This window comes from Ranitomeya imitator, chromosome 4 (assembly GCF_032444005.1).
Source record: "Ranitomeya imitator isolate aRanImi1 chromosome 4, aRanImi1.pri, whole genome shotgun sequence".
NCBI classification, from domain to species: domain Eukaryota; kingdom Metazoa; phylum Chordata; class Amphibia; order Anura; family Dendrobatidae; genus Ranitomeya; species Ranitomeya imitator.
The window spans coordinates 604679612-604751700 of record NC_091285.1 but is presented as its reverse complement, the minus strand read 5'-3'; the positions used below and the strand labels follow the sequence as shown (position 1 = coordinate 604751700).

Below are 72089 nucleotides of genomic sequence, written 5' to 3'. Positions count from 1 at the left end.
TGATCATCACTTAATACATCTGGTGCTGTTCCGCTTTTCGGTGTCTGGAAAGTACCGAAGGAACCATCTGGCCTAGCTCATGTGGTCAAATCAAGCAATTGATTATAAACTAGCTGAGTATATATTAGCTGTGGATATATGAGTATATATGATTATAGAGGAGTATACATGCAAGTGAGATCTACATGATATATATATTTCTATCACAAGTCTATAGAGAAAATCTGCACATAAAATTCAGCGTACCCACAAGAGAAATTGACATGCTTCGGATATGAAGCACACACCGCATGTCAGTTTGCGCCAAGTCAAAAAAAGAAGCACAGTGGCATTGAGATTTGAATAAATCCTATCTACTCTACTGGATCTGTAAGACACTGCGCTTTGATACCGCAAAAATATGCAGCGTCAAAAACTTCATGTGTCCACACAAACCTTAGGGTATGTGCACACGATGCGGATTTGCTGCGGATCCGCAGCGGATTTTTCCGCGCAGAAACGCTGCAGATCCGCACTGTGATGTACAGTATAATGTTATTCTATTGAAAAAAAAATAGCTGTGCAGACGGTGCAGAAAAATCAGTGCGGATTTCAAAGAAGTGCATGTCACTTCTTTTGTGCAGATCGGCAGCGTTTCTGCACCCCTCCATGTTAAAATTCCGCAGTGGCAAAAAACGCAGAAAATCCGCACAGAATTCGCATACAAACCACACAAAATCCGCATAAAAACTGGGCCAAATCCGCGGCTGCGGATTCTGCCAGGAGCTGCGGATTTTGTGCAGATAATTCTGCACCTCTTTTCTTACATGTGCACATAGCCTTAATGTTGCTGTAATTGGCTGACAGAGGTAGTTAAAGGGAATCTGTCACCACATTTGACCTATCTTAACTATTAATATGGGCATACAGGTTATAGACTGCTGAGGAAAGTGATCCTTGTGTGCCTCATACCAGATGCCATGTTGATGAGAAATCATCTTTTATCATTTATGTAAATGATATCTTCCCAGCTCTGGGAAGAACGCTGCGTGGAAGACATCCCTGTGTCCGTACTTCATTGTCATGTGAATCCCTCCCACAGTGTCACTGTGTGCCTGTGACGTTGGGTTTTCATCCTGTAATCTCGCGCCTGCGCAGTCCCAGTGCCGTCTTTGCTCTTTAGTGTTACACCTTTTTCTGGACATTGGCTTTATGTTCCTATTGCACAGGTACCAGCTAGTCATTGGTACTTCCGCTCTCAGCCTTCTCCAGCGAGTAGAAACACTGGGAGCGGAAGTACAAGTGACTCACTCGCACCTGCGCCATGCCCAGAGAAGGACAGAACACTGAAGAGCAACAATGGCACAACACAGGCGCAACATTACAGGATGAAAAGCCGACATCACAGGCACACTGTCGCGGCGCCCCGCCTGCCGCTCTGCCCCCCGCTCGCCGCCATACTTACCCTCTCCGGCGCGCTCCTCTTGCAGGCGCACGTTCTTCCTTCTCCTCCTGATGCACCGCTGCTTCCTAGTGTCCGCTGGCCGCGCGTGCACACTCCATCTTCCTCTGCGCACGCGCACTTCCTCTGTGACATACTGGCACGCTGCTTCTCTCCTCTATGGCCTGGAGGACCCTGACCCGGAAGTCCTCCTGCACACCATGTATTTAAGGTATGCCCTTCCTCTGCTCCATGCCTGATTGTCATTTGTCCTCATTTGACCCAGGTCCCTCTGTACCTTGCTCTGTCCTGTGCGTTCGCCATACCTTGCTCTGCCCTGTGCGTTCGCCATACCTTGCTCTGTCCTGTGCGTTCGCCATACCTTGCTCTGTCCTGTGCGTTCCCATACCTTGCTCTGTCCTGTGCGTTCACCATACCTTGCTCTGTCCTGTGCGTTAGCCATACCTTGCTCTGTCCTGTGCGTTCGTCATACCCTGCCTGTCCTGAGTTTCTGTCATAACCTGCCTGTCTTGTGTTTCCGCCATAACCAGCCTGTCTTTTGTTTCCACCATACCCTGCCTGTCCAGTGTTCCCGCCATATCCAGTTTGTTCTGGGCGTCTGCCATATCCTGCCTTTTCTTAGTCTCAGTCATTGCCAGTCAGTCCTGTGTCTCCATCACAGCCAGTTCTGTTTCTTTTCCGCTCCTACTTCCTGTCCCTGGGTATCAGCTTCTGCGGCAATAGTCTCCCTCGGGCCTGCCCCTAACACTTCCTGTATTGGGGGTGGTCCACCAGGCCAGCTCACCCTTGGGAGGTTCGTTGTTGTGGTTCTGTGGGTTCACTTTAGGAGTTCCAAAAGAGCTGACACACACATTGACACTGTGGGAGGTGATTCACATGATAATGAAGTGGGGACACAGAGTTATCTTCTGGGCAGTGTCCTCCCCATAGCTTGGAAGAGGTCATTTACATAAAAGGATAAAAGATGATATACCCACAACACGGCATCTGATATGAGGCACACAGGGATCACTCTCCTCAGCAGTCAATAACCTGTATGGTCATAATAATAGGTTACGTGGCTCAAAAGTGGTAACAGATTCCCTTTAAGTGGTGCACCCTCAGTGGGGTGTCTATTCTAGGCCCCCCTGTAAGGTGATCGCGGGGTGCCGATAGCTTGCCATTTCAGGTGGTTACCATCTCAGGTGATTGCCTGCTGAAGGCCTTCATCTCTGCCATCTTGGTGCTTCTCATAGGACAGAAGTATTGCAGTATATAATATAAACTATAAGACAAGCCCATGTTCAGATCTCCATAAGGGACAATTAAAAAACTAAAATAGTCTACAATTAATGTGTTTGTAACTGTGATCTAACAAAAGCATAGTTTGGGGTTTTGTCATCGTTCTTTCTGGAAGACATAGTTCATTGTAAGGCTGCCGTCACACTATCAGTGACTATCAGTGACTATCAGTATTTTACCTCAGTATTTGTAAGCCAAAACCAGGAGTGGGTGATAAATGCAGAAGGGTCATTCCATATCAAGTGATCCAAATATGAATATTTTTTTTACCTTACGTCTTTAGATTTTTTTATTTTTTGTTTTTATGAAGTACAACTTTAGTTAATTACAAATTAAAAGTTTAGAATTTTTTTCTTCATCAGTTAATTTTTTACAGATTTTTAAAGTTTTGAAAAAGCACGGATTTTGGCCTGGTATGGCTTTACATTTTTTATCATATCTCGGGCTAGAATTAAGATATACAGGTGAGAGAGGCATCATTTTTCTCAGAACGGTACCAGCTTTCATTTGATATGTCACAAGACTATGTTTCTTTATATTTTGTTTTGGAGAAATCAAATTAAAAATTTTGATGTGCAATTCTGAAAAAAACGTATGTTTTAAAATTGTGAAAACATGCATGTGTGTTACTCATGTCCTTGTTTATATTTCGACCAGGACTCAACTTGGGATCTATCAAATTTGTATTTTTTTTTAAGCCTTGAATCATCTGATTTTATGTTTGTGTAAGTTTCTTCCTTTTTTCTTTTCAAATTACAACTTATTGCATTCAACATTTATATGTAACAATAAAGAAACACAAAAAACAAATCCCGAAGAGCCAGAATAAATACATCTTAATCATCATAACAACTTGCTCAGCATTTTCAACCTGAATTCTTTGAACAAGCCAAAAGATAAAAGGTGATCACATCCTCCAGTGTGATTTTCGAAATACAGTCTGATCCTAATTATATGTTAAAAACAAGATTAACCCCTCTGTGACCTTAGACGTACTATCCCGTCGAGGTGCCCTGGGCTTATCTGACCCTGGACGGGATAGTACGTCATAGCCGATCGGCCGCGCTCACGGGGGGAGCGCGGCCGATCGCGGCCGGGTGTCAGCTGCTTATCGCAGCTGACATCCGGCACTATGTGCCAGGAGCGGTCACAGACCGCCCCCGGCACATTAACCCCTGGCACACCGCGATCAAAGATGATCGCGATGTGCCGGCGGTGCAGGGAAGCACCGCGCAGGGAGGGGGCTCCCTGCGGGCTTCCCTGAGCCCCCCGCAGCAACGCGATGTGATCGCGTTGCTGCGAGGGTCTCCTCACCTCCCTCCCTGCTCGAGCCCCGGATCCAAGATGGCCGCGGATCCGGGTCCTGCAGGGAGGGAGGTGGCTTCACAGAGCCTGCTCAGAGCAGGCACTGTGAAGCAGCCTGCACTCCTATCAGATCAGTGATCTGACAGAGTGCTGTGCAAACTGTCAGATCACTGATCTGTGATGTCCCCCCCTGGGACAAAGTAAAAAAGTAAAAAAAAAATTTTCCAAATGTGTAAAAAAAATAAAAAAAAATATTCCAAAATAATGAAAAAAAAAAAAAAATATTATTCCCATAAATACATTTCTTCATCTAAATAAAAAAAAAAAACCAATAAAAGTACACATATTTAGTATCGCCGCGTCCGTAACGACCCGACCTATAAAACTGTCCCACTAGTTAACCCCTTCAGTAAACACCGTAAGAAAAAAAAAAAAAAAACGAGGCAAAAAACAACGCTTTATTATCATACCGCCGAACAAAAAGTGGAATAACACGCGATCAAAAGGACAGATATAAATAACCATGGTACCGCTGAAAGCGTCATATTGTCCCGCAAAAAAAGAGCTGCCATACAGCATCATCAGCAAAAAAATAAAAAAGTTATAGTCCTGAGAATAAAGCGATGCAAAAATAATTATTTTTCTGTAAAATAGTTTTTATCGTATAAAAGCACCAAACCATAAAAAAATGATATAAATGAGGTATCGCTGTAATCGTACTGACCCGAAGAATAAAACTGATTTATCAATTTTACCAAACGCGGAACGGTATAAACGCCTCCCCCAATAGAAATTCATGAATAGCTGGCTTTTGGTCATTCTTCCTCACAAAAATCGGAATAAAAAGCGATAAAAAAATGTCACGTGCCCAAAAATGTTTTCAATAAAAACGTCAACTCGTCCCGCAAAAAACAAGACCTCACATGACTCTGTGGACCAAAATATGGAAAAATTATAGCTCTCAAAATGTGGTATTGCAAAAAATATTTTTTGCAATAAAAAGGGTCTTTCAGTGTGTGACGGCTGCCAATCATAAAAATCCGCTAAAAAACTCGCTATAAAAGTAAATCAAACCCCCCTTCATCACCCCCTTAGTTAGGGAAAAATAAAAAAAAATGTATTTATTTCCATTTTCCCATTAGGGCTAGGGTTAGGGCTAGGGTTAGGGCTAGGGCTAGGGTTAGTGCTAGGGTTAGGGTTAGGGCTAGGGTTAGGGCTAGGGTTAGGGCTAGGGCTAGGGTTAGGGTTAGGGCTAGGGTTAGGGCTAGGGTTAGGGCTAGGGTTAGGGCTAGGGTTAGGGCTAGGGTTAGGGCTAGGGCTAGGGTTAGGGTTAGGGCTAGGGTTAGGGCTAGGGTTAGGGCTAGGGTTAGGGTTAGGGCTAGGGTTAGGGCTAGGGTTAGGGCTAGGGTTAGGGTTAGGGTTGGGGCTACAGTTAGGGTTGGGGCTAAAGTTAGGGTTAGGGTTTAGATTACATTTACAGTTGGGAATAGGGTTGGGATTAGGGTTAGGGGTGTGTCAAGGTTAGAGGTGTGGTTAGGGTTACCGTTGGAATTAGGGTTAGGGGTGTGTTTAGATTAGGGTTTCAGTTATAATTGGGGGGTTTCCACTGTTTCGGCACATCAGGGGCTCTCCAAACACGACATGGCGTCCGATCTCAATTCCAGCCAATTCTGCGTTGAAAAAGTAAAACAGTGCTCCTTCCCTTCCGAGCTCTCCTGTGTGCCCAAACAGGGGTTTACCCCAACATATGGGGTATCAGCGTACTCAGGACAAATTGGACAACAACTTTTGTGGACCAATTTCTCCTGTTACCCTTGGGAAAATACAAAACTGGGGGCTAAAAAATAATTTTTGTGGGAAAACAAAAAGATTTTTTATTTTCACGGCTCTGCGTTATAAACTGTAGTGAAACACTTGGGGGTTCAAAGTTCTCACAACACATCTAGATAAGTTCATTGAGGGGTCTAGTTTCCAATATGGGGTCACTTGTGGGGGGTTTCTACTGTTTAGGTACATTAGGGGCTCTGCAAACGCAATGTGACGCCTGCAGACCAATCCATCTAAGTCTGCATTCCAAATGATGCTCCTTCCCTTCCGAGCCCTCCCATGCGCCCAAACGGTGGTTCCCCCCCACATATCGGGTATCAGCGTACTCAGGACAAATTGGACAACAACATTTAGGGTCCAATTTCTCCTGCTAACCTTGGAAAAATACAAAACTGGGGGCTAAAATATAATTTTTGTGGAAAAAAAATATTTTTTATTTGCATGGGTCTGCGTTATAAACTGTAGTGAAATACTTGGGGGTTCAAAGCTCTCACAACACATCAAGATGAGTTCCTTAGGGGGTCTACTTTCCAAAATGGTGTCACTTGTGGGGGGTTTCTACTGTTTAGGTACATTAGGGGCTCTGCAAACGCAATGTGACGCCTGCAGACCATTCCATCTAAGTCTGCATTCCAAATGGCGCTCCTTCCCTTCCGAACCCTCCCATGCGCCCAAACGGTGGTTCCCCCCCACATATGGGGTATCAGCGTACTCAGGACAAATTGGACAACAACTTTTGGGGTCCAATTTCTCCTGTTACCCTAGGGAAAATACAAAACTGGGGGCTAAAAAATAATTTTTGTGGGAAAAAATTTTTGTTTTATTTTTATGGCTCTGCATTATAAACTTCTGTGAAGCCCTTGGTGGGTCAAAGTGCTCACCACACATCCAGATAAGTTCCTTAGGGGGTCTACTTTCCAAAATGGTGTCACTTGTGGGGGGTTTCAATGTTTAGGCACATCAGTGGCTCTCCAAACGCAACATGGCGTCCCATCTCAATTCCTGTCAATTTTGCATTGAAAAGTCAAACGGCGCTCCTTCCCTTCCGAGCTCTCCCATGCGCCCAAACAGTGGTTTACTGCCACATATGGGGTATCAGCGTACTCGGGACAAATTGGACAACAACTTTTGAGGTCCAATTTCTTTTCTTACCCTTGGAAAAATAAAAAATTGGGGGCAAAAATATAATTTTTGTGAAAAAATATGATTTTTTATTTTTACGGTTCTGCATTATAAACTTCTGTGAAGCACTTGGTGGGTCAAAGTGCTCACCACACCTCTAGATAAGTTCCTTAGGGGGTCTACTTTCCAAAATGGTGTCACTTGTGGGGGGTTTCAATGTTTAGGCACATCAGTGGCTCTCCAAACGCAACATGGCGTCCCATCTCAATTTCTGTCAATTTTGCATTGAAAAGTCAAACTGCGCTCCTTCCCTTCCGAGCTCTCCCATGCGCCCAAACAGTGGTTTACTGCCACATATGGGGTATCAGCGTACTCAGGACAAATTGGACAACAACTTTTGAGGTCCAATTTCTTCTCTTACCCTTGGAAAAATAAAAAATTGGGGGCAAAAATATAATTTTTGTGAAAAAATATGATTTTTTATTTTTACGGTTCTGCATTATAAACTTCTGTGAAGCACTTGGTGGGTCAAAGTGCTCACCACACATCCAGATAAGTTCCTTAGGGGGTCTACTTTCCAAAATGGTGTCACTTGTGGGGGGTTTCAATGTTTAGGCACATCAGTGGCTCTCCAAACGCAACATGGCGTCCCATCTCAATTCCTGTCAATTTTGCATTGAAAAGTCAAATAGCGCTCCTTCCCTTCCGAGCTCTCCCATGCGCCCAAACAGTGGTTTACTGCCACATATGGGGTATCAGCGTACTCAGGACAAATTGGACAACAACTTTTTGGGTCCAATTTCTCCTGTTACCCTTGGTAAAATAAAACAAATTGGAGCTGAAGTAAATTTTTTGTGTAAAAAAGTTAAATGTTCATTTTTATTTAAACATTCCAAAAATTCCTATTAAACACCTGAAGGGTTAATAAACTTCTTGAATGTGGTTTTGAGCACCTTGAGGGGTGCAGTTTTTAGAATGGTGTCACACTTGGGCATTTTCTATCATATAGACCCCTCAAAATGACTTCAAATGAGACGTGGTCCCTAAAAAAAATGGTGTTGTAAAAATGAGAAATTGCTGGTCAACTTTTAACCCTTATAACTCCCTAACAAAAAAAAAAATTGGTTCCAAAATTATGCTGATGTAAAGGAGACATGTGGGAAATGTTACTTATTAAGTATTTTGTGTGACATATCTCTGTGATTTAATTGCATAAAAATTCAAAGTTTGAAAATTGCGAAATTTTCAAAATTTTCGCCAAATTTCCGTTTTTTTCACAAATAAACGCAGGTACTATCAAAGAAATTTTACCACTATCATGAAGTACAATATGTCACGAGAAAACAATGTCAGAATCACCAGGATCCGTTGAAGCGTTTCGGAGTTATAACCTCATAAAGGGACAGTGGTCAGAATTGTAAAAATTGGCCTGGTCATTAACGTGCAAACCACCCTTGGGGGTAAAGGGGTTAAAAGAACCAATATTTCTACCACCTATTTATACATGGAACATTTTTTTTTTCTATTCTATCACTAAACATGTCATTTGTGAAGTGTTTAAGAAGAATAGTACAGTAGTTAAATCCTCTTTCTATAAAATATGAACTAATCAAACAATTATTAGTAGGTTTTTACACTGGCCTGTTATCATCAATGTGTCCCTTCTAGTGGGTGAAATGTCATCTTGTCCATAAGGGCTCACTAGCAATGGCCGTTTCCTTCTGTGTCAGAGTATGTGCGGCCGGTCATGGTGCTCGGCTCCACCTGAGTTATATCTGATTTTTGTTCACTTTTACAATGTCTGATGTTCTTGGATACACAAAGGACGGCGCTGGACCAGAAAGTGCAGAAAAGTCACGTCTACGTCTTCATTTTCACAATCTTTGGAGAGTCCAGTAGCCGCCAGCGCCGATCATATTCACAGGTCACATAGCCAGTTGTGTCATCCATTGCCGATCTTGTGCCGCCTTCTACCACTTCATGGTCGTCACTGTCTTTATTTCCACTACATGGGATGACAGTCCGGTATTGCTGAGTCCCTGTGATGGGTTCTGCTTCCTGTAACTGATGTTATAACAAACTCTCCTCCTCCTCCTCGTAGTCCTGGTTTGTACAATACATGAACTGGATGTTAAGAATATTTTTCTCCCTCCATTTGAGGAGTTTCCTGGGTGATAAGATTTGGTGTGAATACGGTCTGTGGAGGCCCGAGCTTCCGGCCGGTCATCTGCTCTGCATTCACCGTCTACCCCTGGTCATTCTCAGCCCTAACAAAGCTTCTCCTCTGTCCTCTCCTGCTTCTAAGTGGTAACATAATAAAATAATACAGTAATATCTAGCAATCATGGATTATTTGGTAAATCTAGACCCCCCACTGTTAGACCACAGGCTGAACAGATCTGAAATGAAGATTTTTTGAACTGACACTGTAATAGTTTTATTTTTTAAAATATGATCCCATCATAATCCCAGCTTGTATTTTGGTACAGATATGGCTAGGAGCATAGCAGGCACATGTGCAGTTTTTGAAATTTTTAAATTAAACCTTTTTTTCGGAAATGCATTTTAAAGTTTTGCACTTGCGTTCGCATAGGTAAAATATTATCAAAGATACTCTTGTGACGTATCTGGTGAAAGCCTGTACAGTTCTGAGTAGAATGGTGTTTATTTAGTTTCTCTATCTCTTTTCTAGCCCGAGTTATGGGGAGAAATGCAAAGGCAGGCAACACCGAAATTTGCACTTTTTCCGAACTTTGAAAATCAATAAAAAAAAAAAAAAAATATCTAGAATTTTTTCTTCTTCACATTTTGCAATCTCTGACACACTGTTACCAAATAACAAAATCTCAAAAGAATTAAAAATATAGTGGTAAAAATCATTGGTTCACTTGACATGGAATGACCCAGAAGTGGTGCATATGTTTCTATTATACTTTTCCTCTATTTGTTCCTCACCTGGTTTTGGCTACAAATACTGAGGTAAAATACTGACCAAATACTGATAGGCCGGCGTCACACACAGCGTATGAAAATACGGTCCGTATATTACGGCCGTAATACGCTGAAAAGTCCCGAAAATAGTGGTCCGTAGCTCCTCCGTAGGCAGGGTGTTTCAGCGTTTTTTGCGCATGGCATCCTCCGTATGTAATCCGCATGGCATCCGTACTGCGTGTTTTTATCGCAGGCTTGCAAAACCGACATACGGCTATACAAGGGATCCATGTGTTAAAAAAAAAAAAAAAAATACTGTATTTTTCGGACTATAAGACGCACTGGACCATAAGACGCACCCCAAATTTGGGGTGAAAATTGCAGAAAAAAAGATTTTTTATAACATGGGGGTCCGTCTTATTGTCCGAATTTACAGTATCTTATGGCGGTGGCAGAGCAGGGTCACAGGAGGCAAGGTGGGGTGATGCTGGGATGAGGAGGTGCTGGGATGAGAAGGTGCTGGGATGAGAAGGTGCTGGGATGAGAAGGTGCTGGGATCAGGAGGTGCTGGGATCAGGAGGTGCTGGGATCAGGAGGTGCTGGGATGAGAAGGTGCTGGGATCAGGAGGTGCTGGGATCAGGAGGTGCTGGGATCAGGAGGTGCTGGGATGAGAAGGTGCTGGGATCAGGAGGTGCTGGGATCAGGAGGTGCTGGGATCAGGAGGTGCAGTGAGAGGTATGGCGTGAGAGGGGTCCCTGGCGTACCATGCAGGCTTACCTAGGTGGCAGAGGTGCGGTGGCAGAGGTGCGGTGGCGGGGGTGTGGCAGCAGAGGAGGCGCAGGAAGCGGGGTCCCTTTCCCCGGTATGGTGATGCAGCAGGCCCGGTATGCAGCAGAGCCGGGTGAATCCTCTTGTTATCGGTGGGCGCGGCCATCTTCCTGAGGCCGCGCGTGTGCAGATGAAGCGCTCTGCTCCCGGGGCTTCAGGAAAATGGCCGCGGGAGGCCGCGCGTGCGCAGATGGAGATTGCGGCGGCCATTTTCCTGAAGCCCCGGGAAGCAGAGCGCTCCATCTGCGCACGCGCGGCCTCCGGAAAATGGCCGCCACCACCGATAACAAGAGGATTCACCCGGCTCTGCTGCATACCGGGCCTGCTGCATCACCATACCGGGGAAAGGGACCCCGCTTACTGCGCCTCCTCTGCCGCCACACCCCCGCAACCGCACCTCTGCCACCGGACCTCTGCCACCGCACCTCTGCCACCTAGGTAAGCCTGCATTGCGACTATTAGACGCACCCCCCATTTTCCCCCCTTTTTTTGGGGGGAAAAAGTGCGTCTTTTAGTCCGAAAAATACGGTATATACTGTCTATATATATATATATATATATATGTCAGTAGACACATATATGTATATATATTAATATTTCATCCAGCGCGATATAGCAGAAAGCCGGTAATTCAATTACCGGCTTTTGCTATCTCCTTCCTAAACCCGACATGATATGAGACCTGGTTTACATACAGTAAACCATCTCATATCACCATTTTTTTTGCATATTCCACACTACTAATGTTAGTAGTGTAAGAAACCTAACAAATACCCCTAGATCTAAAGGACGCTATATATATATAGTACCGCGTCCACATAAATATGTAGTTTGCACATGTTCTACGCTATATATACAGAAAAAGCATATACGGAAACTGCGTATTAAGAACAAATCTTTATTGAAACAGAAAAATATTACTAAAAAACAATAGAAATATACACACTTTTAAAATCTGGTAGCCAACAAAATGCTCAAGATGTGAGCCAAACAAATATATGTGGCACCCCTCCTGAACAGACAGCGTTACAAAGAAATGGTAATCCACACATCAGTACATTCATGGGACTGACAAAGTTCAAATTGTGAGTCAAAGAGCAATACCTCGGGTAATCTATAAGGGACATCAAGCCATAGTGGCATACCCGGCTCCCACTACCCAGTAATACTCATGACAATAAGAGTAGTGTATATCGATATACTCACACAGAAATATCAGTCCTTGCTGGTGTCCAGGAGATGGTGCCACAGCCCCTACGCGCGTTTCGGCAGCGTGCCTTCGTCAGGGTAAGTGGCATCATACTCCCAGAATGCTCCTTTTAAACTAGATTTGGCCAATCACAATGTTAATCGTGCGCATCACGTGATCTTACACAGAGATTTTATAAATGAACTGTTCATTCCATATAGGCCACAGCCGGACTACCCTTACTTGGCTACATATTACTTTATCCTTGTTCTTACTTGACGTGTCACAACAGTTCCTAAAGGGTATGTTTATAAAATCTCTTACCAGATCCTCCCGCTTGTAGAGATCTTATCCTCTTTAAACCCTACCTCCTTTCTTCTTATCCTCCGGGTTTACTATTGGTTGCAGGATCACTAGAACCGTTTTCCTCCTTCTACAGGTTATGACATGGGTTCCAGTACCTATATCTTCTGTGTAAATAGTTTTGTATATATATTTTTATTACTATGTATATGTTATGTTCATACAGTGTTGTTTATCTCTTTGTTACAGCACCATTTGTGAACAAGGCCACTGAGTGGCCGAAACGTCAAACTTGTTGCCTCACTGTTTTCTGCCTTCACGTCTGCAATAAACTTTTTTCACTCTAGTAAAATTGAACTGGATGAGTGCAGTGTTTTACTTTTTCTCCAATGTCTTTGCATTATCTCATGCATTCTTCGCCATTGGGAATGGTACAGTGTCACCATCCTCACAGAATCCATCTTTGGTTTTGGGGGTTTAGGATACATCAAATCATGGCGGTTAGCATTTCTCGCTCTATTGTATGCATATTTAATGGATCGTCGACTGTATCCCCGTTCCAAAAATCTCCTCTTCATTTCAGTCGCCTGTACTTCAAAATCATTGATTGTAGAACAAATACGTCGGATCCTTAAGAACTGACTTACGGGGATGGATTTAACCGTATGCATAGGGTGAGATGATGCTGCGTGTAGTATGGCATTCACAGCAGTATCTTTACGATGAATGTCCGTCTGTAACAAACCAGAGAGATCCTTCTTAACCACAACATCTAGAAATTCAATTTGAGTGGTGTGGTACTTGTATGTCAGTCTAATATTGCGATTATTCGAATTCAGATCACAAAAGATCTTTCCTAGAAAGCTCCCAGGCTCGAGCCCTCTGCTGGTTGTCCTCATATGAACTTGAGCCAGGGAGCTTTCTAGGAAAGTTCCCACGATCTAGGAACAGCCAGCAGAGGGCGCCTCACCGCAAATGCAGGTAAATATAGGTCCTATATGACCTACTTTACCTACCTTCTCCGGGGTTTTGCAGACAGGAGTAGCGCTGCATTAGCAGAACTCCTGGCTGCAAAATATTTTAACCCCTTCAGATGGATTTACATCGTTGGACGTGCCAGATCCTCGGAAGGTATGTATATTGTTGGTTTATTATTTTTTTTTTATTTACAGATCGAGGGTCTTCAGTGAGTGGATTGAGAGTAGAATAAATTAATACAACAACCTTTGTGATTTTTTCATTAAATTAATTTTTAATAATGTGTGTGTGTATTTTTTTAACCCTTTACTAGTATTGGATTAATAATGGATAGGTGTCATAATTGACGCCTCTCCATTATTAATTAGGCTTAATGTCACCTTACAATAGCAAGGTGGCATTAACCCTTCATTACCCCATATCCCACCGCTACACGGGAATGGGAAGAGAGTGGCCAAGTGCCAGAATAGGCGCATCTTCCAGATGTGCCTTTTCTGGGGTGGCTGGGGGCAGGTGTTTTTAGCCAGGGGGGGGGGGCAATAACCGTGGACCCTCTCCAGGCTATTAATATCTGCCCTCAGTCACTGGCTTTACTACTCTGGCGGAGAAAATTGTGCGGGAGCCCACGCCAATTTTTTCCGCCATTTAACCCTTTAATTTACTAGCTAGAACGGCCAAATTTTGCATAGACACTACTAACATTAGTAGTGTGGAATATGCAAAAAAAAATGGGGATATGAGATGGTTTACTGTATGTAAACCAGGTCTCATATCATGTCGGGTTTAGGAAGGAGAAAGCAAAAGCCGGCAATTGAATTACCGCCTTTCTGCTATATCGAGCTGTATGAAATAATAATATATATACATATATGTGTCTCACTGACATATATATATATATATATTTCTATGTGTACACATTTATTCTACCTATTCTACTGTAAGCTGTCAGTGTGATTTTTCTGTACACCGCACTGAATTACCGGCTTTTCTCTCTAACACCGCTGCATATTCCTTGCAAGTCACACTGCTGGTCCGTGTGTAATCCGTATTTTTGGGGCTTCCATAGACTCTCATTGACGTTTTATTTGCGCAATACGGTGATAAACGCAGCATGCTGCGATTTTCTACGGCCGTAGAAAGCCGTATAATACTGATCAGTTTAATACGGCAGATAGGAGCAGGGGCATAGAGAATAATTGTGCCGTATGTTTTGCGAGTTTTATGGACAAAGTTTCTGCGCTCTTACGTCCGTAAAACTCGCAAGTGGGAACTTACCTAGAAAGCTCCCAGGCTTTCTAGGAAAGTTCCCACGATCTATGAACAGCCAACAGAGGGCGCCTCACCGCAAATGAAGCTAAATATAGATCATTGATCTATATGTAGCCTCATTCCCCGGGGTTTTGCAGCAAGGAGCAGCCTGCATTAGCGGAACTCCTTGCTGCAAAATGTTTTAACCCCTTCAGAAGGATTTACATCGTTGGACGTTACAGATCTGCGGAGGGTAAGGATATTGTTGGTTTATTATGTTTTTTTACTTACAGAACGAGGGTCTTCAGTGATTGGATTGGGCGTAGAATAAAATACTCCAACAACCATTGTTTTTATTTCATTAAAATAATTTTAAATAATGTGTTTGTGTTTTATTTAACCCTTCACTACAATTGGATTAATAATGGATAGGTGTCATAATTGACGCCTCTCCATTATTAATTAGGCTTAATGTCACCTTACAATAGCAAGGTGGCATTAACCCTTCATTACCCCATATCCCACCGCTACACGGGAATGGGAAGAGAGTGGCCAAGTGCCAGAATAGGCGCATCTTCCAGATGTGCCTTTTCTGGGGTGGCTGGGGGCAGATGTTTTTAGCCAGGGGGGGGGGCAATAACCGTGGACCCTCTCCAGGCTATTAATATCTGACCTCAGTCACTGGCTTTACTACTCTGGCGGAGAAAATTGTGCGGGAGCCCACGCCAATTTTTTCCGCCATTTAACCCTTTAATTTAGTAGATAGAACGGCCAAATTTTGCACATACACACTACTAACATTAGTAGTGTGGATTATGCAAAAAAAATGGTGATATGAGATGGTTTACTGTATGTAAACCATGTCTCATATCATGTCGGGTTTAGGAAGGAGAAAGAAAAAGCCGGTAATTGAATTACCGGCTTTCAAGCTGTATAGCGCTGGAATAAATATTAATATATATACATATATGTGTCTAATGACATATATATATATATATATATATATACAGGTCCTTCTCAAAAAATTAGCATATAGTGTTAAATTTCATTATTTACCATAATGTAATGATTACAATTAAACTTTCATATATTATAGATTCATTATCCACCAACTGAAATTTGTCAGGTCTTTTATTGTTTTAATACTGATGATTTTGGCATACAACTCCTGATAACCCAAAAAACCTGTCTCAATAAATTAGCATATTTCACCCATCCAATCAAATAAAAGTGTTTTTTAATAACAAACAAAAAAACCAACAAATAATAATGTTCAGTTATGCACTCAATACTTGGTCGGGAATCCTTTGGCAGAAATGACTGCTTCAATGCGGCGTGGCATGGAGGCAATCAGCCTGTGACACTGCTGAGATGTTATGGAGGCCCAGCGTATTACGGCCGTAATATAACGGACCGTATTGTTTTACGCTGTGTGTGACGCCGGCCTAACAATCCGGTGACAGCGTGGGATCTGCGTGATCGCCCTGGTGTAATTCCTGGCAAACAGCCCGTGCTGCCACATATGTAAAAGATCGAAGAAAATAAACAGACGAATAACATTATAAAAGGGGGAATTTTTTTCTATTTTCAAGTACATTATGTGCTAAAATGAATGGAGTCCTCGTACGTCTATGTGGGTGACAACTAAAACACAATACTGCGGCCTGGCGGCTGGGACCAGTAGTTACTGACAACCCTCCTCCCCCAGGAGCTACAGCCGCACAGCCGAGCTTTCTGCTGAACTACATTTCCCGTCGTCCCCGGGTGACGTCACTTTCCACGTGACCGGAGCCGTGCAATCGCTTTCTCTGTTACAGCACTCGCTGCGTTGCTTTTGTAAGACGCTCAGGAGCAGGGTCCGAGGAAAGGCGAGGGCCCTGCAGAGCACAGAGGGGCCCCTGGCCGTGGGTAAGAGCTGGGGTACGGGTAGCAGGGCGGAGGCGGCCGGCAACAGTGGGTGAGATATAACGGAACTGTGCGGGACTGGCGGAGCGGTTTCAGGGACAGGAAGTGACGTCAGGAGGCGCCTGTGCTTCTGCCCTAGGGCTGATGTATGGAGAAGGAAGAGGGCTCCTCTGTGTCCTGCGGCCCCTGGGGCCCTCCCCTCCGTCTCCTGGCCCCCTCCCCTCCGTCCCCTGGGGCCCTCCCCTCCGTCTCCAGGCCCCCGGGGCCCTCCCCTCCGTCTCCTGGCCCCCTCCCCTCCGTCTCCAGGCCCCTGGGGCCCTCCCCTCCGTCTCCAGGCCCCCGGGGCCCTCCCCTCCGTCTCCTGGCCCCCTCCCCTCCGTCTCCTGGCCCCCTCCCCTCCGTCTCCTGGCCCCTGGGGCCCTCCCCTCCGTTTCCAGGCCCCCGGGGCCCTCCCCTCCGTCTCCAGGCCCCTGGGGCCGTCCCCTGGGGCCCTCCCCTCCGTGTCCTGGCCCCCTCTCCTCTGGCCCCTGGGGCCCTCTGTCTCCTGGGGCCCTCCCCTCCGTGTCCTGGCCCCCTCTCCTCTGGCCCCTGGGGCCCTCTGTCTCCTGGGGCCCTCCCCTCCATGTCCTGGCCCCCTCTCCTCTGGCCCCTGGGGCCCTCTGTCTCCTGGGGCCCTCTCCTGGCCCCTGGGGCCCTCCCCTCCGTCTCCTGGCCCCTGGGTCCCTCTCCTCCATCTCCTGGCCCCCTCTCATCTGGCCCCAGGGGCCCTCCTGTAGTTTCCCCCAGTTATGTACATATTATGTCTCAGTGACTGACCCAGACGATGGGTGATAGGAGCAGGCAGTATACACCCCGGCCGGGGCCATAGTTGCTGTATTGCAGGAGCGGCGTTGTGATGGTTGCTATCGATAACACAATTTGGCTGTTGGTGGCACAGCCAGAACCAGTGGTCATGGTGTAAAGGGCAGTGCTGAGTGTGTGGCGCCTTGCTGTATGAGTGCCGGATGCAGGAGCTGTACAAGCAGATTCACATGTACAAACTGCACAGCCCAAACCAGCCAGCGGTGTCCTGTCCGGAGCGCCGCAGCCTCCCGGGCACACTGATGCCATGTGTTGGGGTTACAAGATCCATGACCTCCTCTGACGTCACAGTTCATACTTGGACCGTGACTACCAGTTGTGTGAAAACGGCCTTTAAAGGAATTTTCTGGCCTTAGGCTGCAAGTCTGCTGTCACACTATGTCTGCACGCTGTGAGGATTTCCTGGGATCAGTGGTCATGTGACCGTGAGTACTCGATTTGCATATTTCTGACCACATTCCGACTAGCTTATCCAGACTCACTCAATACTCTTGCATTGAGAAAGGCTGTGTCCCTCTAGTCGGCATGTATGCAAATCACATATTTGTGGTCACGCTCCCTCCCCACATAGACTAACTGCAAATTTGTAGCTGAAGACCAGACAACCCCTTTAACCCCATTGCAACCTATGACGTATAGGTACATCATAGATCGCTTCCCTTTTTTTCATTCTGTACCCACATCTTTTCTGCCACATGATGGCTAATTTGATCTGCTGTCATGTGCCCCTAACAGCCACAGGTGGAATCATGATCCACCCGCGGCTGTTGACTAGAGTTGAGCTAATTTCCCGTTTATTCGGGAAGCTATAGCGCTTACAGAATAAGCTGAAGAGGGAACCCAGATACGTGGTGCATCGGCTGATCAGAGCTGCATGTGTCGTGGTTGTGTCACTGTCACAGCACATGTATGGAGAGCCCAACAAGCCGCCTCTCCATGCATGTGCTGTGACAGTCACAGAGCCGCGACACATGCAGCTGCGGAGCCGATCAGCCGCTTCTCCACGTATCTGGGTTCCCTCTGCAGCTTATTCTGTAAGCGCTATAGCTTCCCGAATAAGCGGGGACCCGAAGAAATTCGCTCAACTCTACTGTTGACATGTTACATGCCACTGTCAATCTCTGATACTGGCATATAACATGGACAACGCCGCTCATCAGCGGCCATCACATGATCTTGAGGTACTGATGGGTTGGCATCACAACCAGAGGTCTACAGGAGAATGCCGATTTGCAGTGAGCGTCACAACATGGCCGGCGCTCCTAGCAGATGATCGATTCTGCTACACATAGAAGGTCTGAAGCCCTGCTATGCATAGCACAAGCAATCAGACCATCGCAGCTTCTAGTCTCCTAAAAAGACTATTGAAGAAAGTGAAAAGTGTAAAATATATAATATATATATATATTATATGTGTGTTCAAATTGCCCTCCTTTTGCCCCTATCAAAAGTATAAAAAGAATTAATCCAATCAAAATCAAATCATAGATCGTATCTATACCAAAATGGTATCAATAAAATCATCAGCTCGGCAGACAAAAAATAAGCCCTCACCTGACCCCGGATTACAAAAAATGGAGACGCTACAGGTCTTGGAAAATGCCACTTTTTTTTGTTGTTGCAAACTTTATTTTTTATTTTTTCACTACTTAAATAAAAATTGACCTAGACATGTTTGGTATCTGCAAACTCATAAAGACAGGTCAGATTTAGCATTTAGTGAACATGGGGAAAAAAGAAAAAAAAAAATTTGGAATTGCACATTTTTTTTTTAATTTCACCACACCTGGATTTTTTTCTTGTTTTCCACTACACTATGTACACTATATAGTAAAACCAATGATGTCGTTCAAAAGTAAAACCCGTTCCTCAAAAACCAGCCCTCACATGGCCATATTGACTGAAAAATAAAAAAAAGTTATGGCTCCGGAAAGAAGGGGAGTGAAAAACAAAAATGAAAAATCCCAAGGTTGAGAAGGGGTTAAGCGGTATCCCCATCTCAAGGATATGCCGTCGGTGGGGGACCAACTGCCCAAACCCCCACTAACTCTAATGATGAGGGGCTTTAGGTCTGTGCGGTCTGCAATGCTATTCAAGTCTATGGAGCCGAGTTGTGTGGGCAGGACATAGGGTATTATTGACGATGAAGCCCCTTTATTATTAGGGTTGTGGGGGTCCTATAGTATATCTGAAGGATATGTCATCACAGTGGGAAATAGATTAATATCTGTGGACCGAGTGGATTCCCCCTGCCTTCAATAAATATCCATATTTTATAAATAAAAGGGTTTTTTCAGAAACGTGCCCTGGTGGGTCATCTTTCAGGATAAGCTGTCCCCCTATGATAACCAGTACAAGGGGCCATAGGATGGTATATATCCCGGCATATTGAAGGATTTTTGCAGTTCTCCCCACTGTGCCCCGCATTGTGATTTTTCTTGTTTTCTTTAGTTTTCAGTGCCAGGTATATAGATGATTGGACTGAACTGTACAGGAAAGTTTCTTGTAAATATAAGACAGCCCTTAACCCCTTCCCGACCCATGACGCCACGTAGGCGTCATGAAAGTCGGTGCCAATCCGACCCATGACGCCTATGCGGCGTCATGGAAAGATCGCGTCCCTGCAGATCGGGTGAAAGGGTTAACTCCCATTTCACCCGATCTGCAGGGACAGGGAGAGTGGTAGTTTAGCCCAGGGGGGGTGGCTTCACCCCCTCGTGGCTACGATCGCTCTGATTGGCTGTTGAAAGTGAAACTGCCAATCAGAGCGATTTGTAATATTTCACCTATTATAACGGGTGAAATATTACAATCCAGCCATGGCCGATGCTGAAATATCATCGGCCATGGCTGGAAATACTAGTGTGCCCCCACCCCACCCCACCGATCGCCCCCCCAGCCCTCCGATCTGGCCGGTACACTGCTCTGGCTCCCCTCCGTCCAGTGCTCCGCTCCCCCCCGTGCTCCAATCACCCCCCCGTGCTCCAATCACCCCCCCTGCACTCCGATCCACCCCCCCCCGGTGCTCCGTTCCACCCCCCCCCCCCGTGCTCCATTCCAGCCCCCCCGTGCTCCATTCCAGCCCCCCCGTGCTCCGTTCCACCCCTCCCGCACTCCGATTTCCCCCCCCCGTGCTCCGATCCCCCCCCCCCGTGGTCCCCCCCCCACCCCATCATACTTACCGATCCAGCCGGGGTCCCGTCCGTCTTCTCCCTGGGCGCCGCCATCTTCCAAAATGGCGGGCGCATGCGCAGTGCGCCCGCCGAATCTGCCGGCCGGCAGATTCGTTCCAAAGTGCATTTTGATCACTGAGATAGATTATATCTCAGTGATCAAAATAAAAAAAATAATAAATGACCCCCCCCCCCCTTTGTCACCCCCATAGGTAGGGACAATAAAAAAATAAAGAAATTTTTTTTTCCACTAATGTTAGAATAGGGTTAGAGTTAGGGGTAGGGGTAGGGTTAGGGCTAGGGTTAGGGTTTCGGTATGTGCACACGTATTCTGGTCCTCTGCGGATTTTTCCGCTGCGGATTTGATAAATCCGCAGTGCTAAACCGCTGCAGATTTATGGCGGATTTACCGCGGTTTTTCTGCGCATTTCACTGCGGTTTTACAACTGCGATTTTCTATTTGAGCAGTTGTAAAACCGCTGCGGAATCCGCACAAAGAAGTGACATGCTGCGGAATGTAAACCGCTGCGTTTCCTTGCAGTTTTTCTGCAGCATGTGTACAGCGATTTTTGTTTCCCGTAGGTTTACATTGAACTGTAAACTCATGGGAAACTGCTGCGGATCCGCAGCGTTTTCCGCAGCGTGTGCACATACCTTTAGAATTAGGCTATGTGCACACGGTGCGGATTTGGCTGCGGATTCGCAGCAGTGTTCCATCAGGTTTACAGTACCATGTAAACATATGAAAAACCAAATCCGCTGTGCCCATGGTGCGGAAAATACCGCGCGGAAACGCTGCGTTGTATTTTCCGCAGCATGTCAATTCTTTGTGCGGATTCCGCAGCGTTTTACACCTGTTCCTCAATAGGAATCCACAGGTGAAATCCGCACAAAAAACACTGGAAATCCGCGGAAAATCCGCAGGTAAAACGCAGTGCCTTTTACCCGCGGATTTTTCAAAAATGGTGCGAAAATATCTCACACGAATCCGCAACGTGGGCACATAGCCTTAGGGCTAGGGTTGGGTTGGAATTAGGGTTGTGGTTAGGGTTAGGGGTGTGTTGGGGTTAGGGTTGTGGTTAGGGGTGTGTTGCGGTTAGGGTTGTGTTTAGGGTTATGGCTACAGTTGGGATTAGGGTTAGGGGTGTGTTGGGGTTAGTGTTGGAGGTAGAATTGAGGGGTTACCACTGTTTAGGCACATCAGGGGTCTCCAAACGCAACATGGCGCCACCATTGATTCCAGCCAATCTCGTATTCAAAAAGTCAAATGGTGCTCCCTCACTTCCGAGCCCTGACGTGTGCCCAAACAGTGGTTTACCCCCACATATGGGGTACCAGCATACTCAGGACAAACTGCGCAACAATTACTGGGGTCCAATTTCTCCTGTTACCCTTGTGAATCAAAAAAAATGCTTGCTAAAACATCATTTTTGAGGAAAGAAAAATGATTTTTTATTTTCACGGCTCTGCGTTGTAAACGTCTGTGAAGCACTTGGGGGTTCAAAGTGCTCACCACATATCTAGATAAGTTCCTTGGGGGGTCTAATTTCTAAAATGGGGTCACTTGTGGGGGTTTCTACTGTTTAGGCACACCAGGGGCTCTGCAAACGCAATGTGACGCCCGCAGACCATTCCATCAAAGTCTGCATTTCAAAAGTCACTACTTCCCTTCTGAGCCCCGACGTGTGCCCAAACAGTGGTTTACCCCCACTCATGGGGTATCAGCGTACTCAGGAGAAACTGGACAACAACTTTTGGGGTCCAATTTCTCCTGTAACCCTTGGGAAAATAAAAAATTCTGGGCTAAATAATTATTTTTGAGGAAAGAAAACGTATTTATTATTTTCACGGCTCTGGATTATAAACTTCTATGAAGCACTTGGGTGTTCAAAGTGCTCACCACACATCTAGATAAGTTCCTTTGGGGGTCTAGTTTCCAAAATGCGGTCACTTGTGGGGGGTTTCTACTGTTAAGCCACATCAGGGGCTCTGCAAACGCAACGTGACGCCCACAGAGCATTCCATCAAAGTCTGCATTTCAAAACGTCACTACTTCACTTCCGAGCCCCGGCATGTGCCCAAACAGTGATTTACCCCCACATATGGGGTATCATCGTACTCAGGAGAAACTGGACAAAAACTTTTGGGGTCAAATTTCTCCTGTTACCCTTGGGAAAATAAAAAATTGCAGGCTAAAAGATCATTTTTGAGAAAATAATTTTTTTTTTTTTTTTCATGGCTCTGCGTTATAAACTTCTGTGAAGCACTTGGGGGTTCAAAGTCCTCACCACACATCTAGATTAGTTCCTTTGGGGGTCTAGTTTCCAAAATGGTGTCATTTCTGGGGGATCTCCAATGTTTAGGCACACAGGGGCTCTCCAAACGTGACAAGGTGTCCGCTAATGATTGGAGCTAATTTTCCATTTAAAAAGCCAAATGGCGTGCCATCCCTTCCGAGCCCTGCCGTGCGCCCAAACAGTGGTTTACCCCCACATATTGGGTATCTGCGTACTCAGGACAAACAGGACAACAATATTTGGGGTCCAATTTCTCCTATTATCCTTGGCAAAATAGGAAATTCCAGGCTAAAAAATCATTTTTGAGGAAAGAAAAATTATTTTTTATTTTCATGGCTCTGCGTTATAAACTTCTGTGAAGCACCTGGGGGTTTAAAGTGCTCAATATGCATCTAGATAAGTTCCTTGGGGGGTCTAGTTTCCAAAATGGGGTCACTTGTGGGGGAGCTCCAATGTTTAGGCACACAGGGGCTCTCCAAACGCGACATGGTGTCCGCTAACAATTGGAGCTAATTTTCCATTCAAAAAGTCAAATGGCGCGCCTTCCCTTCCGAGCCCTGCCGAGTGCCCAAACAGTGGTTTACCCCCATATATGAGGTATCGACGTACTCGGGAGAAATTGCCCAACAAATTTTATGATCCATTTTACCCTACTGCCCATGTGAAAATGAAAAAATTGAGGCGAAAAGAATTTTTTTGTGAAAAAAAAGTACTTTTTCATTTTTACAGATCAATTTGTGAAGCACCTGAGGGTTTAAAGTGCTCACTAGGCATCTAAATAAGTTCCTTGGGGGGTCTAGTTTCCAAAATGGGGTCACTTGTGGGGGAGCGCCAATGTTTAGGCACACAGGAGCTCTCCAAACGCGACATGGTGTCCGCTAACGATGGAAATAATTTTTCATTCAAAAAGTCAAATGGCGCTCCTTCCCTTCCGAGCCTTACCATGTGCCCAAACAGTGGTTTACCCCCACATGTGAGGTATTGGTGTACTCAGGAGAAATTGCCCAACACATTTTAGGATCCATTTTATCCTGTTGCCCATGTGAAAATGAAAAAATTGAGGCTAAAAGAATTTTTTTGTGAAAAAAAAGTACTTTTTCATTTTTACGGATTAATTTGTGAAGCACCTGGGGGTTCAAAGTGCTCACTATGCATCTAGATAAGTTCCTTGGGGCGTCTAGTTTCCAAAATGGGGTCACTTGTGGGGGAGCTCCAATTTTTAGGCACACGGGGGCTCTCCAAACGTGACATGGTGTCCGCTAAAGAGTGGAGCCAATTTTTGATTCAAAAAGTCAAATGGCGCTCCTTCCCTTCCAAGCCCTGCCGTGCGCCCAAACAGTGGTTTACCCCCACATATGAGGTATCAGCGTACTCAGGACAAATTGGACAACAACTTTCGTGGTTCAGTTTCTCCTTTTACCATTGGGAAAATAAAAAAATTGTTGCTAAAAGATAATTTTTGTGACTAAAAAGTTAAATGTTCATTTTTTCCTTCCATGTTGCTTCTGCTGCTGTGAAGCACCTGAAGGGTTAATAAACTTCTTGAATGTGGTTTTGAGTACCTTGAGGGGTGCAGTTTTTAGAATGGTGTCACTTTTGGGTATTTTCAGCCATATAGACCCCTCAAACTGACTTCAAATGTGAGGTGGTCCCTAAAAAAAATGGTTTTGTAAATTTCGTTGTAAAAATGACAAATCGCTGGTCAAATTTTAACCCTTATAACTTCCTAACAAAAAAAAATTTTGTTTCCAAAATTGTGCTGATGTAAAGTAAACATGTGGGAAATGTTATTTATTAACTATTTTGTGTCACATATCTCTCTGGTTTAACAGAATAAAAATTCAAAATGTGAAAATTGCGAAATTTTCAAAATTTTCGCCAAATTTCCGTTTTTATCACAAATAAACGCAGAATTTATTGACCTAAATTTACCACTAACATGAAGCCCAATATGTCACGAAAAAACAATCTCAGAACCGCTAGGATCCGTTGAAGCGTTCCTGAGTTATTACCTCATAAAGGGACACTGGTCAGAATTGCAAAAAACGGCAAGGTCTTTAAGGTCAAAATAGGCTGGGTCATGAAGGGGTTAAAGGGTTATTCCCATTGTACAAATCCTCAGAAAATATGCTGAATTGCTGATCTGTGGGGTCCCTGGATGGCCAAGTTCAGCGCTTGGCTATTTCCAACGCTTCCCTAGAGAATGAGTGAAGCAGAAATGTGCTAGTCGGACCACCGATCCTTTCAGACGTGGTTCTACAGAGCTCCAGTCTCAGGATCGGTTGGACCCCCCCACTGATCAATAAATTATCCTTTCTCTTCTGGAAAGTTGCTAACCTCTATATGTAGGAATAAGCCTTTCATGATGTATTGAAGCTTTCAGGATGGGTACGCTAATGTCACTGATCCATCCTGCTGACATTGGCCAATGTATCATTACTGCTGCCCTAGGAGAAGTGTCTGACAGCTTCTGTTGTATTTAGGAAACTTTTCTTTACAGTGGGTTCACAATCCATTCTTAGGTATTTTAGAAAAATATTTAGAATTGAGAGTCCTCAGTGGTTGATACCTTGAGGACTCTCAATACTAAATATTTTTCAATCTACTGGCTAACACGGTACCAAGATATATATCTTTCCTGTAGGTATTTTAGGAAATGATGGATTATCTAAATGTGATTGTTTTGTCATTTTAGGGTATATATCGATATGGAACCAAGTCCAGGCAAACCAAAAGTCCCTGATTTTCTCTCTAACCTGGGAAAACCTACCCTACGAGGTGTTCGGAAATGCCCGCACTGTGGTACTTACAATGGGACCCGTGGCCTGAGCTGCAAGAACAAGAGCTGTGGCACCGTCTTCCGTTGTCGGAACAACAAGCCTCCTCCTCGAGATGCCGTGAAGCTTCTTACCGGATCTGATATGCAGATATTCTCAGTGAGGCAAAGGGACCGTGGTCCTGATCACAGATGCCTGGTGGTCCTGGGTATTTCTGAGACCACCATACAGACTGCAGAGGGGACAATCATTACCCAGATCAGCTCTGGGCGCTGTTTTGCTCCGTCTTGTCTCAAAGCTGCAGTTCGAGGGGTGGTAGAGAATCAGTGCCAGCACATTAAGCAGGCAGTGACCTGTCACACTGAAGCGGAGCCGCTGCCGCTGAAAAGCTCGGTGCTGAATGCTATGCAGATGCCAACAGAAATTAAGCAGGATATCTGGGTGCTCGCTAGTGAGTGCATGGGGCCATTGGTTCAGAGGGTGAACAAATCTGTCCTGGTGGTGCGGTGCAAGCCGAGCCCACAGAACAGCCTTGGCTACATCCATGTGTACTTCACCCAAAAAACTGGCACGCAGAAAGGCGCCAACCACCTGTTTCATTGTTCCTGTGAAACCCAGAAAACGGCCAAAGCCACATCGTCAAAGGGTGAGAATGAGGAGAAGTGTGTGCACTTCTACACCTGCCTGGGGGCTTTTGCCAGTGATGATACCCTTACTGAGGAATTCACCGAATATTTCTACATTATGTCTGAAGGTAAGGGACTAGTATAGAATGAAGGACATTGATGACAACTCGTTAGCAGTGGTGTCACTACATGTGTCGGCGGGCTGAGGAGATGACAAAGCCAGCAGCAAGCTCTGATCACATCCGTTTTACCTCTTAAACACCATTGTCACTTCTCACGGCTACCGGCGGCTCGCTGCATAACATCACAGGGTGCCGATGATTGTTAGGGCAGCCAGTGGCCTTTAGAAGGTTGTGCGTTTGCCATGTTTGAACTCCTGTGAAGCCAGACTTATATTTTTTCACATTTCTTTAGTTTTTGTTAATTAGTCCCTTTAAGGGACCCAATATTCTGTTCAGTTGTCTGACAGACTGTAGTACTACAGAGTAATGGATATGCAATCAAGCTATCGCAGGAACAGGTTCCTTACTTAAAAGTGTAAAAAATAGATTAAATAAAAATGTAAATTGCCCTTCCCCATTTTTAAACAAATGTAAATGACAAAATGTAAAAAAAATAAAACAAAAAGAATCGGTCACCGTTTTTTTTGTCATTTAATTTGAGATCAGCATAATATAGAGACAGAGACCCTGATTCCAGCGATGGGTCACTCACTGGGCTGCTTGTTGAAGGTTCGATAAAATCACTGTTTTATCAGCAGGAGATATCACTAGAGGACTATAAAAACTGCTGCCATGTAGTCCTCAATATTCATGAGCTCTGAATAACCCTGTCCCCACCACGTCACTGTTTGGCAGCTTTCTGCCTATGCATAGTGTACCCAGATAGCTGCTAATCAGTGATGTGGGCGGGGTGACAGAGAGCTCAGCATTGAGAGAACTGCAGGTAAAACTATGATTTTATCAAAATGACAGCAAGCAGCCCAACAAGTGACACATCACTGGAATCAGGGTCTCTCCCCTACATTATGCTGCTGTCAAATGAAGTAGCAAAAACCTGGTGACAGATTCCTCTTAACATATTTCATATTGCTGCTTGCATATTTGCCTAAACTAATGAAATACAAAAGTAAATATCAAAATGGAACAATAATTGAAACCCCAGATTTGTCTTTGTTCTTTAATCAAAACAACTTATGCACCCCAAATTAAAATTGATAAATCCCCGTGCCCTTCCATAGTTAAGACAGAAAAATCTAAAAGTTGCACGTCTGGGAAAATGGCGATGAATTGACCCAGTTTGTCTCTGATGACCAGTCCCAGGCAGGTCTTCTGCGGCTTCTCCCTGCCCGCTCTATGTGTGTGTAAGTAGAGACCTGTCAGCTCAGGTAGTGGGGTGGGGAGAAGCTGCCAGGGACCCCCATTAGACTGGTCATCCCACACATGGTCCACGCATGGCTTTTCAAAGTTTCCTCCGAAGCACCAGAGCCTATTGGGACAAAATGTATAAGCTTTGGTCTGATTCATGCTGCTCGTGGTTCGGGCCGTACGAGTCCGATTTATTTATTTTACTAATTTATATAGCAACATGAATTCCACAGCCCTGTACAGATGTCACCATCACTGTCCCCACTGGGGCTCACAATCTAAATTCCCTATCAGTATGTCTTTAGAGTGTGGGAGGAAACCAGTGGAAGAACAAACAAGCTCCAGATGTTGTCCTTGGTGGGATTTTAACCCAGGACCTCATTGCTGCAAATCAACAGTGCTATCCAGTGAGCCCCACTTCACATTATCCCTTTAAAAAGGGGCCATCTTGAGACAAGTCATGTGCAGTGATATTTCTGTGCCGTGAAGGTATTTTTATTAGATATCTGTCAATGAATGATTTGATCACTGATGCCAGCAAGGAAGGGGCAGCGGAGATCAGTAAAGCGCAGTGGAATCTTATTCTGTATTTTCATTTGTGGCAGAAATACAGTACACAGCAAAAGTTTAGACACACTTTCTCATTTAAAGATTTTTCCGTATTTGACTATGAAAATTGTACATTCACACTGAAGGCATCAAGACTATGAATTAACACATGTGGAATTATATACTTAACAAAAAAGTGTGAAACAGAAATTATGTCTTATATTCTAGGTTCTTCAAAGTAGCCACCTTTTGCTTTGATGACTGCTTTGCACATTCTTGGCATTCTCTTGATGAGCTTCAAGAGGTAGTCACCGGGAATGGTTTTCACTTCACAGGTGTGCCCTGTCAGGTTTAATAAGTGGGATTTCTTGCCTTATAAATGCAGAAGTCTGGTGGATACACAGCTGATAGTCCTACTGAATAGACAGTTAGAATTTGTATTATGGCAAGATAAAAGCAGCTAAGTAAACAAAAATGAGTGGCCATCATTACTTTAAGAAATGAAGGTCAGTCAGTCCGAAAAATTGGGCAAACTTTGAAAGTGTCCCCAAGTGCAGTGGCAAAAACCATCAAGCGCTACAGAGAAACCGGCTCACATGAGGAAAGGAAGACCAAGAGTCACCTCTGCTTCTGAGTTTATCCGAGTCACCAGCCTGCATGTTAACAGCAGCTCAGATTAGAGACCAGGTCAATGCCACACAGAGTTCTAGCAGTAGACACATCTCTACAACAACTGTTAAGAGGAGACTTTGTGCAGCAGGCCTTCATGGTAAAATAGCTGCTAGGAAACCACTGCTAAGGACAGGCAACAAGCAGAAGAGACTTGTTTGGGCTAAAGAACACAAGGAATGGACATTAGACCAGTGGAAATCTGTGCTTTGGTCTGATGAGTCCAAATTTGAGATCTTTGGTTCCAACCACCATGTCTTTGTGCGACGCAGAAAAGTTGAACGGATGGACTCTACATGCCTGGTTCCCACCGTGAAGCATGGAGGGGGAGGTGTGATGGTGTGGGGGTGCTTTGCTGGTGACATTGTTGAGGATTTAATCAAAATTGAAGGCATACTGAACCAGCATGGCTACCACAGCATCTTGCAGCGGCATGCTATTCCATCCGGTTTGCGTTTAGTTGGACCATCATTTATTTTTCAACAGGACAATGACCCCAAACACACCTCCAAGCTGTGTAATGGCTATTTGACCAAGAGGAAGAGTGATGGGGAGCTACGCCAGATGACCTGGCCTCCACAGTCACCAGACTTGAACCCAATCGAGATGGTTTGGGATGAGCTGGACCGCAGAGTGAAGGCAAAAGGGCCAAGTGCTAAGCATCTCTGGGAACTCTCAAGATTGTTGGAAGACCATTCCCGGGGACTACCTCTTGAAGCTCATCAAGAGAATGCCAAGAGTGTGAAAAGCAGTCATCAAAGCAAAAGGTGGCTACTTTGAAGAACCTAGAATATAAGACATAATTTCAGTTGTTTCACACTTTTTTGTTAAGTATATAATTCCACATGTGTTAATTCATAGTTTTGATGCCTTCAGTGTGAATGTACAATTTTCATAGTCATGAAAATACAGAAAAATCTTTAAATGAGAAGGTGTGTCCAAACTTTTGGTCTTTACTGTATGATTCATTTGAATGTTGCTGTGTTACTCAGTACTCGGTGCAGGAGCGTAGGGGCCCTGTCTGGTGGGGGCCGCGGCCCTGTCTGGTGGCCGAGTTGGGGCCATGGCCCTGTCTGGTGGCCGAGTTGGGGCCATGTCTCCAGATTACTTTACCACTAAGCAGTACACTAGGTTTTCTTAGTAGCTGCTCCCCCCAGTGTTTAAAAGTTGAAAATATCAACTGTTTAGATTATTTTTAACATTTTATACCATTAAAAAATAGTAATTTTTGTTTTAAATGAAAAAGATTAATAGTTTGCATGTTTCAGTGGTTGAAGACATATTTTTTTTTCCATCACATTCCCTTTAAGCTACAGCTGCAGTCCGGTGAAATAATTGATGTCGCATGTGGCGTAACACACCTCTATAGATTTTAGTTTTAACTATTGAGCTATCACTGTGAAGCCCAGGCCACATTAATTGTACTGCTCACTATTTCCTCCTTGTAAATCCTCAGGAATAAAAGAGATCACAGTGTTAGAGACGGACAATAAGATGGATACTGTAGAGACCGTGGTGCAGATACATGAAGAATACTCGCCAATGCTCAAACCCAAGAAACCAAGAAATGAGGAGTCTCCAGGTAAAGATACTACACACCTCAGAAGTCCTCTGTGTACAATGTGGGGCCATGTGCATAAGCGGATTCTTCAAGCTGCGCAAAAGAAAATGAGATGCAAATATTAAAGGCATAAATGACAACAAGTGGTGAGTTATTGGTGGCTGACACCGGGGACCGCAGCATGTAGCCTTCACTCCAGCCACCCTTGTGCTCACTCTTAGCATCACTGCTATTGGTTATGTGTCGCAGGCGGCTTTTGTTTGGAAGTCGCTCACTTTTTTTTTTATGTATATACAGCGCTAATAAAAATGAATTAAAAGAAGCTGCAGCAACAAAGCTGCCACACAAACAACGGAAGATACACTAAAGAAGGTGCGTCAGGGAAAACGGTGACTAAATAGATGTCATGTGCACATAGTGACACAAATGTTTGGGCACCCATGAGCAAAATTACTGTTATTGTGAACAGTTAAGCAAGTTGAAGATGAAATGATCTCTACGGCTACTTTCACACTAGCGTCGGTACAGGGCCGTCGCCATGCGTCGGCCCCACGTGATTAGTGGAAGCGCGATGTGCACGAAACAGCTGTCATCCTACATTCAGCACGTTCTCCCTGAATTTACTGCACATGTCTTAATAAAGATAAGCATTGTTCGTCAGGCCTGGTGAGTGCAAGCCGTTTTTTTCTTCTATTTTTGGACTGTTATTTTGAGGTCTAGCCCCAAATTTTCAAATATGTTCAGATCAGGGGACAGTGAGGGCCATTGTAAAACCTTCAGTTTGGTTGGCGAGATGTTCTTTTCCTGAAATTCTGTGCTCTTTTTTTTCTCCACACAGACCTTTGTGGCCAAAGAGTTCTATTTTAACCTCATCGGTCCACCGGACTTGTTTCAAAAATGCATCAGGTTTGTTTAGATATTCTTTTGCATACTTTGACACTGAATTTTATGTTGAGGAGGCAGGAGAGGTTTCTTCTGATGACTCTTCCATGAAGGCAATATTTGTGCAGGTGTCTCTGAACAGTAGAACAATGTGCCACAACTTCAGGGTCTGTTAAATCTTTCTGAAGGTCTTTTGCAGTCAAATGGGAGTTCGGATTTGCTTCTCCAGCAATCCTACAAGCAACTCTCACTGAAATTTTTCTTGGTCTTCCAGACTTTATCTTGATCTCCACTCTTCCTGGTAACTGCCAATTCTTTATTACATTTCGAACTCAGGAAAGGGCAACTTGAAAACGCTTTGCTATCTTCTTATAGACTTCTCCTGCTTTGTGGGCCTCCACCATTTTCATTTTCAGAGAGCCAGGCTGTTGCTTAGAAGAACCCATGGCTGATGTTTTTTGGCACAAGGTTAGAGGAGGTTGGGTTTTTATGAAGCTGAGAAATTTGCATTACCTGGCCTTTCCTAATGGTATTGAACAAGCCATAACCCTAACAGGCTAGTTAAGATCTGAAACATTGGTCAAAGTTATCTGATCACACAAATCTCCAAGGGGCCCAAACCTTTTCATTGGCACATTTTTCCTTTTTGTAATTTTTAAAATGGAAAAAAATGTCATCTTTAACTTTAGGTCTTTTAGAAATCATTACATCTTCATCTTGCTTAACTGTTCACAATAACAGTAATTTTGATCAACAGTGCCCAAACTTTTACATGCTGTTGTACTCTTACTGGATTTTGTCGCCAAATTAAGGGAAACCGATCATCTGTTTATTGCCACCATTTTTCAGCATTGATATCACCTGTGGTTACAAATCAACTGGGAGAAGCTTAGAAAAAGTCAGAGAAGAGTCAGACTCTGTGTTAGAAAAGCTTGCTAATAGATTCTCAGTTGACTCATTCTACATCCAGCAATGGACAACTATACAGGTATGGAAGGCAAACTGCAAAATTACAATTTCTTTATCGCTTCATTGGGGGACACCTGAAACTATGGGTGTGTATGCTGCTGCCACTAGGAGGCTGACACGATGCCCAAAAAATAGTTCCTCCCCAGCAGTGCACACTCAACCGATTGGCACCAAGTTTATCAGTTTAGCTTGGTGTCAGTAGAAGGCAGACACGGGTCTTCTACCTCAGTTTTCTGCTTTTTAGAGTACTATTTTCCCTTCGCTATTTCAGAAGGTCTTTCTATCCCTTGAGGGGAAGCAGTGTGAATAGTCACTCTGTTATAGCACATAGAGACAGAGAGTACGGCGTGGACTGACACCCCGTATCCTCATCTGTCTGTCCAGCAGGACCCCAGCCTCTAACACACTGGATGTGTTCAGGTGATCTAAAGATTGGTCTTGACCCACCACTCCTGCCTGCTCGCCCACCAGAGCCAAACTGCGTCAGGAGGTACAGACATCCCGCAATCTGGTTAGGTTTAGACATTGTTCTTACATCTGAAACCTCTTCAGAGATGACGAGGTGCCCCCTTTTTTTCCATAGGTTTTACCCACCTCTGATATTGTCATCAGCAGACGCTATGGCTGAAGCTCCAGCCTTATAGACTATCTGGGCAGATCCCAGGAGCAGAAGAAGATTTAACGGAGGCGATGAGAGTGTACAGGATATTATGTACTCGCAGGATCCACTAGACTGGGGCTCTTTATTAGCTATCAATGTGCATATGTGTGGGGCTCTTTATTGGGGGTTATTATTGTGTACCTTTGTTTGTTTTTTTCTATACTGACCATCATGCCCTCTCTTCACCTGCTTTTTCCGTCCTTCGTGCCTCTCGCCCCTCCTGCACCGGCCTCTCTTCATACTGAAGGCCCCGGCTTCTGTGCGGTCTAGCCGCCACGCTCGGCTCTGCCACCTCATTCCTTCCTTGTCACTTCGCTTTTATCACAACTGCTGTGGCAACACCTCCCGTTGCGCGGGAAACTGCATGCCCTTTTCTCTCAGGAGGCCCACCTCTTCCTCCCTGCGGTCACCATTTTCCATCATTCGGACTCAGCATCACAGGAGCCTCTCCAGCCAGCCCTTCTGACCCCTCATCACCATAGAACCCTAGGATCATCTTGCGGGACCACAACACTCCTCTGGGTAAGCTCTGCTCTGCAGACTGACGCTCTTCTCAGCATCAGCCCTTTTTAGGTCTCCTAACCTTTGGCATTTGTTAGTGAGACTGCCCCTTTTCTATCTTGCTTAATTCTAGGAGAGCATTCTCTTCCTTCTGCCTCTTACTCTTGTTCAACGCTTTATTTTTTCTTCTTAAAAATGCAGACTCCCTTTAGGTCAATCTTCTCCCATCTCTCAGGATTGCAGCAATAGCAATTCCTCTGTCTTTACCGCCCAGGAGTCATTTACCGTTCCCAGAGAGAGTGTTCCCCTGGTCCCAGAATGGGCATCTTCTCTTTTTCAGTTTGTTGCGGATCTTTCCAAGGTGTCCCAGACCCTGGTATCCGTGCTTGACAGAATACTTGTCCCATAACCCAACCTTACGTTCTTCTATGGATACCGGCAATGGTCGTAAGAGTCCTAGGCAGGTGAGCCGCTCCAATTCCTCTTTCTCTCCATTGTCCACTGGCCCTTTTTCGTCTTCCCCAGATGCTCCAGCGGTATTGGAGTCGGACTCTGGTTCCGAAGCTGATTCGGGCCTGAACTTACCAGGCCTCTAACATGAGAGACATGGTGGAGAGTCTTATTGCAGCGGTCAACCAGACCCTTATTATTAAGGATGCCCTCTTCAGAGCCCTCCGCTCAAAGGAATCCTTCAGGTGGTCAAGACTAACTCCTAGAGTTTTTGCTCCCTATAAAGAATTTGAGGGGGTCCTTTCAAGAGAAAGGGAACGTCTCACCAGACGCTTCTAGAAAGGGAAGAGGCTTGGTATTTTGTATCCGTTTGCCTCAGATGTTACAGAAAATTGGACCTTCTCTCCATCAGTAGACTCCTAGTTTCCAGACTGTCCACTTACATGGTCCTTCCCATTTTGGACGGGGCATCGCTAAAGGACCCCAATGACAGACTCATGGAGTCATTTGCCAAGTCAGCCTTTGAAGCAGCAGGTTCCTCCTTATGGCCTGCCATTGCCACCACGTAGATGCATGAGTTAAGCATTCTATGGACCAGTGGTCTAGTGGTCCTGCCTTACCTCGACGATATCCTCTTCAAAGACCCATCCTTCTCTATAACCCAGGAAAGCCTGTACATCACTCTCGACACCCTGTCTCAACTCGGCTGGATAGTCAACAGGTCAAAATCTTGTCTTGTCCCTACTCAGCGCCTGATTTTTCTGGGCATGCTGTTCAACACCCTTCAGGTGAGGGTCTTTCTCCCCGAGGCAAAGAGAGCAGCTCTCCAGCGATGGGAGGGGTTTGCTGTCTTCAGGCCCCTCAGTCTCCGTTCTTTTTCTTGGCCATGGCAGTTTTCGGTAGGATGATGGCGGTTGCATAGGCAAATCCCTTCGCTCCGTTTCGCCACAGGCACCTTCAACAGACCATCCTGTACCAATGGGAACAGGTTTATTCTCTCCTTGGATTGTCCAATCCGGAGCTCATCCAAAATCGGGGTGTCCCTAAACTGGTTGCTGCCCCACCTCAATTCGTCGGAGCTGTCTTCCGCAATCTCACAGTCCAGGGTCGTTGGACACCGGAGGAGTCTTTGCTGCCAATCAACATTTTCGAGATCAGAGCCCCTCTTCTATCCCACCTCCACTGGCAGGACCTTCTCAGGGGTCTACCAGTTCGAGTCTAGACCGACAGTACCACAGCTGTAGCTTAAGTCAACCTCCAGGGAGGAACTATTGAGTCCTCTGGCCATGGCCGAAGTTTCCAAGATTCTTCTCTGGGCAGAGAAAAAGGTTTCTGCTGTATCGGAAGTGCACATCCATGACTTAGACAATTGGGCTGCCGACTGCACATCCATGACTTAGACAATTGGACTGCTGACTTTCTGAGACGCGTGAGTAATGGTCTCTACAACAGGGCGTCATCCATCAGATTTTTACCGGTGGGTCACTCCAGGAGTGGATCTCATGGCGTCTCAAATGAACATAAATGCACCGCAGTTCGTCTCCAGGTCCCGTGATCCTCTTGCGGTGGGCATTGACGCTCTGGCGATTCCCTGGTCACGGTTCATGCTTCCCTTACCTGTTTGCGCCGCTTCCCATTCTTCCCAGCATTTTGAGGAAAATCAAAGTAGGAGGATTCCGGTCATTTTGATGGCACCGGATTTGCCCAGGAGGGCCTGTTATACAGAGGTCATCAATCTGCTCACAGACCCACCTTTTGAGACTCCCAGACAGACCTGATCTTTTTCTCAGGGTCCCATCTGCCACTGGAATTCTCGGACACTCGATTTGACGGCTTGGCTTTTGAAACCGCGGTTTTAAGAGTGTCCATGTTCTCAGACCGAGTGATTCAATCTTCCGAGCTTGGATCACCATCGTCTCGAGTCTACTATTGGACTTGGAAAGCCTTTTTCCGTTGGTGTGAGTTTAATCACATCGTGCCTATGGTCTTCTCTCTTACTTCTATTCTGGCCTTCCTGCAAGCAGGATTAGATGCAGGGCTTGCTCTCAGCTCGCTGAAGGCCCATGTCTCAGCGCTTTTTCTTTTCCGAAAGAACTTCGGTTCTCATCCAAGAGCATGAAGCTTTCTTCAGGGAATGGCCAATGCGGCTCCTCCATATCATCTGCCAGTGGATCCCTGGGACATCAACCTGGTTCTCGAAGCTCTTAAGAGTTCTCCCTTTGAACTGCTCAGAGAAGTCTCTCTGTCTTTACTATCTTGGAAAGTGGCCTTTCTCGTGGCCATTACTTTCATCAGGCAGATTATGGAGCTGACAGGGCTTTCTTGTCATTCCCCCTTCCTTATTCTGCATCAGGATAAGGTAGTTTTGTGACCTGTTCCTTCTTTTCTTCCCAAGGTAGTTTTTGCCTTTTATCTCAATGATGACATGTTTCTCCCCTCTGTCCCTTTCCGGTTCATCCCTTGGAACGTTGTTGGACCTGATCAGGGCATTTGTATTTTCCTTTCCAGAACCGCCCCCTTCCAGAGGACGGATTCTCTTTGTTGTCCCTGAAGGTTGTCGTAGAGGCCTTCCGACGTCCAAGGCTGCAATTTTTCTCTGGATATGGGCGGCCATCTTGGAGGCGTATTAGGTTAAGAAAAGAATGCGTGCCCCCTTGGAATTGAGGCCCACTGTACTTGAGGGGCGGGTGCCTCCTGGGCCGTTTGCCATCAGGCATCTGCCGTACAGCTTTGCAAAGCTTCAACATGGTTTTCTGTTTACACATTCGCCAAGTTCTATAGGGTTCTTACCTACGCCTCAGCAGATGTCGGCCTAGGTAGAAGAATGTTGCAAGCGGCAGTGGCTAGATCTCTGACCTGAATGGAGTTTGTACTGTTTTCCTTCCTAGGGACTGCTTTGGGACTTCCCATGGTTTCCTGTGTCCCCCAATTAAGCGATAGAGAAAACAGGATTTTTTGGTTACTCACCATAAAAACTGTTTCTTGGAACCTTCATTGGAGGACACGACACCCTCCCCTGTTTGAAAACTGTGTTGATTCTTTCTATTTCAGCAGTTTGATTTTGAGGTATATCTTTGCTTTACATGTTGCTTCTCCTACTGCTGTCTCACTGATTAACTTGGTATCAGTCAGTGGGGTGAACACTGGGGAGGAGATAAAAAAAAATTTTGTGCATAGTGTCAGCCTCCTAGTGGCTGCAGCACACCTCCATGTTTTCCTGTGTCCCCCAATGAAGGCTCCAAGAAACAGGGTGAGGAACCAAAAATCCATTTTCTCCTTTGCCTCATTGGGGGACACAGGACCATGGGTGTTATGCTGCCTGCCACTAGGAGGACACTAAGAAAACTTGAACAAAATTAGAAAGCTGTGCCATATATAATGCTCTGCACCATTGATTATTGCCCCATAGATGCTCCATATAAAGCTGTGCAATATAGAATGCTGCTGCAATAAAAAAAAAAAATGATATACTCCCCTCTCTTGCTTGCAGCTCCTCAGCGTCCTGTCTCGGCGTCTCTCCGCACTGACTGTTCAGGCAGAGGGCGGCACACACTAGTACGTCATCGCACCCGCTGACCTGAACAGTCAGAGCAAGAGGACGGGAAGACGGAGCGGTGCCCGGCGTGTGGAATGTGGACAGGTAACTATGACATACTTACCTGCTCCCGGCATCCCTGGCTCCTTATCCTGGACAGCTGGTCTCCAGGTTCCGCAGCCTCTTCCTCTGTCAGCGGTCACCGTTACCGCTCATTAGAGGAATGATTATGCGGCTCCACCCCTATGGGAGTGGAGTCCATATTCATAACTTTAATGAGCGGTCCCACATGACCGCTGAACAGGGGAAGAGCTGCGGCACCGAAGACCGTGGGACAGGCAGGGGGAGCGCCGGGACTAGGTGAGTATGCGACAGTCCTCTCTCCCTTTCACCCGCCAACCCCACCGCCGATCATGACTCGAGTATAAGCCGAGAGGGGCACTTTCAGCCCAAAAATTTTGGGCTGAAAATCTCGGCTCATAATCGAGTATATACGGTACTTTTCTGTAAATTTTTATTTTTTAATTAATGGAGTGAATGGGGAGACGGATCCTTTCAAGGTTCCGATCTCCCCCAAATCATCAACAGGCGAGAACGCGGAGTGTCGCCGCCTCGTACCCTCTCCTGCGACGTGGGATGCCATGCCTGAGCTCACTTCAGGGGCGACGGTTCCTTCGGGTCCCGATCTCCCCACAACAGCATCAGGCGACCACATGGAGTGTCGCCTCCATGTATCCTCTCCTGGAGCCAGGCCTACAGCCGTACATTCTGCCCAATACAGAGACCCCTACTATGGTGTCCGTGCAGCCCCCACTGCATCACCACTGACAGAAAGTGGGTGATGGAAGGGGGCAGTCTGTCCCTCTCCACCCTATCAAAAAGGGATGGTGGATTGAGTGGTCTAAGAGGCACAGCACCCTTTTGGCTCTGCTACATCTGCGCTGCAGCATCTGATCGAGAGTAAGCGCAGCGTCCAGCGGCGGCAGGAGGGCTCTCAGGCGCAGTGAAGGTCCTGGCCCCTGTCCGGTGTCACGTATGTCCGGCGGCATTTTCGCCACTCCCGCGTTCCCCTCTCATTGCGCGTTGGCTGGCACCGAAAATTTAGTCCCCGGCTTCTGGCTGGACTGGGCCGCGGTTCCCTCTTACTCCGCCCACGGCCCAAAAATTGAGTCCCCGGCTTCTGCCAGGGCTAGGCCCGACTGCCCTTAATTCAACCCACAGGGGCGGTCCTCTCTGTGCTTCAGGCGCTTCTCATACCACTGTAATCTCGGCAACCATCTTGGACACCGACCTTGGGGGCACAAGACACTGGGTAAGCTACAAAACTGCGCTTAACCCCTTCTCTGCAGTACACTACCACTTTCTGCGCAGCCTGTGATCTGACATGCGTCCAGGAGCCCTCCAACAATGCCGACCCTAGTGGACCTAGTCCCCCAAAGGGGGCTATGTCTCTGGCACAGTCTATGTCTTCTCTGGTCCAGGCAATAGAGTCTCTCTGGGCCCCCAGTCTATGTTTTCTCTGGTCCAGGCAATAGAGTCTCTCTGGGACCCCTCCTCAAGTCAGGGCGCCCTTCTACCTGGCACGGAAAGCTTCCCTTCTGTACGGGAACAGTCAGCCAGCAGAGGTCGTTCCCAGCAACATCCCCACAAGATTATAGGAAGCGGAACCCATGCCACGTCCCCCGCGCACTCTTGTGCTTCAGGGTCCGTGAGTCCCATTTCCCGCTCCCCCTCAGAATGGGTTCGCAGCGAACACGACTCAAAATCGAGTCAGACGTCTCCATAGACCCGGACTCAGGAGTGTCAGGAGACGGTCAATACCCTCATCGAGGCAGTCAACAAGACTCTGAGGGTGAAGGAAAACTTCCGCTATACCACATCACGCGGTGTCCTTCAAAAGGGCTAAATGTCCCCATAGGGTGTTTGTCAATCACCCCAAATTTACGGACATTGTTCAGGGACATAGGAATTGGCCTACAAACGTTTCATTGGGCAGAAGCCCCTTGAAATAAGAAATCCCTTTGCTCCTGATCTAAGGAAGAGCTGGATGGTCCCCGTCAGTAGATCCTCCCATATCGCGTATCATCGATTAAAAATCCCACTAACCGACAGACTGAAAATCTTGTTCTGTCAGCCTTGGAAGCCTCCGGCTCTGCATTTTCTCCATCCTTTGCTGCGATGGATGGCTAAGGCTATGGCTGCTTGGGCAGAGGACCTTTCTAAATTGATTCAAGACAGTAACCTCCCTCCTGAGGCAGCGAGTCTAGCTAATCAGATTTCCTGGCCAGGCGATTACGTGGTACACGCTTCTCTAGATGCGGCCAATTGTGCTGCGTTGGTAGCCGCAAATGCCATCACCATCTGGAGGGCATTATGGCTCAGAGAGTGGCGTGCGGATTCAGCTTCAAAAAGTCCCTAACCTCTCTGCCTTTCCAGAGCGGTCGCCCATTTGGAGAGGAACTAAATCAATTTATCTCCGATGCTACTGGATGGAAAAGTTAATTCCTCCCCCAGCGTAAGCCTAGCCGGCCTTTTCGGAGTCAACAACTGACACGGTTCCGGACTTTTCGCGGCAACACGAGCTTGCCCTCTACGTTCGCTTCTTCCGGCTCAGTGCGTCCTTTGCGTAAAGACGGGATCCCAGGTCTCATATAGACCCAGTCCCTCATGGAAAAGCAGACAAAAACAGTCTATATCCAAGGGATCCAGATCTCACAGATTTTCTGTGCAATTACTCCTTCCAGTATCCAACGGACACCAGCAAAGTAGGCGGCCGTCTGTTTTTTGTTCTGTCAGGCTTGGCTGTCGGTCTTTCACGACAGGTGGGTCAGGGACCTGGTGTCTTCCGGTTACAAAATAGTTTTCTTCCCCGCCCACACTTTTCTTCCAGTCTCGTTCCACCAAAAGAGAATCGCAGGTGACGGCTTTCTACCAAGCCATATGCGCACTTCGCAAAAACGGAGTCATCATTCCAGTGCCCAAAGACGAAAGGTTCAAAGCGTTTTACTTGAACCTGTTCGTGGTTCCAAAAAAGGATGGAACAGTGTGCCCCATACTGGATCTAAGGCTGTTAATCAAATTTGTCAGAGTTCTTCACTTCCGAATGGAGTCCCTCTGCTCGGTCATCACCTCAATGCAGAAGGGGGAGTTTCTCGCATCTCTCAACATCCGGGATGCTAATCTTCATATCCCGATTTTTTTTCCACCTCACCAAAGACTCCTACGTTTCGCGATTCACAACGAACACTTCCAGTTTACGGCTTTGCCCTTCGGCCTCGCCACTGCCCTTAGGGTGTTCACCAAGGTCATGGCGGCAGTCAGTCATGTTCCATTCTTCATTCTTGGGGAATGGTTGTTCTACCTTACCTAGACGACCTATTAATCAAAGGCCCATCTTTTCAGGCCCACACAGACTGCGTAAGCATCACTGTGGATACTCTTTCTCGGCTGTGTTGGATGATCAACTTATACAAATCGTCGCCGGTACCAGCTCAGCTGATACCCTTCTTAGGCATGATCCTAGACACTTTCTGGGGGTTGGTGATCCTTCCTCCAGAAAAAATTGTGGCGTTACAACAGGAAGCACTGATGCTCTCCCGATCTCTCCCTCACTCTATTCGGTTCTGGATAACAGTGCTAGACAAGATGGTCGCGGCAATGGAGGCGGTTCCATTCGCCTATATACACCTCCGTCCCCTGCAGCATGCGCTTCTGACAGCCTGGGACAGGAATCCATTCTCTTTGGACCATCGGATCCGGCTGTGTCAGCGGGTCAGACAGACCCTCAGATGGTGGACGGTGAGGTCTTCTCTGGATCAGGGAAAGTCCTTTCTTCCAGTACATTGGCTGGTGGTGACCACTGACGCCAGTCTCCTGGGTTGGGGCTCTATCCTGCCGAACTCTGTTCGTCATTTTCCACCAAGGCAAGGTATTCTTGAGGATGTCTCCGTCCTTCCTACCGAAGGTCGTCTCTTCCACCTAAACGAGGACATTCTCTTGCCTTCGTTTTGTCCAGCACCTGTCCATTGTATTGAGAGGGCTCTTCACACACTCGATGTGGTGAGAGCTCTTAGAAGGTACGTCTCACGGACGGCGCCTTTCCGCAAGTCGAATGCCCTGTTTGCGGTTCCGGAGGGGCTCAGGAAAGGTCTACCTGCTTCTAAGGCTACAATAGCCAGGTGGACTCGCTCGGCGATTCAAGAGGCTTACCGTGTCAGAGGCAAGTCTATCCCAGCGGGGATTAAGGCACACCCCACTCGGTCAGTGGGGGTGTCCTGGGCAATTCGGCATCAGGTGACTGCACAACAAGTTTGCAAAGCTGCGACTTGGTCCAGCCTGCATACCTATGTGAAGCATTACAATATTCTTGTTCACGCTTCTGCAGATGCGGCCCTTGGCAGAAAGATTCTGCAATCGGTGGTTACACATCTGTAGACTACGGTACATGTGGTTTTCAGTTGTGTGCTGTTTCCCACCCAGGGACTGCTTTAGGACGTCCCATGGTCTTGTGTCCCCCCAATGAGGCGAAGGAGAAACAGGGATTTTTGTGTACTCACCGTAAAATCCTTTTCTCAGAGCTAATCATTGGGGGACACAGCACCCACCCTGGCACCCACCCTGTTAGTCTGATGGCTTCTGTTTTGTTATTTGGTTTGACATATTGTATTCTGTTTAATTGTTATAAGCTCCTACTGCTTTGGCACTGAACTGGTTCGATTACAGCCAGCATGAGGGTGTATACTGCAGAGGAGGAGCTAATTTTGTTCAAATTTTCTTAGTGTCCTCCTAGTGGCAGGCAGCATAACACCCATGGTCCTGTGTCCCCCAATGATTGGCTCGGAGAAAAGTATTTTACGGTGAGTACACAAATATCCCTGTTTTCAAGACATTTTTTTTTAGCGTAAGACAAATGCATTTAGGTTAAAATTAAGCTAAACTTTTAAGTGGACAACCCCTCGAAGAGAAACCAGTTCGCTGATTATGCCCTCGCATATAGTGCACATATAGTAGTAGTTCTCTACCATTTAGGTAATAAAGCAATGATGTTTTCTGATTCAGCTTTTCTATTATTTTTTTTTTGTCAGGTGTAAACTCTTTAGTCCAGGATGCTGTAACGCCCAGTCTGAAGAAGACAACTCCGAAAAAGCCAGCAATCAACTCTGCTACAAAGAGACCAGGTAAACTGAAATTGCAAGACATTTTTAAATCCCTGTAAAAGAAAAAAAAATCTAAGAAAGCCCCTTAAAGCTATGGAGTGGATCTTCTTTTTGTCATAGTAAATGTTAAGAACCATGAGTACTCAGGGAGACATAACTCTGGTGTCCTCCACTGTTTATGAGCCACAGATCTGATCATTAGCGGTGGCATTGCCTGGTACCACAACGCAGTCCTATATCTGTGACTAGGCTGCAATTCCAGGCACTGCCGCTACTAAATGTTTGATGCTGTACCTGGTAATCCGTGAAGTGCCTGACCCTGAAGTCGGCTGGTCAGCGTTGAAAACAGCTGACATGTCGCGGTTTTGAGGTGGGCTCACCGCCGGAGCCTACCTCAAAGCCGGGGGATACTGCCAGGTGACATACTATTCTGTCAGCTGTCAGAAAGGGTTTACTTAACCCCTTTATCCCCAAGGGTGGTTTGCACGTTAATGAACGGGCCAATTTTTACAATTCTGACCACTGTCCCTTTATGAGGTTATAACTCTGGAACCCTTCAACGGATCCCAGTGATTCTGACACTGTTTTCTCGTGACATATTGTACTTCATGATAGTGGTAAAATTTCTTTGATATTACCTGCGATTATTTGTGAAAAAAACGGACATTTGGCGAAAATTTTGAAAATTTCACAATTTTCCAACTTTGAATTGTTATGCAATTAAATCACAGAGATATGTCACACAAAATACTTAATAAGTAACATTTCCCACATGTCTACTTTACATCAGCACAATTTTGGAACCAACTTTTGTTTTGTTAGCGAGTTATAAGGGTTAAAAGTTGGCCAGCAATTTCTTATTTTTACAACACCATTTTTTTTTAGGGACCACATCTCATTTGAAGTCATTTTGAGGGGTCTATATGATACAAAATACCCAAGTGTGACACCATTCTAAAAACTGCACCCCTCAAGGTGCTCAAAACCACATTCAAGAAGTTTATTAACCCTTCTGGTGCTTCACAGGAATTTTTGGAATGTTTAAATAAAAATGTACATTTAACTTTTTTTCACCAATAATTTACTTCAGCTCTAATTCGTTTTATTTTACCAAGGGTAACAGGAGAAAATGGACCCCAAAAATTGTTGTACAATTTGTCCTGAGTACACCGATACCCCATATGTGGGGGTAAACCACTGTTTGGGTGCATGACAGAGATCGGAAGCGAAGGAGCGCGATTTGACTTTTCAATGCAAAATTGACTGGAATCGAGATGGGACACCATGTTGCGTTTGGAGAGCCCCTGATGTGCCTAAACATTGAAACCCCCCACAAGTGACACCATTTTTTAAAGTAGACCCCCCAAGGAACTTATCTAGATGTGTTGTGAGAACTTTGAGCCCCCAAGTATTTCACTACAGTTTATAACGCAGAGCCGTGAAAATAAAAAATCTTTTTTTTTTCCCACAAAAATTATTTTTTAGCCCCCAGTTTTGTATTTCCCCAAGGGTAACAGGAGAAATTGGACCCCAAAAGTTGTTGTCCTATTTGTCCTGAGTACGCTGATACCCCATATGTTGGGGTAAACCCCTGTTTGGGCACACGGGAGAGCTCGGAAGGGAAGGAGCACTGTTTTACTTTTTCAACGCAGAATTGGCTGGAAATGAGATCGGACGCCATGTCGTGTTTGGAGAGCCCGTGATGTGCCTAAACAGTGGAAACCCCCCCAATTCTAACTGAAACCCTAATCCAAACACACCCCTAATCCCAACAGTAACCCTAACCACACCTCTAACCCTGACACACCCCTAACCCTAATCCCATCCCTATTCCCAACCGTAAATGTAATCTAAACCCTAACCGTAACTTTAGCCCCAACCCCAACTATAGCCCCAACCCTAACCCTATCCCTAATGGGAAAATGGAAATAAATACATTTTTTTAATTTTTCCCTAACTAAGGGGGTGATGAAGGGGGGTTTGATTTACTTTTATAGTGGGTTTTTTAGCGGATTTTTCTGATTGGCAGCCGTCACACACTGAAAGACTCTTTTTATTGCAAAAAATATTTTTTGCGTTACCACATTTTGAGAGCTATAATTTTTCCATATTTGAGTCCACAGAGTCATGTGAGGTCTTGTTTTTTGCGGGACGAGTTGACGTTTTTATTGGTAACATTTGACCAAAAACCAGCTATTCATGAATTTCTTTTGGGGGAGGCGTTTATACCGTTCCGCTTTTGGTAAAATTGATAAAGCAGTTTTATTCTTGAGGTCAGTACGACTACAGTGATACCTCATTTATATCATTTTTTTTATGTTTCGGCGCTTTTATACGCTAAAAACTATTTTATAGAAAAAATAATTATTTTTGCATCGCTTTATTCTGAGGACTATAACTTTTTTATTTTTTTGCTGATGATGCTGTATGGTGGCTCGTTTTTTGCGGGACAAGATGACGTTTTCAGCGGTACCATGGTTATTTATATCTGTCTTTTTGATCGTGTGTTATTCCACTTTTTGTTCGGCGGTATGTTAATAAAGCGTTGTTTTTTGCCTCGTTTTTTTTTCTTTCCTTACGGTGTTTACTGAAGGGGTTAACTAGTGGGACAGTTTTATAGGTCGGGTCGTTACGGACGCGGCAATACTAAATATGTGTACTTTTATTGTTTGTTTTTTTTTTATTTAGATAAAGAAATGTATTTATGGGAATAATATATATTTTTTCATTATATAGGATTTTTTTATTTTTTTTTACACATTTGGAAATTTTTTTTTTAACTTTTTTACTTTGTCCCAGGTAGGGACATCACAGATCGCTGATCTGACAGTTTGCACAGCACTCTGTCAGATCAGCGATCTGACTTGCAGCAGTGCAGGCTTACCAAGCGCCTGCTCTGAGCAGGCACTTGGTAAGCCACCTCCCTCCCTGCAGGACCCGGATGCCGCGGCCATTTTAGATCCGGGCCTGCTGCAGGGAGGGAGGTAAGGAGACCCTCGCAGCAACGCAATCACATCGCGTTGCTGCGGGGGTCTCAGGGAAGCCTACAGGGAGCCCCCTCCCTGCGCGATGCTTCCCTGTACCGCCGGCACTCCGCGATCATGTTTGATCGCGGTGTGCCGGGGGTTAATGTGCCAGGGGCGGTCCGTGACCGCTCCTGGCACATAGTGCCGGATGTCAGCTGCGATAGGCAGCTGACACCCGGCCGCGCTCCCCCCGTGAGCGCTGCCGATCGCATCTGACGTACAAAAATTTTTTTCCCAAATGTGTAAAAAAAAAAAAAAAAAATCCTAAATAATGAAAAAAATATATATATTATTCCCATAAATACATTTCTTTATCTAAATTTAAAAAAAAACAAACAATAAAAGTACACATATTTAGTATCGCCGCGTCCGTAACGACCCGACCTATAAAACTGGCCCACTAGTTAACCCCTTCAGTAAACACCGTAAGAAAAAAAAAAAGAGGCAAAAAACAACGCTTTATTATCATACCGCCGAACAAAAAGCGGAATAACACGCGATCAAAAAGACTGATATAAATAATCATGGTACCACTGAAAACGTCATCTTGTCCCGCAAAAAACCATACAGCATCATCAGCGAAAAAATAAAAAAGTTATAGTCCTGAGAATGGAGTGATGCAAAAATAATAATTTTTTCTATAAAATAGTTTTTATCGTATAAAAGCGCCAAAACATAAAAACATGATATAAATGAGGTATCGCTGTAATCGTACTGACCTGAAGAATAAAACTGTTTTATCAATTTTACCAAACGCGGAACGGTATAAACGCCTCCCGCAAAAGAAATTCATGAATAGCTGGTTTTTGGTCATTCTGCCTCACAAAAATCGGAATAGAAAGCGATCAAAAAATGTCACGTGCCCGAAAATGTTACCAATAAAAATGTCAACTCGTCCCGCAAAAAACAAGACCTCACATGACTCTGTGGACCAAAATATGGAAAAATTATAGCTCTCAAAATGTGGTAATTCAAAAAATATTTTTTACAATAAAAAGCGTCTTTCGGTGTGTGACGGCTGCCAATCATAAAAATCCGCTAAAAATCCCGCTATAAAAGTAAATCAAACCCCCCTTCATCACCCCCTTAGTTAGGGAAAAATTAAAAAAATGTATTTATTTCCATTTTCCCATTAGGGTTAGGGCTAGGGTTAGGGTTGGGGCTAGGGTTGGGGTTAGGGTTGGGGCTAGGGTTAAAGCTACAGTTAGGGTTGGGGCTAAAGTTAGGTTAGGGTTGGGGCAAAAGTAAGGTTAGGGTTGGGGCTAAAGTTACGGTTGGGATTAGGGTTGGGTGTGTCAGGGTTAGAGGTGTGGTTATGGTTACTGTTGGGATTAAGGTTAGGGGTGTGTTTGGATTAGGGTTTCAGTTATAATTGGGGGGTTTCCACTGCTTAGGCACATCAGGGGCTCTCCAAACGCGACATGACATCCGATCTCAATTCCAGCCAATTCTGCGTTGAAAAAGTAAAACAGTGCTCCTTCCCTTCCGAGCTCTCCCGTGTGCCCAAACAGAGGTTTACCCCAACATATGGGGTATCAGCGTCCTCAGGACAAATAGGACAACAACTTTTGGGGTCCAATCTCTCCTGTTACCCTTGGAAAAAAACAAAACTGGGGGCTAAAAAATAATTTTTGTGGGAAAAAAAAAAGATTTTTTATTTTCACGGCTCTGCGTTATAAACTGTAGTGAAACACTTGGGGGCTCAAAGTTCTCACAACACATCTAGATAAGTTCCTTGGGGGGTCTAGTTTCCAATATGGGGTCACTTGTGGGGGGTTTCTACTGTTTAGGTATATTAGGGGCTCTGCAAACGCAATGTGACGCCTGCAGACCATTCCTTCTAAGTCTGCATTCCAAATGGCGCTCCTTCCCTTCTGAGCCCTCCCAAGCGCCCAAACGGTGGTTCCCCCCACATATGGAGTGTCAGCGTACTCAGGACAAATTGGACAACAACTTTTGGGGTCGAATTTCTCCTCTTACCCTCGGGAAAATACAAAACTGGGGGCTAAAAAATAATTTTTGTGGGAAAAACATTTTGTTTTATTTTTACGGCTCTGCATTATAAACTTCTGTGAAGCCCTTGGTGGGTCAAAGCGCTCACCACCCCTCTAGATAGGTTCCTTAGGGGGTCTACTTTCCAAAATGGTGTCACTTGTGGGGGGTTTCAATGTTTAGGCACATCAGTGGCTCTCCAAACGCAACATGGCGTCCCATCTCAATTCCTGTCAATTTTGCATTGAAAAGTCAAACAGTGCTCCTTCCCTTCCGAGCTCTGTCATGCGCCCAAACAGTGGTTTACCCCAACATATGGGGTATCGGCGTACTCACGACAAATTGTACAACAACTTTTGGGGTCCATTTTCTCCTGTTACCCTTGGTAAAATAAAACAAATTAGAGCTGAAGTAAATTGTTTGTGAAAAAAAGTTAAATGTTCATTTTTATTTAAACATTCCAAAAATTCCTGTGAAGCACCAGAAGGGTTAATAAACTTCTTGAGTATGGTTTTGAGCACCTTGAGGGGTGCAGTTTTTAGAATGGTGTCACACTTGGGTATTTTCTATTTTCTATCATATAGACCCCTCAAAATGACTTCAAATGAGATGTGTAATATCGGGAAACACGGCACTCTACAGATATGAGAGTGGGTGGGGCTCAAGTAGGGTGTCCAGCCCGTAGAATAAAGATAAATAAACTTGGCACTCAATGCGAATCAAAAGCTTCTTATTTATTGATGCATCCAGACAAAAAAAACTGCTAAACGTTTTCGGCCCCACATAGGACCTTCATCAGAGCGTTTAACATGAACTGGATGTAGAAGCATAACAAAATTGCGTCAGGAGGGAAAAAAAAGAGATGAACTGCTGCAGCAAATACAGGCTAAGGAATGGAGGAAACTGCAACTGGGAAGAGCGCCACAGTCCTCCCTGCTGCACAGCACTCGGCTCTCCTACATCCGGCCCTCCAGCGCGATACACCCTGCAAGGCTCGGTTCATTGTGGCGCTCTTCCCAGTTTTTACAACACCATTTTTCTCCTTCGCCTCATTGGGGGACACAGACCATGGGTGTATGCTGCTGCCACCAGGAGGCTGACACTAAGTGATACAAAAAAAGTTAGCTCCTCCCCTGCAGTATACACCCTCCTGCTGGCTCCCAGCTAACCAGTTCTTGCTTAGTGTCCGTAGGAGGCACACGGACGGGTCTGCTATTCAGACCCAAAGAACTCTTTTTTACCGTTTTTTACTTTTTACTACGGTCGAATGGGGCGATGGATTCTTTCATGTTCCGATCTCCTCGAACCAACAACAGGCGAGCACGGGAGTTTTACCTCTCCGTATCCTCTCCTGCGACGTGGGAAGCCACTGCCTGAGCTGATTCTAGGGGCGACGGGCCCCTTCAAGGGCACCGATCTCCCCCCTCCCTTATCAGACGAGCACTGGAGTGTCACCTCCAGTATCCTCTTCTGCAGCCAGGCCTATTGCCGGACATTCAGCCCTGTCCACCAGGTTTTACCCTCGGCTGTACAGAGGCACCTTCCAGTGTGGCGTCCGAGCAGCCCCCACTGCATCACCACTGAAAAAGCGGATGATGGAAGGAGGCAGACGGTTCCTCTCCACCCCCCTTCTGCAGGGATGGTGGATGGAGGCTCCCCAACCCTGCACCGTCCTATCTACCCGGGCACAGCTCTGACCTGCAGCATCTGCCATCACCTTCATATTGGGGTAAGTGCTCCGTGAGATTTGGGTTTTTCCGGCGGTCAGAGGAGGGCTCCATAGCGACTGGATCCCCACAGAGCTTCGCGGCACTTTTCCCTTCAGTCTGCGGGTGCGCGCCGGCCGAAGCCATAAATTTAGTCCCCGGCTTCGGCCCTGTTTAGGCCGCATCCCGGGAAGCCCCGCCCACCGCTTGCTTCATTCTAGCGGCTCCGCCCCCCTATTCAGGCGCTTCTCATTCCAGACGAGATCTCGGCGGCCATCTTCCTCCTCCTCATTTGCCGGTCATTAGTTGTTCTGGAAGGGGCTGCCGCCGGCGGTTTTTCAGCGCTGAAGTCTGCGGTATTCCAGTCGGGGGACTCAGAACCTCAGTAAGGTGATTCGCCCACCCTCCCCCCTTCCCCCCTCCCCTTCCCCCCTGCACGCACCCCGGCAGCATTAAGGGACTAGCTTTCCCTGTTTTTTATATACTTAAGGCCTGCAAGCTCCGGTCTTAAAGGCACGGGTCTTAAGGGTACATGACCTCATTCCCTGGTATTTAAGACTCATGCCCAGTAGTCGCTGGGCCCATAGCTGCATCCCCAGCTTTCCATGCCTTTTTATTAAACTCATGACCAGCATTCCCTGGTCTTAAGGGTTCCCTAGTTTTTAAAAGGGGCACATCTCCAGCATTCTCTGCTCTGCCAGAAGCCGGTCATTTTTCCCATAGTTCTTAATCAATTGAGCTCAGGAGCCCCCGCTGCCGCCGATCCCGGCTCTTCCAGTTTCCCTCAGGGGCCTCCACCTTTCCCTGGCCTTACACACATGGCCAGTATGCCCTGGTCTTAAAGGCACATGGCCAGTATGCTCCCGTCTTAAAGGCACATGTCCAGCATTCCTCACTCGACCAGTATTCCTGGTCTTAAAGGCACGTGACCAGTATGCCCTGGTCTTATAGACACATGACCAGTATGCCCTGGTCTTAAAGACTCGTGACCAGTATACCCTGGTCTTAAAGACACGTGACCAGTATACCCTGGTCTTAAAGGCACATGACCAGTATGCCCTGGTCTTAAAGGCACGTGACCAGTATTCCCTGGTCTTAAAGGCACATGACCAGTATGCCCTGGTCTTAAAGGCACATGACCAGTATGCCCTGGTCTTAAAGGCACATGACCAGTATGCCCTGGTCTTAAAGACTCGTGACCAGTATACCCTGGTCTTAAAGACACGTGACCAGTATACCCTGGTCTTAAAGGCACGTGACCAGTATGCCCTGGTCTTAAAGGCACGTGACCAGTATTCCCTGGTCTTAAAGACACGTGACCAGTATACCCTGGTCTTAAAGGCACATGACCAGTATGCCCTGGTCTTAAAGGCACGTGACCAGTATCCCCTGGTCTCATACGCAAATAACCAGTATGCCCTGGTCTTAAAGGCACATGACTAGTACGCCCTGGTTTTCAAAGGCACATGACCAGTATACCCTGGTCTTAAAGGCCCATGTCCAGTATGCCCTGGCTTTTAAAGGTTCACGACCAGTATGCCCTGGTCTTAAAGACTCATCACCAGTATGCCCTGGTCTTAAACGCTAATGACCAGCATGCCCTGGTTTCAAGGGCACATGACCTGTATGTCCTGGACTTAAAGGTTCACGTCAAGTATTTCCTGGTTCTTAAGGGCTCATGACCAGTAGGCCCTGGTTCCTGAAGGCACATGTCCAGCATGCCCTGCTTTTAAAGGCACATGAACAGTACGTCATCTTACTAAGGCACAAGACCAGTTTTCCCTGGTCTTAAAGGCTCATGACCAGTACTCCCTAGTCTTAAAGGCGCATGACCAGTATTTACTGGTCTTAAGGGCACATCACCTATCCTAAGCTGGTCACCCTAACTGAGCTCCGGAGCACTCTACATGCTCCCTCTCCTACAATGGGAGCCGTCAGCTAGCAGGGGCCGCAAGTATTCTAGATAAACATACAGGTTCTAGAAAATCTCCATCAACAAATTGACGGGGGATGCACCGGACAGAAACCTCTAAGTAGGATGCCATACCTGGTCGGATTTTTATGGGCGACGGGTCCTTTAAAGGGCTCCGATTTCCTCCCACACCTTCAACAGACGAGCACACGGAGTGTCGCCTCCATGTATCCTCTTCTGCATCCAGGCCTATCGCCAGACAACCTGTCCTGTCCACTTGGAACTCTGGGCATGTACGGAGGCACACATTTGTGGCGTCCTAACAAGGAGGTTTCCCCCCCCCTTTGTATCAGATGCAGGAAAGCGGACGATTCCTCTCCACGTCCCTGTTAAGAAGAGGGTGGATCGAGGGTTCCTTATTTTCTATTCTGCACGACAATGGCAGAGACCTGCTGGTTGCAGGCCCGCATTCTGCCACTGGGCAGACTATCCGGGTAGAATTTCTTGTGGTATACCTACCAGTATCCTGGCCGGTGTATCATCAATTAGATACCACAGACGGTCGGATAGCAAATCTAGTTCGTTCCGTCTTGTGTTTTCGGGTTCAGCGCTCTACCCTTCCTTAGCCGCCACATGGGTTGCTTGACCAATAGTCTCCTGGTCAGAGGATACTTCGTTTTCAACAGTATAGCTGGCCAATCAAATCTTCTGAGCGGGAGACTAGCAGGGGATCGTATCTCCTCTACAGACCCAACCAGCAGTGGAAGCATTGTCCAGGACAGTCTAGATCTAAGGGACCTTGGTTCCAAAAAGGAGGGAATGAAAAGTGTCACCATTCCTGGACCTCAAACTTCTAACAACCTTTGACAAGGTCCTCCTTTTTTCGGATGGAGTTCCTCCGCTCAGCCATTACTTCAACAGATAGAGGTGGACTTTTCTGGCATCCATCGACATTCGGGATTCTTACCCTCACTTGTCTATTTCTCCTCTCTACAATAATCTCTTCGCCTTTCCATTCGCGAACAGCTTTTTCAAGTCACGACCTTGCCCTCCGGCCTGGCTACCACACCAGAGTGGTCGCAAGGGTCATGACAGTTGTCATGTGCTTCTTGCACCCTAGAAGCATGATCGTCCTGCCCTATTTGGTCGACTTTGTAGCCGCTCTTCTAGGACTACGCTGAGTCGTCTATATGACTTGCAATACCCTCTCAACTGGTCTAACAGCTAAACTTAGACAAGTTTTTTTCCTCATGCCCAGTCCAGCAGATCCTCTTTGAGGATGATCCGGCCCAAGAAGGATGGTTATTCTCTCTCGAGTCAAGGTCGTGGCCCTTCAACAGAGAGCTTGTGCACTTGATCACTCATTCCCTCGGTTCAGTCAAGTTCGCTAGGAGGGTTCTGAAAAAAACCAGAGCCTTCTCCTGGTCCAACAGTTATTAGGAAATACCAATGCCAGTCTTCTTCTCCCGATCTTTTCTCTGGAGATCCCAACGGTACGACTGATCCTACAGCAGGTCCACTGGCTTTTGGCGGGTCTTCAGTTGGATAATGCCACGGCTGTGCCACACGTTAACCATCTAGCAAGTACCCACAGTCAAGCGCCATGGCCAAGGTACCTCGCACTATCTGATGAACCGAGATCTATCATTCGGTGATCTCAACAGTACATATCCCTGGAGTAGAACACTCGGCGGCAGACATTTTCAGCTGTCAGGTTTTCTCCTCAAGTGAGTGGGAACTTCACTCGGAAGTCTTCCATCGGATCTGCCTTCACTGGAGTACTCCAGATGTAGGTCAGATGGCGTCCAAGATGAACGCTAATGTACTCCGTTCATGGTCTGGCCTCGCTCCAGGACCATCGCAGTGCATGCTCTGTTCTTCAATGGTACCAATTTCTATAACCCCTCTTCCACTACGTCTGAGATCTTTTCGGAAGCAGGAAGGGCCCCAGTGATCCCGGGAGACCCGCACTGACCATGTCAGGTTTTCTCGCTTACGGTTCTAGTATTTTTCCGTCTTATTGCGACAAAACTGGAATTATGGACTTTCTCGCAGGGAGCCTTAACCTGTAGTTCTTCCCTACCGCGTACCGTTAGATCCGTGGGACCTTAATGGTCCTGGGCATCTTACAGTGGACTCCTTTTTTGATCCGGACAGATTTTACTATCAGGGAAGGTCACTTCCCTTCTTTCTCTGCGTTCTTGTCCTCCTGACGAGTCTTCTGAACTCGTTGTTCTGTTCTGTGTCTTTTTTCCTTATTACCATCAAGGCAGGGTTGCCCTCAAGCCATCCCCTTCCCTCGTTGCCAAGGCGGTATTGTATTCCCACTGTTGCAGGGGCATCATCCTCTCATCTCTTTCGGCTCCAGTCCACAAAACGGAATGGGTTCTCCTTATTCAGGAAGAAGTGAGTGCTCCGAGTGGGTACGTATCGAGGATGGCGTCCTTCCAAAGGTTGGACACTTTACTTGGGTTCCTCGATGGCAAGTAGGCTTCATGACGGTCGCAGGAAGGGTTTAGCCGTTTCTTCGGCCATGTTAGCCTGGTGGATTCTTTTCTCCATCCAGGAGTCCTTCCGGGCTAGATGTCAGCCTATTTCCCTGTCTGAGGGCTCTAGGCACCAGACGTCGGCAAGCATGACCGCAAGCTTGCGGATTCCTCCAGTCCGCATGCATTCTTGAAGCGCTATTATTCACATACTTCCACAGATGTGAGTCTGGGCAGGCGGACTTTGCAGGCCGCGGTGGCGCACTTGTAAGTAGCGGTTACACGGCCTGATCTGATGTTGTCCCCGCCCAGGGACTGCTTTGGGACGTCCCATGGTCTGTGTCCCCCAATGAGGCGAAGGAGAAATAGGGATTTTTGTGTACTCACCGTAAAATCCTTTTCTCCGAGCCATTCATTGGGGGACACAGCTCCCACCCTGTTATTAGCTTATGCTTTGTTTTTTATCTTTTGATATGTTACACTCTCATACATAATGTGACATGTTTTACGCTTATATGTCGTTATTGATCTCCTACTGCTTTTGCACTGAACTGGTTAGCTGGGAGCCAGCAGGAGGGTGTATACTGCAGGGGAGGAGCTAACTTTTTTGTATTACTTAGTGTCAGCCTCCTGGTGGCAGCAGCATACACCCATGGTCTGTGTCCCCCAATGAATGGCTCGGAGAAAAGGATTTTACGGTGAGTACACAAAAATCCCTATTTTTTTAGGGACCACATCTCATTTGATAAAGAAGCATAGATGCTCATGAGGAGAACATAATTTTACCTCTATACAAGTCACTAGTTCGACCACACTTAGAATACTGTGCACAGTTCTGGTCTCCGGTGTATAAGAAAGACATAGCTGAACTAGAGCGGGTGCAGAGAAGAGCGACCAAGGTTATTAGAGGACTGGGGGGTCTGCAATACCAAGATAGGTTATTACACTTAGGGCTATTTAGTTTGGAAAAACGAAGACTAAGGGGTGATCTTATTTTAATGTATAAATATATGAGGGGACAGTACAAAGACCTTTCTGATGATCTTTTTAATCATAGACCTGAGACAGGGACAAGGGGGCATCCTCTACGTTTGGAGGAAAAAAGGTTTAGGCATAATAACAGACGCGGGTTCTTTACCGTAAGAGCAGTGAGACTATGGAACTCTCTGCCGTATGATGTTGTAATGAGTGATTCATTACTTACCGTATTTTTCGGACTATAAGACGCACTGGACCATAAGACGCACCCCAAATTTGGGGTGAAAATTGCAGAAAAAAAGATTTTTTATAAGATGGGGGTCCATCTTATTGTCCGAATTTACAGTATCTTACCTGAGGGCTGGCGGTGGCAGAGCAGGGTCACAGGAGGCAAGGTGTCGGCAGAGGTGGGGTGATGCTGGGATGAGGAGGTGCTGGGATGAGGAGGTGCTGGGATCAGGAGGTGCAGTGAGAGGTATGGCGTGAGAGGGGTCCCAGGCTTACCGTGCAGGCAATGCAGGCTTACCGTGGCGGCAGAGGTGCGGTGGCAGAGGTGCAGCGGCAAAGGAGGCGCAGTAAGCGGGGTCCCTTTCCCCGGTATGGTGATGCAGCAGCCCGGTAAGCAGCAGAGCCGGGTGAATCCTGTTGTTATCGGTGGGCGCGGCCATCTTCCTGAGGCCGCGCGTGTGCAGATGAAGCGCTCTGCTTCCCGGGGCTTCAGGAAAATGGCCGCGGGAGGCCGCGCGTGCGCAGATGGAGATCGCGGCGGCCATTTTCCTGAAGCACCGGGAAGCAGAGCGCTCCATCTGTGCACGCGCGGCCTCAGGAAAACGGCCGCCACCACCGATAACAACAGGATTCACCCGGCTCTGCTGCATACCGGGCTGCTGCATCACCTCACCGAAGAAAGGGACCCCGCTTACTGCGCCTCCTCTGCCGCCACACCTCTGCCGCTGCACCTCTGCCACCGCACCTCTGCCGCCACGGTAAGCCTGCATTGCGACTATTAGACGCACCCCCCATTTTCCCCCCTTTTTTGGGGGGGGGAAAAAGTGCGTCTTGTAGTCCGAAAAATACGGTAAATTTAAGAGGGGACTGGATACCTTTCTGGAAAGTATAATGTTACAGGGTATATACAGTAGATTCCTTGATAGGGCGTTGATCCAGGGAACTAGTCTGATTGCCGTATGTGGAGTCGGGAAGGAATTTTTTTCCCCAAAGTGGAGCTTACTATTTGCCACATAGGTTTTTTTGCCTTCCTCTGGATCAACATGTTAGGTTAGGCTATGGGTTGAACTAGATGGACTTAAAGTCTTCCTTCAACCTTAATAACTATGTAACTATGTTATATGTATGTAACCCCTTCTCATGAACAGCACCATGGAATTAATGGTGCTATATAAATAAATAATAATAATATGTTTGTGTGAACTTACACTAAGCAAGATAACTTATAATGCTTGCTTCCATCCTTAGTGCCAAATCAACTGATGAACGAGAGTCAGGTGTCATTGACCTTCCTGGACTGGTTGGCCAGTGTGACAGAGAGGATCCACCAGACCATGCATTTCCAGTTTGATGGTAAGTAGCAATATACATATGGGTAAAAATGTGACAAGTCCATTTCTCATTGGTGAGTGTGGGCTTAACAAAATTTCTACATTAATGTACAAGGTCACTTTTGAGCACCATTTTACAGAAGTCTAGGGGATGCCAAGGTATCGGTTGCACTCAGTCACTTGTTCATGGAAGGTCTGTGCAATATAAGTAGATGTCCTTCTTATAAATGGCACAGGGTAAGTGAGGCTCTGCTACAGATTTTGAGCTGGCACCCAGTAGCTTCAATGTTCACTTCTTGCTAATATATAGAATTAATATCCAGAAAACATGGAGTAATGTTGGAAGTACTTTCTACATGATGCAAACATACAGCCTGCATTATCTAGAGCTGCTTTTAAAAATGTCAAGGTATCAGAGAAAGCTTCCAGCTTGTTCAGTGTCAGCGCTACACATGGTTGTGATTTCATTATGTAAACCATAGTCTATACACCAGCTACCATACAATAATCTGGAAAAATAAGCCCTTTAAAGGGACACTGTCACCTGAATTTGGAGGGAACATTCTTCAGCCATGGAGGCGGGGTTTTTGGGTGTTTGATTCACCCTTTCCTTACCCGCTGGCTGCATGCTGGCTGCAATATTGGATTGAAGTTCATTCTCTGTCCTCCGTAGTACACGCCTGCACAAGGTAATCTTGCCTTGCGCAGGCATGTACTACGGAGGACAGAGAATGAACTTCAATCCAATATTGCAGCCAGCATGCAGCCAGCGGGTAAGGAAAGGGTGAATCAAAAACCCCGCCTCCATGGCTGAAGATTGTTCCCTCCAAATTCAGGTGACAGTGTCCCTTTAAGTGCAGTACAATATAAGTAATGCCATAGTGGATATGAAAAGTCTACACTCCCCTGATAAAATGCCAGGTTTTTGTCATGTAAAAAAAAAAAAACTATCAAAAAGAATAATTTCAGAATTTTTTCCACCATTGATGACACCCATAATATGCACAATTCAATTGAAAACTATACTGAAATGTTTTCGGGTGGAAAAAGAAAAATAAAGAACTAAAATAAATATGCACACCCCTGAACTACCGTAATACTTTGTTGAAATAATCTTTGACTTTATGACAGCATTCAGTCTTTCTGGGTCAGAATCTTATCAGTATGGCGCATCGAGGATTGGTAGTCTTTGTCCTCTCATCCTCGCAGTAGCTCCAAATCTGTTAGATTTTAATTTGCATGCCAATCTGGGCCATTCCAAAGCTGTGATCTTCTGGCGAATTCATTCTTGTGTTGATTTGGAGGTATGATTGGTATCGTTCCCTTTCATTTTTAGCAGAGGCCTGAAGGTTTTGTTGCAAAATTGACAGCTATTTGGAACTGTTCATAATTCTCTTCACCTTATTATTATTATTATTTACTATTATAGCGCCATTTATTCCATGGAGCTTTACATGTGCGGAGGGGTATACATAATAAAACAAGTACAATAATCTTGAACAATACAAGTCACAACTGGTACAGGAGGAGAGAGGACCCTGCCCAGGAAGGCTCACAATCTACAAGGGATGGGTGAGAATACAGTAGGTGAGGATAGAGCTGGGCGTGCAGCGGTTTGGTCAATCGGTGGTTACTGCAGGTTGTAGGCTTGTCGGAAGAGGTGGGTCTTCAGGTTCTTTTTGAAGGGATCCTTGACTAAAACCGCAGTTCCAGCTGCTGAAAAACAGCTTTAAAGCATAATACAGCCTCCATCATGCTTCACTGTGGGTTAGTTATGTTGTTCTTTGGGTGATGTGCAGTTTTGGCTTTGCAGCAAACATACCTTTTGGAATTATGGCCAAAAATTTCAACATTTGTCTCATAAGACCTTAGCGCATTTTCCCACATGCTTTTAGCAGACTTGATCTAGGCTTTGGCAAAACACAGCCAGTCTTGGATTTTTTTTCTTTGTAAGAAAATGCTTCCGTCTTGCCACCTTACCCCACAAGCCAGACATATAAAGAATGCAGCAGATTGGTGTCACATGCACAACCAGTACTTGCCAGGAATTCCTGCAGCTCCTTTATTGTTTCTGTAGGCCTTTTGGAGCCCCCCGGACCAATTTTCTTAATGTTTTCTCATCAATTTTGAGGGACAAGCTACATTTAAAGGGAACCTGTCACCAGGTTTGGCCGATACGAGTTGCACGCACCCGCTTTCAGGGCTTATATACAGCATTTTATAATGCTGTATATCAGCCCCCCAACCTGACCTATAAGAGAAGAAAAATAACTTTTATTATACTCACCTGGGGGGGCGGTCTGATCCGATGGGTGTCGCTGGTCTTGGTCCGGCGCCTCCCCGTCCTCCTGCTTGCTTCATGTGGATGACACGTCCCGGCGTCATCCACACAGGCTCCCCGGAATCGCGCTCCTGCGGGTAGAACGAAGTCCTGCAGTACGCAGGCGCTGGGCTTCTCTGACCTTTCCTGGCAACAATGCGCCGGACCAAGACCAGTGACGCCTATCGGACTGGACCGCCCCCAGAAGAGCATAATAGTTATTTTTCTTCTCGTGTGGGTCCGGCTGGGGGCTGATACACAGCATTATAAAATGCCAAATTTAACCGCTGATACGCAGCAGATAAGGGTACTTATTCCTCAGCGCCACTTTTTAACGGAAAATGAAATGATGATTCTTGGTATGATTTTTTTTTTTTTATGACAGCCTGGCATTTTAGCAAGAGTGTGTAGGCTTTTTATATCCAGTATATGTATTTCCACGTTCATTACTTTTATGTGTATAAATTAATATAAAAGCTGTAAGTCTTCTATTTACATGTGCGTCACAAGTCTCTGACATAGGTCCCATTGAGGTTTTAATCACTTTGTACGAATTCTATCATTTTTATGACAAACCCCTTTTGTCAGTCGGTTCCATTGATAAAAGTTTACGTCCCTCACCGTGACTGGCTTCCATTATAAACTGCCCTTAATAGAGCCTATGGCAGATGTGTTTTATGTAGGAGATTGCTCTCTATACACAAACTAACCTCTTCATTTATTCATTCTCCTAGGTAAACCGGAGCCATTGGTGTTTCACATTCCCCAATCATTCTTTGATGCCCTGTCACAGAGACTGTCCATGGGGAATGTGAGGATGCGCCTTCCCAACTGCACTACAGGTACGGTCATATAATGTGCCCATGTCGCCCCGCACTGCCGCACCTAATTATGGGCACAGAGCCTTATATGTCACGGTAACATTGCACATTCACCTGATGGAGAATAAAGAGCCAATCCTTTTCTGTCATATCTCCCACGGTATAGCCTCCACTGGCGTACAGGAGCTTGTCTTCATATTATCACCTCTTCCCTTGTGCCACTTCAGGTCATCTATCCACCCATTCATGTAAATGTGTATCAGTGTCTGCATCTCAGATTTTTGCTCTGTTCAGATGAGAAGACTTTGTGAAGATGTGCAGACAAAATCTGTAGATGCGTGACATGTATGAGCATGTGTGACATGTATAAGCATGTGTGACATGTATGAGCTCTGCACGTCTCTGCTTACGTCAGACGTGGCCACAAAAATTGCATCAAATGGTGTAAAGTTGCTGAGTGACCTTTTTATCAAGTGCCAGGTGTCTTCTTTCCCATAAATATACTTCGGTATCTGGGTATATAATGACTTTTACATTTTAATCATTTAGGTTTTATTAGTAAACGTAAAAAAAATGGCTTGAAGTTCCAGACAGAAAAGGGGATATTAAAGAGTAAATTTGCAGTACCTGCTATGTAAAGAATGGTCTGAGCTGATGCATTGAATGTCTGTGTTTTTCAGCCTTCGTAAGAAAAGACGCCCTTCCTTTGGGAACTTTCTCCAAGTACACCTGGCACATCACTAACATTTTACATGTTAAACAGATCTTTGACACACCAGAGGTGGGAAATTGTGCCTTTTTACAGCTGCCTATGTTAGGACAATGGGGACTCTGTAGATATTGTGATTTGGGGTCTTTATTTCAGCTGCCTGCATTCCTTTGAACATGCCTATTTTCTCTCTTCATGAGCGTCTGTGCTCTTCTAAAATCATACTTGCCCATCACAATAAACCTATCCCCACTTCTGTACCCCTCCATTTTGGCAGCATGCCGTTCATAACTGCAGCTGCATCCCCCTCCTCCTTGTCTACTACCTCAGGCGCATTATCAATGCATGATAATCGAGAGTGAACCGTGCTAAAAACTCTGGTTTCACTATTATCTTGCCGTGTAAACAGGCTGCCGATCACCCAATGAATGTTTGTTAATCGAGTGAAATGATCTTATGCAAAGTAAAAGATCATCATCCTCGGCAGCTCTTCTGTGTAAACAGGACTTACGCTGTTGAGAACAACGGCAGCCTATGCATTGTTTGCTTTGATCTGCTTGTGTAAACCAAAGGGTTCATACCGATCAGCGGTCATATCGTGCCGCCGGTCGTTCTATGTAAACTTACTCTTACTGACTGACGAGGTTTATCAACAATTACACAGAACTTGCAGGCATAAAAAGATGAAACGGAGAGTTCTGCAAGAGGGGATGACGTAACCTCCCCCTTATGACGAATGTTAAAATTAAGTGTTATGTATTTTTTTTCTAATTGATTGGCATGTTAGAGGCAGAACACAAATGTCTCCCAAGAAAATGTGGTCCCTTGCAAAGCTGGAACCAAGTTTATCTTTATTATGAGTAGTATACGTGGCCATTACCTTTTTATATAACCTTTAACTGGAAAAATTGTATGCACTTTTTAATATTATTTTGATCTCTAACATAAGTCAGGCAAGGTTCACATTTGCATTGAACGTTCTGCTATAAGATGGGTAATTACTCTGACACGCTTATTATTTATTTATATGGCACCATTGATTCCATGGTGGTGTACATGAGAAGGGGGTTACATACAAATTACAGATATCATGTACAGTAAGCAAACTAACAATTACAGACTGATACAGAGGGGCGAGAACCCTGCCCTGGAGACAATAGGTTGAGGGTTGCAGGAGCCCCGGTGTTGGTGAGGCGGTAGCTTCGGTAGTAGTGAGGAGGCAGCAGGGTCAGTGCAGGCTGTAAGCTTTCCTGAAGAGATGGGTTTTCAGGTTCTGTCTGAAGAATCCAAATGTGGTTGATAGTCGGACGTGTTGGGGCAAAGAATTCCAAAGGATGGGGGATATTCGGGAGAAGTCTTGGAGGTGGTTGGGTGAGGAGAGAATAAGTGTGGAGGAGAGAAGGAGGTCTTGGGAGGACCGGAGATTACGTGAGGGAAGATATCGAAAAATCAGTTCAGAGATATATGGAGGAGACAGGTTGTGGATGGCTTTGTAGGTCAGTATTGGATACGCTGAGGGAATGGGAGCCAGTGAAGAGATTTGCAGAGGGGAAGCGGAGGAGTAGCAAGGAGAGAGATGAATTAGTCGGGCAGCAGAGTTAAGGATGGACTGGAGAGGTGCAAGGGTGTTAGCAGGGAAGCCACAGAAAAGGATGTTGCAGTAGTCAAGGCGGGAGATGATGAGGGCATGCACAAGAATTTTAGTAGATTGACGGTTGAGGAAAGGACTGATTCTGGAGATATTTTTGAGCTGGAGGCGACAGGAGGTGGAAAGAGCTTGGATGTGCGGTTTGAAGGACAGGGCAGAGTCGAGGGTTACTCCGAGGCAGCGGACTTCCGGGACGGGGAAAGCGTGATGTCCTTTACTGCGATAGATAGGTCAGGTAAGGAAGATCTATGAAATGGAGGAAAGATGATGAGTTCAGATTTGTCTACATTGAGTTTGAGGAAGCGAGAGGAGAAGAAGGAGGATATGGCTGATAGACACTCTGGGATTCTGGACAACAAAGAGGTGACGTCTGGGCCAGAAAGGTAGATCTGAGTGTCATCAGCCTAAAAGTGGTACTGGAATCCATGGGACTTTATGAGTTGTCCCAGACCGAGTGTATAGATTGAGAAGAGTAGGGGTCCTAGAACAGAGCCTTGGGGGACTCCAACAGAGAGAGGGTGGGATGAGGAGGTCATGTAGGAGTGGCAGACGCTGAATGTGCGGTTGGAAAGGTATGAGGAGATCCAGGATAGGGCGAGGTCTTTGATGCCAAAGGAGGAGAGGATCTGTAGTAGGAGGCAGTGGTCCACTGCGTCGAAATCAAGAGGACAGGTCTAGGAAGATGAGTACAGAGTATTGTCCGTTAGCTTTGGCTGTAAGTGGGTTGTTAGTAATTTTGGTCAGGGCTGTCTCAGTTGAGTGATGGGGGCGGAAACCAGATTGCAGATTGTCAAAGAGCAAGTTAGATGAGAGGTGGGAGGAAAGTTCAGAGTGGACGTGCTGTTCCAGGAGTTTGGAAGCGAATGGGAGCAGTGATATTGGGCGATAGCTGGACATAGCTTTTGGATCGAGGGTTGGCTTTTTTAAGGATAGGCGTGATTGTGGCATGTTTGAAAGCAGAAGGGAAGGTGCCAGAAGTTAGTGATAGGTTGAAGAGGTGGGTTAGTGATGGGATAAGAGTGGTGGTGAGGTTGGGGAGGAGGTGGGATGGGGTAGAGCGCAAAGATGGTGAGGTGCGATTTGGAGAGGAGACAATTAAACCACCCTTCAGTGATGTTGGATAGGGAGGTTATGGGTTTGGGCATTGGTCTGGCATACAAAGGGGTTGTGGTGGTTGAACAGTGAAGACTTGCCTTGTTTGGTCGATCTTATTTTTAAAGTGTGTGGCAAAGTCCTCAGCAGAGATGCTAATGTGCTTTCCGTACCAAAAGAGAGTACGTTTGGCTGCTATACGTCAGTATTACACAGCACTAATGGATTTTTTTTTTCTCCTGCTCAGATGCCACTAGAAATTACCCGAAGTTTTGTCCAGAATAGAGATGGGACATTCGATTTATTTAAATGCCCGAAGGTGGAAGTGGAAAACATAGCAGAAACCTATGGAAGACTGGAAAAACAGCCTATACGCCCTCTGGAACTGAAAACCTTCCTGAAAGTTGGTATGTTCTGTGCATAATTAACTCTCTAACTCCACAGGATGTAATAGTACGTCCTTGGGAGGCTGTGGGTGTATGGCGCAGGCTCAGAAACTGTGCCCGCTCCATATAGTGCCGGCTGGTAGGACCTGTGCCCGATCCATACGTGGCTGCTGGCACCTACCGCTAGCTCCAATCTCTGCTGTTTAACCATTTAAATGCCATTGTCTATCCCTGTCGGTGACATTCACGTGGTGCCGATGGGCTACCATAGCAGCTGGGGCCTACTGAAAACACCTATCATTGCCATCTTGGTCCTCGTATGAAATGTCATATTTGCACTATATACTGTAATACTGTATATACTAAGGTATACAGAGGAAATAAAATTAAAAAATAAACCAGTTTCAATTCTTCTTTGACTATTTTCCTCCCATTTATTTTAAAACCCATAACTTTTTATTTTTTCCGTCGACATAGCTGTAGGAGAGCTTATTTTTGAGGGCCGAATTGTACATTTGAATGACTCCATTCTTTTACATTATCATATGTTGAGTAATGGAGGGAAAAAACCTTCCAAGTGGGGCGAAATTGGTGAAAAGCATGCAATGCTGACATTTGTTTTTTGGGGGTTTAGTTCTTACAACATTCATTGAGTGGTAAAAATGACCTGTAAACCCAATTATCCATGTCAGTATGATCGTGGCAATGCCAAACTTCCACCTTTTATTTTTCACCACTTAAATAAAAAAATAATAATAATAATTTAGAAGTTTGCAAAGGAAAAAATAAAAATGTTTTTGCCGCCATTGTCTGAGACTCGTAACGTTTGTTACATTTCCATCAATGGAACTGTATGAAAGCAAAGTACATTTTCATGGATACCATTTTTTAGGTACATGCAACATTTCTCTCATTTTCGTGTTTTTTTCTTTTTACAAAAACACAATTCTGTGGTTGTTGTTTTTTTTATTTGTTTTTGTTGCTGCATGTACTGATTGGGTTAATTAATTTTATATTTTGATAAACCGTACTTTTACTAACGCTGTGATACCACAAATGTGTATTTTTTTCATTATTTTTAATTATGGAAAAATGGTCACCATTGGGAACCATCACTTGATCACATTGGCTGTGACATCATTTAAATGTTTCTGATGGTGCATTTAAATGGTTATTACCTGCGGCAGCTGGAACTCTGCTCCAGCCACTGCTGTTAAAGATAGGTGCCAGCTATTTAATATTAAACATTTTTGTGTATGTATGTATATACCAATTTACTTGATAGGGTTAATTCCAAGGCTTTTAACATTCTTTATTTTGCAGGTAACACGTCCCCAGATCAGAAGGAGCCCACCCCATTCACTATTGAGTGGATCCCAGATATTCTTCCTCTGTCCAAGATCGGAGAGCTGCGCATTAAATTTGAATATGGCCACCATCGAAACGGTCCATTGCCTGAATTCACTGATCCCGCTCCCCACGCCCTGGAGCACACCCTAGAGATCACACCTTTGACCACCATTACCTTTGATTAATAGTTCTGTACAGTAGGAAGTAGCAGGATGAGTGCGCTGCATCTGCCATCTTGGTGGTTTGTTGCTGCCAAAGGAGGAGCGCTTCATCCAGTGACACAAATTCAGGACCATGAACTTTTCTTGTGCATTAATATGCAGAGTTTCTCTTTTTTAATGTTATTTGCTGCTACGGTACACTCGCTGTCTTTTGTGTGTATTTAAGTCGAGCATCCTTCTTGTCTTCATAAAACAGCCAATATTATTCTGAAGAAACAAGTCTGGACTGAAATGGGGTTCAGATCGTCACTATGAATTTTTTGAGAAGCCGTATTTTAAAGATTAATTTTTGAAAAAATAATTGTTCCAAGTTTTTATGGGCCTTCCATCCATAGCCGTGACACAGGAGCCTTGTCTTTCAAATCACCACTCCAGCGTTTTGTGGATTTTTGTTTTCTTCTTCGCCTCATTGGGGGACACAGGACCTTGGGTTTATGCTGCTGCGTTTCCCAATGAATGGCTCGGAGAAAAGGATTTTATGGTGAGTACACAAAAATCTCTGTTTCTCCTTCGCCTCATTGGGGGACACAGCAGCATAAACCCATGGTCCTGTGTCCCCCAATGAGTGGCTCGGAGAAAAGGATTTTACGGTGAGTACACAAAAATCCCTGTTTCTCCATCATACATGACGGCACCACGAGAGAGGGGATGCGCCCATCAAGGACAGGAAACCTTCAAGATAAAAGGGGCGGCTCCTCTCTCCACATCAGTTGGTTTCCTGTCCTTGACGGGGAACTTTAAAGCTGAAGACTTCTGATGAAGACAGAAGAGGATGCCTGGGTCGGGTGGATTTGGGCAGGCGCTGGTCTGCTGCACCCGTCACCAGGTACCGGTAGTCGCCTCGGGGGTCAAGTATTCCATGTTCCCCCCCCCCCCCCTGAGCGAAGCATGGCCACAAACCGTGAGGCAATGCCTGGGTAGAAAATTATCCCCGGGGGCCGCAGATATCGTTTCCCCCCTGTTGATTAAAAATCCTGCTGTCCTCGTGGGTCACTACATGGTGCCCCCCCTGTTGACTAAAGGTGGCCATGCAGCCCGTAAGGCACATCTGTGCCTGGGCTGAGTAAGTCTCCTCGGAGCTTGGGGGCCTCCCTGTCGAGAATTAAGAGCAGGTCTCCCCCCTCCCTCCTTCCTTCCTGGTCGGTACCTGAGAAGTATGGAGCAGTGTCTGGCAGCGTTGAGGGGATGCTGAGAGTAAGTGCCGCTCTGCCTTCCTGACATCCGTGGAGTGGACACTCCCGGCGCTGTAAGCCTCCCTCCAACCGGCGCCAGGTACCCGGAAATGGAGGTAAGCGCGTGCGCACAATACCTGGCGGCAGCACTCGGAATGTTTGATGCGGGCAGGGGGGCCAGAAACTTCGGGCGCATCGGAAGTAAAGGCCGGGTGCGCGCCTGGAAGTAATGGGCGCTGAAAGAGCGTGCACCGGAAATAATTTCCGTGTGCATCGGAAATAATGGCCGTGTGCATGTGCAGGACCCGGCGGCAGCACTCGGACAGGGTCACAGCACATCTCAGAGAAAAAGACACTCTGATAATACCCTACTTAGATGACTTCCTGATAGTGGGGAAAAACTTTTCTCACTGTCAGGAGCAGGTCAGAATAGTGATGGACACTCTACAGACACTAGGATGGCAACTGAACCTCAAGAAATCCAAACTAGAGCCAGCAATGGTCCAGAATTTCCTAGGGATCACAGTAGACTTCGTGGCGCAGGAGTGTCACCTCCCAGAGGAAAAAATCCAACAAATGATTATGACGACATTAAAAGAAACGAGAGATGACTTTAAGAAGAGCCATGTCGGTGTTGGGGTCCCTAGCCTCCTGCATACCGGCAGTAAAATGGGCCCAGTTCCATGCAAGAGAACTGCAATGGTGTGTGCTGCGGAACGACCTGGAACTTCAGGGGCAGCTAGAGCAGAAGCTCATTCTCCCAATCTCTGTACTCCAGTCTATCAGATGGTGGTTACAGATAGTCATCTCCGAGAGGAGTTCCCTGGACATACACAGCCTCCAAAGTAATCACAACGGATGCCAGTCCATGGGGATGGGGAGCTCACTCAGACACACTATGGGTCCAACACCCCTGGGCTCAAGAGGAGAAAAATCTATCCTTAAACGAGTGGGAACTCCTAGCAATCGAAAAAGCGCTAAGGAGGTTACTTCCATACTTGACAGGACACCATGTGAGAGTCCTATCAGACAATCGAACAGCGGTCGCATACGTAAACCGCCACGGGGGCACCCGTTCTTGGTCACTGATGCACATAACCAAAAGACTCATGACACTAGCCGAAAGGCATTTCCTTTCATTATCGGCCCTGCATATTCGAGGTGTGGACAACATAAAGGCAGACATTCTAAGCAGGAACCACTTAAGGCAAGGGGAATGGTCCCTAAAAAAGGAAATTTTTCAACGGATAGTACACATGTGGGGAAGACCCAGTGTAGATCTCTTTGCCTCAAAAGCAGGCCGTTGGCAGTAGATGCCTTCAGCATAGAATGGACGTCGGGACTCTTGTATGCCTTCCCACCGATATGTCTAATTCCAGCAGTTCTGAAGAAGATCAGGGAGGACAAGGCTAGAGTGATTGTAATAGCTCCCTTCTGGCCGAAAAGACCATGGTTTTACTGGCTGAGAGTGATGTCAGTGACGGACCCGTGGGTACTCTCGGAAGACCAGGACCTTCTAACACAGGGTCCCTTCAACCACCCGCAGAATTCCGGGCTACATTTGACAGCCTGGCATTTGAACGGTCGTTGTTAGAGAAAGAAGGGTTCTCAGCTGGTTTAATATCAACCTTGCTCAGTAGCAGAAAACCAGTAACGACCAAGATCTATGGGAGAATATGGAAGAAATTCCTGTCCAGCTCAGGGCCAATACGGGAAGGGGAGGTCCCGATAGTGGCAATACTGAAGTTCCTGCAAAAGGGCTTAGATCTGGGATTAGCTTGTTAGTACCCTCAAAGTACACATTTCAGCTTTAGCAGCCTTATTCAACTGTGACCTGGCAAGCAATAGATGGGTGATGAGCTTTATCCGAGCCTGTAGTAGAGCTGACTCTGTCCCATCCCCTACTCCTCCACCATGAGATCTAAATTTAGTATTGACAGCTTTGACAGAAAGCCCCTTTGAGCCGTTAAATACAACCTCAGATAAAGTACTAACATTAAAAACAGCTTTGTTAGTGGCACTTACATCGGCCCGTAGGGTTGGGGATTTACACGCGTTGTCAGCTGACCCCCCTTACACACAAATTAAGGACGATAGGGTTGTAATAAAATGAGATCTGGCATATCTCCCCAAAGTGGTATCGAGATTCCATAGGGTTCAGGATATAACCCTACCCTCTTTCTGTCCCAATCCTAGTAACAAGAAAGAGGAGAGACTCCATTGCCTAGATGTCAGAAGATGTATCCTACAGTATTTAGAGATGACAAAATCCTGGAGGAAACAGAGGGCTTTATTTGTTTCGTTCCAGAGGTCAAGTAAGGGCCTTAAAGCCTCAAAACAAACTATCGCTAGATGGGTGAGAGGCCATTATTCTAGCGTATAGTAGTGCAGGCAGGGTTGTTCCACAGGGTCTGAAAGCCCACTCCACGAGGGCCATAGCGACGTCGTGGGCGGAGAGAGCAGATGCTGCCATCGACCAAATCTGTAAGGCGGCCACTTGGTCCTCTCCGTCTACATTTTTTAAACATTATAGGCTAGACCTATCTGCTACCTCTGATCTCACATTTGGGAGAAGAGTGTTACAAGCAGTGATCCCTCGCTAAAAGAGAATACAAATCTCTGTAACTCTCTCGTGGTGCCGTCATGTATGATGGAAAAACACGGGTATTACATACCTGGCAATGTGTTTTATCATGAGACATGACGGCACCCTTATATTCCCACCCTTTTGATCACGTCATTAGTTGGGTGCATTATTAGCATTTTTGTATTATACACTTCCTTGGGTGTCGGTGAATAGAACCGTATAGGATGTATTATTTATGTGTACACTAACCGACGGAGTTCCTCTCGTACTCTGTAAAACAACTGATGTGGAGAGAGGAGCCGGCCCTTTTATCTTGAAGGTTTCCTGTCCTTGATGGGCGGATCCCCTCTCTCGTGGTGCCGTCATGTCTCATGAAAAAACACATTACCAGGTATGTAATACCCGTATTTTTTCAGCACTGAAGTAGTGCTTCTAATCTGAGGTCCTTGACCCAGTCTAAAGAATACAAATTTCAAAAAACTGACCGTCACATCCAAACATAGAATAAGTGTGAACAAGTGCTGAACCTAGAGTCACCAACTCATATAAAGTCAAATAAATAAGGCATCACACTGCGGCGCTAAAACATGCAAACATGAAAATTGAACTGCATTACTGCACTAGAAATATGAAAAAATGAGAGCCTTTAGCGCATAAATTGGCCAACTTATTTGTACCTGGTAGCCACATTAGGGCATCTCTCTTATACCAGGTCCTACACTTGCCTTTCCTCGCTGAGAATAAACGTCCTCATCTGAATGGGTACCTACGAAACAGACTAAATTTCTCTCTCTGTGGAGGGGTAATGGACCTGCTACGATTAAAACACCTGTGGCTAGGCTGGAGTCACACTAGAGCGTAATACGGACGAGTGCTATGCGATAAAAAAATTGCATAGCACTCGGACCAATTTTAATCTATGGGACAGGCGTAATTTTCTCGGCCGTATTATATTTGCGTCCGAAATCGCAGCATGCTGCAATTGTCACCGTATTACGCTCGAAATACGCCAATGCAAGTCTATGGGTGCGAGAAAAACTTGCACACCACACGGGCCATCAGTGTGTGTATATATATATATATATATATATATATATATATATATATATATATATATATATTTCATACAGAGCAGAATATCCGATAATTCAATTGTTTGGTTCTGTAAAATCATTGCAGATCCCAACAGGATATGACACCTGGTTTACATACAGTAAGTTAGTTTTTTATATGTCCCTAACTAATAATGTTAGTAGTGTGTGTTTGTAAAATTTTGGAGCTGTAGGTGTTAAAGGATTTATTCAGGGAAAATACTGGCGTGGGCTACCGCGCAATTTTCTCCACCAGTGAGAATGAGGGACATTTATAAATCTAACAGATATGCAATGGTTTACTGTATGTAAACCATGTCTCATATCCTGTCGGGTCGGCAATTGAATTACCGGCTATTCTGCTATCTAGCTCTGGGCTGATTAAATAAGCTCTTTTTCACTACTAACGGTGTGCTGCCTCCATCTTTTCTTTTTTATAATTGAGGTTTGGTATTTGCCTGGGGGGCTCTGCACCCGGACTTTTTTTTTCTTTGTGCTGCTCTAATTCTCTTTTTTTCTGTATGAAATATATATATAATGTCACTGATTATATATGTTTTTACAAATATTTGAGGCCATGGATCCATTATATGTCCATTTTGCAAGCCGGCGAGAAGATCTCGCCATACGGATGACAAACGGATACTTTTTTGAGAAAAAAAATTGCATCCTCGGATTGCACACAGATGACGGCTGCAATTCTCAGCCGTAAAAAACGGACCGTATTTTTATACATTATGTGTGTCGCCGGCCTAACACTCCCACCCACCCCCACTGTTTTCACCTTTTATCAGTGCCGTCTTGTGACCACAACTTTTTGACCATCCATCAGTCTTGAGTAACTGTCACAAACTCATTACAAGTCTATGATGGTCAGATGAGGCTCTCATAGACTTGCATTGAAAAGTGACCTTCGGCTCACCTAGCAAACACTGGAGCCCTACAGCAGATCACAAACTGCTGGAGACCAATAATGGGAGCGGTGAAGGTAGAAGGTGAAGACAGCTTCTGGTAAGTATGAGAGTTGAGGCAGGGACATTAGATTAGAGCATGAACCTAAGATTAAAAGCACCACTCCAGCGTCAACGTAAAAAAATACACTGGAGTGGTGCTTTAATGTGGCCACATTGGTAGAGGGTTGACAGGGACCATCCGCTGATATTGAATATAAGATGGCAAATGATCACCATGAAGTGTTTCTTCCAGTGAAACCTTTTTATAGATTTCCCATCTGTTATTTTATCTGCCTGCCTGTGTAACCCATTTTTTTTAATCCCACGTGTATATAGTTAATATATATCGGGCAGTCACAGGCGATCATGTACGGAAGAATTGTAACCGTTAAATTAATCAGACAAAGGAGCACAAAATTCCTGTGAAGACTAAAAATGAGAATCTTAAACACCATAAACTAAAATGAGCAAAAATCCCAAGATCTCGCTCCTATTGTTTGCTTTATTTTAGTGATCCGCGTAGTCATTGTGCTAAGCAAAAGTTGTGTGTGCCACTTTAAGTGACGGACTGAACTGCAATACCAGACAATTACCATGAACAAGAATGGTGCTGTTTCTGGAAGAAAGGCGCTTCAAGTGACATGTCAGAGAACAGTTTTTTTTAAGGTAAGTACATTTAGAGGGGAACATAACTTTAATAGATGCCACCTAGATACTACTTGGCACTCAATGCTGGAAGTGAAAAGACATCTAGTAATACCATGTTTCAGGGAAGTAACCAAAGCACTTATGTGTCGCCTGCTGAGTTGGAGCCACGGCCTTTGGTGTAGATTGTAAGTAACACGGACAGATGGAGCTGGTGCAGCAGATTAGAGGAGTTGTTGAGCTGGTGTGATGGCATAGCAAAACTGAGCAGCTAAGTTATAGAAATGGGAGATGTAATGTAGCCTGGATTAGATTAGTGCAGTTATTAAAGTGGAGACCGATGTAGTGAAGCTGGAACTGTGGTGGCAGATGTAGCAGAACTAGATCAATACTGGAGACCGAACGCCAAGTAGCGACAGGATGCCGTCTGCCTGGGCCGGTTTATATAACCCAGTGGGATGATAGGAGTGTGCCATGATACTTGGCAACCCGACATGGAGAGGAGCTTGCCAATGGAGAGAGGAGATGCCAAGCCTGGTGCTCGAGTCAGGAGACGTGTATAACAAGTCATTATCGATTGCTTATTTAAGTGCTCTACAAACTCCATTAGGGAAAGGAAGAAGTGATTTCCCACTCCAATAATAACAATGTATTAAAACAGACCATTGCTTTGGAGAGCGCTCAGGAGAAGTCTTCATGTCACATGTCAATGTGAGGCATCCTCTGCAAATATTATGCAGGGAGAAGATCACCTAGAAGTGCTTCAGACGTGGACAATCCCATCGAATATGCCTATGAGTGGAGAGTTGCATAAAGCCTACATCAGGGAGAGAACGTTTTGTAGTTTTTCTCCCAGAAATTGTAGGTTTATGTGAAAAAAATGAAGACTTTCACTTTTACATCAAGTGAAAAAAAAAGGTTGTCGACTCATTCTGCCACCTAAGAAAACAGTGGGGTCTAATTGTTGGGTGGAAAACACTGAGTTAAGGAGTAAGATTGTCTCCATGTTCTGCACTAGGGTTGAGCGACTTTTACTTTTTTA

The 72089-nt window shown here is 45.7% G+C and overlaps 1 protein-coding gene across 1 annotated transcript; it reads left to right on the top strand.

Annotated features, from left to right (window-relative positions):
* Window positions 1-16216: 16216 nt before the first annotated feature.
* C4H2orf42 (chromosome 4 C2orf42 homolog) lies at window positions 16217-64818 on the top strand. The gene is made up of 9 exons (XM_069766539.1): window positions 16217-16362; window positions 25386-26221; window positions 30135-30260; window positions 42322-42414; window positions 55970-56074; window positions 59107-59214; window positions 59874-59974; window positions 62890-63049; window positions 64352-64818. Exons 2-9 carry the CDS (start codon window positions 25399-25401, stop codon window positions 64561-64563), a joined length of 1728 nt encoding a protein of 575 aa, XP_069622640.1. The 5' UTR covers window positions 16217-16362; window positions 25386-25398; the 3' UTR covers window positions 64564-64818.
* The last annotated feature ends 7271 nt before the right edge of the window (window positions 64819-72089 follow it).

Excerpts from the sequence above, each read along its gene's own strand:
- C4H2orf42 (XM_069766539.1), top strand. The coding sequence starts at position 25,399 with ATGGAACCAAGTCCAGGCAAACCAAAAGTCCCTGATTTTCTCTCTAAC. Across the intron at positions 42,415-55,969 it reads CTCTGCTACAAAGAGACCAG|TGCCAAATCAACTGATGAAC; the intron begins GTAAACTGAAAT and ends TTCCATCCTTAG. Across the intron at positions 56,075-59,106 it reads CATGCATTTCCAGTTTGATG|GTAAACCGGAGCCATTGGTG; the intron begins GTAAGTAGCAAT and ends TCATTCTCCTAG.